Genomic DNA, 61,572 nt, shown 5'->3' with positions numbered 1-61,572 from the left:
TTATGGTTGGCCACGACGTGATAAATGGGTTACATTGACGTGGCAACCTTGCATGAAACACATGTTCACTTTGGATCCCATGACGTGGCATGATGCTTGCCACGACGTTGGGGCAGCAGATGTGCAAAACACTAATTTTTGGGATCAATGCCCTATTTAAGGAAAGTGATGGCTATGGCTTCCATCACCCCCAAAACACTCTTGCTAAACCCTAGCCCCCCTTTTGAATTTTTGGTTCATTTTGGTGTTCTTGGTACATTTTGAAGGAAGAAGAAGAAGGTTTTGGTGCAAGGATCAAGCAAGAAACTCTTCTCCATCCTTGGAATCATTCTTTAGACCATTTGTAGGGCTTCAAGTTCATATCTTGATGATTCTTTCTTTATAGATCTAGCTTCCCTTGAATTTTTTAGTCCATAAATAGAGTTTGTATGTTGGGATGAAACAACTTGGTGGCTCACCTAGTTCCATTAAGCCTTATTGTAACATCCCGAGTTCGGAACAAGAAGTGAAGGGTGCTAAGTGTAAATAAAGGAAGGGACTCGACGAGTGGGTACGCTTACTCGCTGAGTCGGAGCAGGTTTGAATCGCGAATCAAGTAATCAACTCGCCGAGTAGGAAGCTGGACTCGACGAGTTGGTGCTGGAATGAGAAAGCCCTAATCTTAGGGTTTGCACCCTATTTAAAGGACTTTATGTCCTTCTCCCAGCCTCCTAATCCCCCTGATAGTTCCAGAAACCCTAACCTTCGTGTGAGACTTCATTATTGAGGAGATTGGAGCTTGGAAGAGGAAATTAGAGGGAAAGAGCTTGAGGAATTAAAGGCTTGCTGCAAAGGAGTGGTGTAGATCCGAAATCTATTTTAGTCAGAGCACATATTGGAGGTAATAATCTGTTGCTTGGACTCTTTGGTATCTAGATCTATTATCATTTGAGATTTAGGGCATTTTTGGTATGATTAAGAGCTATTTCGAGTTAGAGGATTAGATCTAAGGTTGCTACTTCAGATCTAGGCTTGTTATGGTCCATAATGTCATAAAGTTTCAGTCTTTGAGTTGTTGGTGAAGCCCATTTGTCCAAAACCCAAGCCCTAGAGTGTTTTCGGCCTAAATCTCCATGGTTTCACGTAAATTTCGCAACTTTATGTGGGGGTTAGATTGTAGAGGGGTGGATATATGGATTTGAGCCTCTGTATGGCTCGAATAGCTTCTGAATGGGTTGAGAACTGGAGAGACTCGGCGAGTCACATGGGTCAGTAACCTCTTCCTGAATCAGATCACCCCTTTTCATGGGGAAACCTTTAGGAGGACAAAATCTCCAACCTGGAATTCAAGCTCAGATCGTCGTCGGTTTGCATAACTCTTCTGGCAAATTTGTGCTGTCAGTAACCTCTACATGACCTGCTGGATTTGCTCAGTCATCTTGAGCACTATCTCAATGCTGCCCATCACTCTCTGCCATACCTTTCCCCAACAGATGGGGGTCCGACACCACCTCCCATATAAGAGCGCAAAGGGATGCATACCAATACTGGAATGATGACTATTATTGTAAGAAAACTCAGCCAAGGTCAAGTAAGTATCCCAACTTCCTCTGAAGTCCATAACACATGCACGCAACATGTCCTCAAGTGTCTGAATCGTCCGCTCACTCTGCTCGTCTGTATGCAGATGGTATGAGGTATTGAAATGCAGTTGGGTACCCAACTCCGCATGAAACTTCTTCTAGAACCTGGAAGTAAAATGCACATCTCGATATGATACGATCGATGTCGGCACCCTATGTTGTGCCACCACTTCTCGCATGTAAATCTCGACCAACTTCTCTGTGGAGGAGCTCTCACTGATAGCCAGAAAGTGAGCACTCTTCGTCAACCAGTCCACAATCACCCATATCACGTTGGCACCCCGCGCGGTCCTCGGTAACTTAGTGATAAAGTCCATTGAAATTTGTTCCTACTTCCATTGGGGAACCTCCAAAGGCTGCAACTTGCCATGAGGACGCTGATACTCCGCCTTGACCTGGCGACAGGTTAAACACCTCTCAACTACCCATGCCACGTCTCTCTTCATAGTGGGCCACCAATAGTCCCTCTTCAGATCCACATACATCTTAGTGGCCCCCGGGTGGATTGAAAATCTTGATCTATGCACCTCCTCCATCAATATGCACCGAGCTCCACCTGTATAGGGCACCCAAATCTGCCTGTGAAAAGTCATAAGCCCCCGGTTATCCGTCTTAAACTCGGAAACATGTCCGATCACCCACTCCTTATTGTGGTTCTCTGGTCTCACGGCCTCCACCTGAGCATCTCGGATGGTATCTAAAACAGGAGTCATCATTGTTATCCTCATACACATGTCTCAAATCAGAGAACTATCTGCTTTACGGCTCAAGGCATCGACTACTACATTAGCCTTGACCGGATGATATAAGATCTCACAATCATAGTCTTTCACTACATCCAACCATCGCCTTTGTCTCATATTCAGATTGGGCTGATCCATGAGGTATTTCAAACTCTTATGGTCCATGTATATGGTACACTGAACACCATACAGGTAAGGACACCAAATCTTGAGGGCAAACACCACCGCCTCCAACTCCAAATCGTGGGTGGGATACCTCACCTCATGAGGCTTCAGCTGCCTCGATGCATATGCTATCACGTGCCCCCTCTACATCAACATCGCACCCAAACCAGATATAGATGCATCACAATAAACTACAAAGTCCTCCACTCCCTCGAGAAGGGATAACACCGGTGTTTCGCACACTCTCTGGCGATGAGTCTCAAATGAGGCATGTTGCTCGGGCCCCCAGGAAAAGGTAACACCCTTTCGGGTCAATCTGGTAAGAGGAACAACGATCTTGGAGAAATATTTGATAAATCTCTGATAGTAGCTGGCCAAACCCAGAAAACTCTTGATCTCGGACGGAGATCTAGACACCTCCAACTCATAACTGCCTCAATCTTGGTCGGGTTGACAAGTATCTCATTCTAATTAATGAGATGCCCCAGGAACTGGACCTCTCGTAACCAGAAATCACACTTGTAGAATTTAGCGTAAAGCCTCTCCATCTTCAATACTCTAAGAATCTCCCCAAGATGCTCCTCATGCTGCTCTCTGGTCCTCGAGTATATAAGAATATCGTCGATGAACACGATCACCGACCGATCCAACATGGGCATGTACACCCGATTCATGAGGTCCATAAATGTTGTCGGTGCATTGGTGAGTCCGAAAGGCATCATCACAAACTCGTAATGCCTATAACAAGTCCTAAAGGCCGTCTTTTGGATATCCTCCTCGCGAACTCTCATCTGATGATATCCAGATCTCAAGTCAATCTTGGAAAACCAAGATTCCCCCTGCAACTGATCGAATAAATCATCGATCCTTGGTAGTGGATAACGGTTCTTGACCTTCAACTTGTTCAACTCCCGGTAATCAATGCACATACGGTGTGAACCATCATTTTTTTCTTGACAAAAAGGATCGATGCTCCCCACGGTGAGCTACTCGGTTTGATAAAACCCTTCCCCAACAGCTCCTGGAGTTGTGAGGATAACTCCTGCATCTCTGGCCGCGCAAGGTGATAAGGTGCCCTAGCAATAGGTGCCACACCCGAAACCAAATCAATCCGGAACTCCACCTGCCTCTCAGGAGGCACACCCGACAACTCCTCGGGAAAAACATCCGAAAACTCGCATATTATCAGAACCTTGACGATAGAACTCAGTCTCTCAATAGCAACCTGCGTATCCATCACATACGCCAGAAAACCCATACAACCCTGCTGTAGACTCTGCCTCGCTCTGGCATCAGAGTAGAAAGCCGACCCAGATCTGGTACCCTCGCCATACACCGTAAGCACTCCCCCACTAGGGTCTTGTATGGTCAACATCTTACGCTCACAGTCGATTACAACTCCAAATCGACTCAACCAATCCATGCCCACTATGACACAGACATCACCCATCGCTATCAGCACCAGATCAATCGGAAACTTAACACCAAATATCTCTAGTATACATCCATGGAATACATCAGTAACATACATCGGATGCTCGTCCTCTATAGAAACCCTCAGAGGTCGACTCAACGCCTCCCGAATGCTACTGATGTGATGGCTAAAAGCTAAGGACACAAAGGTTCGACTCGCACCCGAATCAAATAAAACCAAAGCAGGTATAAAACTCACAAGAAAAGTACCTGAATGCAACATAATATAAGTATAGACAAATCTCAAATAACATTAATAAGGAGAGTACATACCAGCTAAGACATCAGGCGCTGCATGGACCTCCTCCACTGTCAACTGAAATCGTCTCCCATGAGCCTTCGGAGCCTCGGTCTTCACTGGCCGACTATAAGGAGCGCGCAAAGCAGGAGGAGTAGAATTCTGAACTGATCCTCGTGTGAGCTGTGGACACTCGGCCTTCCGGTGGCTAGTCTGGTTGCAATGAAAGCAAACTGAAAATACCTTGGGGAAGTCCTTCGTCATATGCCCCTCCTTGCCACATTTGTAGTAAATCCCTGTCCGACAAGATCCCTCATGACTCTTGCCGCACTTACTACAAGTGCGGCCCTTCTGGCCCCCAACTCTCGAGTCAGCGGGCTTAGCCTGCTTAGTAGCCAGCTACAACTGCACTTGTATCCTATCTCTCCCCTGAGACTCCAAATCCTCCTTGGCATGCGTCTCCAATTCAATCTCCCTCCTCCTGGCATTTGCTTGCAACTCAATAAATGTCCGATAAGAAAAGTTCGCCACAAACTCTCGAATGTCCCTCCTCATAATGCTTAAATACTAGCTCATACGTGCCTGCTCAGTAGACACGTGCTCATGGCAGAACAACGCCCTCTCATGAAACATCCTCGTAATATCTGTCACTGACTCTGTCTTCGGTTTAAGAGAAAGAAACTCTTGGGCTAGTCGTTCCCTCTCCACCTGGAGAACATACTCATATCTGAATAATTGCGTAAACCTCTCCCATGCCACTACAACATGCTCTGCAGGAGTAAAGTTGGCTGTCATGAACTTCCACCAGTGCTTCTCTCCCAAGCGAAGCTGGTTCAGTGCAAACCGAACCCTCAGGTGCTCGGGGCATGAACATGTGTAAAACACCCCTCAATGTCAGAGATCCATCTCATAACAACAATCGGGTCCTGAGTCCCATCAAACTCTGGTGGCTTCGTGTTGCTAAACTCTCGGTACAACAATGAGTCACCTCCCTGTGGCTTAGTAGCGGTTATGACTGTTGTGGCTGCGGCAGCAACAACCTCAGTAACATCAACATACCTCTCATCAAATGTCTCAATTAGTGTGGTCTTAATAGACCCAAACATCTATGGTATCGCCTCACAAATGCGTGCGACTACCTCCTCATGAATCATCGAATCTCCTCATCATCGGTACCACTGCCCCCGGAGTTGTGGTGAGTAACCACCATAATGCCTCTGAAACACAACACAAAAATCATCAGAGACTCGTTTGAGTATACTTACACTTGATTTCCCGCTCCTACATGCTCCTTAGTACCCTAAGGATTCGTGCTTGAGTTGCATAAAGATCTGATGCTTTCAGTAGTACGAGCCCAATACTACCTTCCACACCACCCTGTAGTCACCCCAATCCCTCCTCCTAGGATTCCAATTCACAAGTATCCTGCATTTCACAAACATCCAACTACCCTCTCATTAGTCTCCCCATATACTCATCTAGATATCTCTCCTAAATTGCCCTTCGTCTCAATTTCTCTATAAGAACTCCTACTAGATACTCATACTTAACACATACTTAGGGTAAATAACACTTAGCAACAAAACCTAGGCTAATGCATCACAAAGTAGGCAACTCTAGCCCTAAAATATGAAATACATAGCCTATCCTCCAACATGCATCTCTAACATATCATAAATATCTCATAATACAAATAAGTGAGGGTATTTTGGGAAATCACCGTCGGGCTCTGGCTGATTGTACGCACTGCTCCAGTCGTTTTCTCTTAAAACTCCTTCTCATTTTAGAAAAATCATTTCTTTTTGAAAATCTTTCTCAAATCCTCGGTCTAAGTCCAGACACACCCGAAGGTACATCTGAAACCCTCAAACCAAGGCTCTGATACCAACTTGTAACATCGTAAATTCTCAACAAATTTTTCGTTTAAAAATCACATTAATTTAGTAACATAATTGCAAAACTCCAAAATATCAAATTATCAAACACATGTTCATAAGGTGTTTTAAAAACATAATCCAGGATCCTCCAAAACAAATCTTCCACTCATGTGTGTACAATCAAGCGGGCGCCTTCCTGCGATCCTCGGAAGTACCTGAAACACATCATATAACATGGTAAGCATGAAGCTTAGTGAGTTCCCTAAAATACCACACATAACTCGTTAGCCTCTCACGACAATGATCAAATAAGACCCTTCGGTTAATGTGTCTTAGTGGGAACCTCCAGTCCCATAACTCGGGTGGACCCTCTAGTCCTAACTCAGCAGGCTTAGAATATTACATAAAAGGAATCACAAGACATAAAGTAGGATATCACAATACTCAATATAAACACATAAGACCCTCAGGTTACACAAGGATTAACACTCTAGGTAAGTATAGTGAGAAGACTCTCCTTGTAAGCAAGATAGCAAATAACCTTGTACACGAATCTCGACCTAGCCTCCACCTAACACATAAGATAATTATTTCTAATTAACACTTAAATCATGACTCTAAGTTATTCTCTCAACTCATGGAATGGGTAAAAGACTATTTTACCCCTCTATGGTCCACATAATCCCTGACAGGACCAAACCCTGAAAGTCAACCGAAGTTAACACTCCACTCAATTATTCATGTTGACTCAAGTCGTCGAGTGCACCCACATGACTTGTCGACTTCCTCTGTTTATCTCAGAAGTATCGCGAAAGTCCAACTCAACTCGCCAAGTTGACTCCTCAACTCGCCGAGTTACCACGTGTCCAGAATCATCAGGGAAAACCCCAACCGACTCGTCGAGTCCCTTAAGTCCACATTCTCATTCAGACGCTTTAAGGTTGAAATGCTACTCCATACTCTGGATCTATCCTCCTAAGGCTCAGATATCACGTAAAGCTTGCAGCTTTACGTTCATGCATGGCATTTTGGCTCAATAATGCCAAATCAAAACGCTAACAAAGGTTAGTTGCACAAGATCTTGTCTCTAGCTCAATAAAACTCGGGTCTTTGGACTCACAAAGTCTCCTATAGTCCAGATCTGAGGTTTCCAACCTCAAACTATGCTCAAATGACTAAAAGACACAAAAGAATGGGAGAAAAACCCTAAAACTCCTAAGATGAGATCTAGCCAAAAGAAATGGACAAGATGAGAACTTTATACCTCCACACAGAAGCTGATGCAAGAAAAACAACAAATATACAACCCTTCTTTGATCCAATTCACGTTTCCATCCTACCTTCTTCAAAGAAGTACACAAGAATGCTCAAAATAGCCACTCACTCTCTTCAAAATGGATGGGACAGATTTAGGGTTTCTCTCAGGCTCTCACATGACAAGTGGTGGCGGAAATGAGGGCCCAGGGTCCTTTAAATAGGACCCAACTCCGTGAAATTAGGGTTTTCACTCACAGCACCAACTCGCCGAGTTGGCATACCGACTCACTGAGTTGATCATTAAACCAATGTGGCCAATTTGTCTCTACTCGACGAGTTAGGACATCAACTCGTCGAGTTGCTCAGTCAACTCATAAGAATATAAATATTAAATTATTATACCTGGGAGTCGGGATGTTAGAGTATCAAGAATCTGTCTTGCATTATGAAATGCTTTCAAATCTCTTACGGCTTAAAGGTAAAATCGAGATTTCTCAGAGTTGAAGTATCTAATAGGGAAGTTCAGAGTATGACGAGAGTGTTGGGTTGTTGGGAATGAGCGTTTCCTTTCACTTATTTAGGGGTACCTGTTAGTGCTAATATGTCCTTATTGAAAAATTGGAAACCTATTCTTGAAAAATCCAGAAACAAATTGTCGGTTTAGAAAGCAAAGTCTATATCCTTCAAGGGGCGCGTTACCCTAATAAAATCAGTCCTCAACAGTCTCCCAACATATTACACGTCATTATTCAAGGCACCTCAAGGAGTTCTAGATTCGGTGGAAAAGATTAGACGGGAATAAAGTATTCACTGGGCCGACCGTTCTAAAGTGATCGCTCCTATAAAAGATGGTGGCTTAAGGGTTGGTACTCTTAAAACTCAAAATTTGGCTTTGCTAACTAAATGGCGGTAGAGACTGGATAATGATAGAGATAGCTTATGGAAGACTACAATTATGAGGTTGCACAATCTCTCTTGTAAGCCCATTCATTACATTGCCCGTAAATCTTCCAATAGCGTATGGTGTAATATAGCTACAGTTGTCAAAAGTCTGGAGGTTCTAAATATCGATCGATCAGAAATCTTTAAGTTTATTCCTGGCTTCAATGTTCAAATCCTGTTACGGAAAGACCAATGATGCAGTCCTATCCCGTTTTAAGTTCGTTTTCCATCTCTTTACAGTCGGGAGGCAATTAAATGTTGCAGATTGGAGGATCGACTATCTGCTCAGGGTTTCACTTGGAACTGGAAACGTGAGCCCAATGATGCGGTTTCTCTACACAAATTAATGCAGTTGTACAATGTTATAAGAGAGTTGATCAATCTTCCCTTGTCTTCTTTTGGTTTATGCTTCACTAAATCCACTAATGGCGGATACACTGTTAATGCTATGAGGAGATTAATTGATGATAATCTTATCCCATACAAAGGGTATTTTGATCTGTTGGTCTAAAAGCATTCCATTGAAGGTAAAATGTTTCGTCTGGAGTGCCTCTTTAGGTAGGATCTCGGTTGCTGATACCTTTGCGGTTAGAGGAATTAAAGTCCCGGAACCTCTCTGCCCTTTGTGTCATAAAGAAATGGAAACTGTCGATTATCTTTTGGCCATGTGTGATTATATTGTTACAGTGTAGAAATGGATTTTTAAATGGTGCAGGATCCAACATCAGCGATACCTTAGTGTCACAGATTCTCAACTATGCCGCCACACGGGGGAACTGTCACAGAAAAAGACAAATTCTTGAAGTGATTTTCTTTTACGTTATGTGGAGTGTTTGGAGAGCGATGAATGATGAGGTGTTTAAAAAAAATTACCTGTAACCACACCAATGTTGCTGATAATGTTATCTCCCTCCTATTTACTTGGTGCAAATACAAGGCTCCTATTTACTTGGTGCAAATACAAGGCAATATGAGTTTTTATATTTCTTAATGCTTGTCTAAGTTTTGTTATTTTCCCTTTTGTTCATACTTTGCCTTTGTGTAGTTTCTGCTACTTTTGCCTTTTGCCCTCTTTGTTTTTATTTATTTATATTATTTGCTGCTTAAAAAAAATAGTAGGATGGTTAACTAATGCGTTTAGTAGAATTTAGTCGTGTTCAGGTAGTATTTTGTTTAAATTTAGTTAAGACGTGGCAAAATGTGATTGGTGCTAATGACGGGTAAACCGTCATTTACATAAGGTTAGTAGTGCTACTGTTATAAACGCACGCCAAGAAAACAGAAGAAACAGGAGAGACGGCAAGCACCACAGATTCGGGTCTCCGGATACAAAATCCCCTTTAGATCACAGCCTAACCCTAGAAACTCAAAATCCCCCTTTAGATCTCGAGCTTACTCTCTTGATTAATCAGCAGTCGAATCAAAATGGGCACATCGGCGTGTGTAAAGGAAGTGGATAGATCGGCATTGGTGGCGTTTGCCCCCGATGCGCCCTTCCTTGCCGCCGGAACTATGGCTGGAGCCGTAGACATGTCGTTCAGTTCGTCTGCAAATCTTGAAATCCTTAACCTTGATTTCCGATCTGATGATCGTGACCTTCCGGTATCAGGTGCTGTACCTAGTTCAGAACCGTTTAATCGGCTGTCTTGGGGGAAATCACCGTCGTCGGGATCAGAAGAATTCTCACTCGGTCTCATTGCCGGTGGACTTGTAGATGGCAACATCGGTGTCTGGAACCCTCGCTTACTCATGAGGTACGCTACTATTAACGATGCACTTCGTTGTAGCTGGTCAGATTGCAGTCGTTTACTGAACTTGGTTGAGTCTTACATTAGATTCTGCTTCTTTTCTTCCGAATCCGAGGGAATTGTTTGTATGAACTTCTATTATGTCATTGAGAATGTTGAATGATGCGATTACTTGTAGCTCAGCTCCTACAGGATAACACACACTCCCCCAATTCCACAAAACTATTATATTATTTGCCATACTATGTTCTTATCTTCATGAAAACCTCATTATTATTTATTTTCATTGATTCTAGTCCGGAGGAAAGGGAAAATGCTCTTGTTCAACAACTATCAAGACACAAAGGGCCTGTGAGTTTTATTTTTCGTTCGTGGGATCTAACATTCACTGACACTTAAAATAAACCGTTATTGAAAGGTTGTGCATCATATCTGTTTTTCCAGGTTCGTGGTCTGGAGTTTAGTTCCCTTTCACCAAACCATCTTGCATCTGGCGCTGAAGAAGGTGAAATTTGTATATGGGATTTTGCTAAACCAACAGAGCCTACACATTTTCCTCCCCTTAAGGTAACAACGGCTTTACTACATTTTCATTATCTAAATTTTGATCTAAATTTCCCATGGCAATTTCTTATTAATATTATTATATGTGAGCTGCAATCTTGTATATAAAAAGTAGAAAAAAATCCAGGATTTTTCTCTTAATTTGTTTTATCCCCTGCATTCCATCCATGGGCTTTTGCTTATAGACTAATAGTAGAAATCTGATTACAAGTATAGGTGGTATTTAGTTATATGCCTTTCAACATAGCAAACTGAGTTTAGTACTATTTACCTCTCTTTAGTTTCTTATGGGTCTCAATTTTTGCCTCTCATCCGTTTATCATAAAAAATCTAGGCCCTCGTTCTTTTCCCCTACATTCATATATTGTTTGCCAGATTAAAATTTTATTCCCATTAAGTTCATTAAGTCATAAAGAAACCATACTTCAAATTCTGCTGTTCTCGAAGAAACCATTAAGTTCATTGAGTTCTCTATTAAATTGTTCATTTTGCACAAGTCAGAAATATTTGAGGGCAAACTTGTAAAAAGCCATTTGAGTTTTGACATCTAAATTCTAATTAACCTGTGTCTGCAGGGCAGTGAATCTTCAACACATGGAGAAATAGCATATTTGTCATGGAATAAGAAGGTCCAGCCTATCTTGGCATCAACTTCTTTTTATGGAACAACTGGTATGGATGTGAATTACCTGAATATGTTTTAGCTATCCAAATATTAATACATCTTTTTAAATCTTTTTTTTGGTGGTTGTAGTGGTCTGGGACCTCAGGAAGCAAAAGCCAATTATAAGGTAATTTTATGCAGTCAGATTCAGATAATGAATTTGCAAATAATTAAATCCACCAACCAATTTGATATAAATTTTTTACTTTGCAGCTTCTCAGATTCAGTTAGAAGAAGATGTTCAGTTTTGCAATGGCATCCTGATTTTGCCACTCAACTTATTGTTGCTTCAGAGGATGATAATTCACCTTCACTAAGGGTAATGATTACGAATTATGCTTTCGTTTATGCATATTCATATTTTAAGCTCTTAATTCTTGCAATTTACATTTGTTTTTGGCATGCAGTTATGGGATATGAGGAACACAATGTCACCATTGCGAGAGTTAGTAGGTCATACTAAAGGTATACTGCTTTCTTTCTTACTTAATGCAGAAATAACGACTTAAAAAACAAAGTCAGGGAAACGATTCTTCCCCAATTAAGTCTTAACTTTTTACAAATTGCTTTCATTTATGTTTTCCTTCAACTTCCTCAAGTGTACCTTCATTTTCTCAAACATCATTTATCCAAGACATCACTTTAAAAAAAAGCCTTAGAGGGTGTTTGGGATTTCATTTAAAAACAACTTATTGACTATTGGCTTTTTGAAAAGTCAATAAGTCAAAAAAAGTGTTTGGCAATGTGAAAAGGACTGTTAAAATAACTTTTCATCAACTCTTTAAAAAGGAGATTTCAATAAGTTGGGATTTCTAGCTTATCAAAACTCCTTATAGCTTTTTGGGTTGTAAAAGGTAAAACACCCCTTAAAAGATGTTAAGTTAAAACAAACACCTTTTAAAAAATAACTTATTGACTTTTCCCACCACAAAAGCTAATCCAAACACTTTTTTTTAAAAACTCCTTTTCCTACAACCATAAGTCAACAAGTCCCTTTGAGTTTCAAAAAGAAAATTCCAAATATAATAGAAGCCTATGCTTTGAATATTCTATATAATTTTCTCATACTATTTTAATCTCTGATTCACAACAAAATGATATAACAGGTGTTGTTGCAATGGAATGGTGTCCCCATGATAGTTCATATCTGCTTACATGTGCCAAAGATAATCGCACTATTTGTTGGAACACTAATTCTGCTGAGGTATGTAGCTATTTTTTTAGTTAAGTTATTTTTGTGACAATATTTACTAAACATTTTAAAATGGTATTTCAACTTTTCAGATTGTGTCTGAACTTCCAGCTGGAACCAATTGGAATTTTGATGTGCACTGGTATCCAAAGTTACCAGGGGTCATATCAGCATCTTCTTTTGATGGGAAAATTGGTATTTATAACATTGAGGTTAGCTATATTGTTCCTATTCAATGTTATGTTTCATAATTGTTTGTTTGTATTTTGAGATTTATGAAATGCTTATATTTGTTCTTTGATTCGTGTAGGCTTGTGCTCGATATGGTGTTGGTGAGGGTCATTATGGCTCAGGTAACATACTTCTTCATGCTCGATTTCATTCGTTTCTATTAAAAGACCAAAATGCCCTTTTTGCTATTGAAATAAATAGATGCATCTTTTCTATTTATGGAATGGAATGGGGTTTAATAACAAAAATTGAATCATATCATTACATTTAGAGAAATCAATATCCTCCTACAATTTCTTCCCACTTATCCTCCTATTCATTAGATGAAGACAAGTGTCAGAATAAAGAGATGGGATTAAGAGAGAATTAATGATATCCACATGTCATAATATGAGTTGGAGGATAATTAGGAAGAAAAGTTAGGAGGATATTTAAATTTTCTTATGTTTATAATTAGTTTTTATATCTATGTTCAGTATACATAATTAAATTATAATATTTATATTATTTTCAATATATACAGTGAGGGTATTTTGGTCTTTAAATAAAAACGAATGAATCTAAACTCCTTCCACCCAGCCAAACAAATATTTCGAAAGATCCTACAGATTTGAATTTTGTAAATTTGGCTACCAAAAACCATGGAATGGAATCTCGAATTCCAATTTCATTGGAATCCACCAACCAAAGATGCCTTTATTTCCCCTTATCTTTGGCTTTTAAAACACACCATGGAATGGAATCTCGAATTCCAATTTCATTGGAATCCACTAACCAAAGACTCCTTTATTTCCCATTATCTTTGGCTTTTAAAACACACCATGGAATGGAATCTCGAATTCCAATTTCATTGGAATCCACCAACCAAAGACGCCTTTATTTCCCCTTATCTTTGGCTTTTAAAACACACCATGGAATGGAATCTCGAATTCCAATTTCATCAGAATCCACAAACCAATGATGCCCTAATTTCCACTTATCTTTGGCCTTTTAAAACACACCAATCGAATTCCAATTTCATAAGAATCCAGTAACCAAAGACATGCCCTTATATTGCCTTATCTTTGGCTTGTATATTTTTTCATTTCTGAGTTTTGGTGTTCTTTTTTTGCCCTAACATATATATATATATATATATATATATGTATCATATTATATGCTGGTTTTTATATATTTATGATTTCTGTGCAGCACCTTTAAAGGCTCCAAAATGGTACCAACGCAAAGCTGGAGTGTCTTTTGGTTTTGGTGGGAAACTTGTTTCTTTTCACACAACTGGTTCTTCATCTGGAGCTTCAGAGGTACTTCTAATGGTTTTCCATTGCCTTTCTCTTTTATTTATCATCAGGGCAAATTGTGGGAAAAGAGCAACATACTCTGCCTCTTCACCAATATAGCCAATGTATATTGATTTTAGGGAAATTGAGTAAACTAACAACCATTATAAATGAGGTTTTCAAAGAAAATAACCATATTTTTTCAGTTTTTGAAAAACAACCACTTTCTCCAGAATGCCTAATTCCGGAGTACTGTTCATATTCCAGATTTTTTTTATATATATATTTTTTATTTTTAATTTTCAAAGAAATTTTTTTATTTTATTTTGGGATTCCAAATGCTACATTTTGAAATGTTCAATGTCACCGTTTCTCAATAAGATGTCTAATTTCATGCACTAATAACATATATAGTTCATATTATTATGTTTTTTTAAAATCTTTTTGTTAAATTTAAGTAAAAGATGATTTATTTATTTTTCGAAATTCCGGAGTTCTTCCGATTTCATACTTGTTTTTGAAATATCGATGGTTTTTTTTTTTTTTTTTTTTTTTTTTTTCTGAAATCCGAAATTTAAGTAAAAAGAATGTTTTTTCTTGGAGCGGAATAACCCCATTCCGGACAAAGTGGTTATTTTTGCAAAAAAAGGGTTATTTTTTCAAATACACATTAAAAAGTGGTTAGATTACTTAATTTCCCTTGATTTTAACCATATTTGTAAAAACTGATGTAGATACTCGTATTGGTAAAAAAAAAGGCAAACTGCATTCCTATTTTTTTGTAATTTCCCTGTTATTTTTAGCTTAACAGTTTTTTTTCAATACTGTTTTCAGGTTGATGTGCATGAGTTGGTTACTGAACATAGTTTAGTTAGCACCTCATCTGAATTCGAAGCTGCAATGAGTAGTGGAGAGAGGCCTTTATTGAGGCAACTGTGTGACAAAAAATCTCAAGAATCTGAGTATGTATTCTTAATAATTTTATGGACTTTTCTCATTCCGAATAAATTTGAGACTATCTTTTTGGTTCATGGAATCCACCAGAATTGCAATTTGATATTCTATTCCATGATATGTTTGGTTGCCTTGGATTCCTTCAATTTTCGTGTTTGATGGATTTCACCATCATAGTTCAATGCCATTAAAAGACCAAAATACCCTTATATTTTGAAATAAAAAAAATCAGAGTGTTTTGGTTTATTTATCTCAATATATATTGTGAGGGTATTTTGGTCTTTTAATGGCATTGAATTCTGATGGTGAAATCCATTAAACACGAAAATTGAAGGAATCCAAGGCAACCAAACATATCATGGAATGGAATATCAAATTCCAATTCTGGTCTGTTAATATTTTATGAGGGTATTTTGGTCTTTTAATGGAACATCAAACACGAAAATACCCTCGTAATATATATATTGAAATAAAAAAATCAGTTTATCTTTTTAATTTTTTTTTTTTTCTATTTCAATATATATTATGAGGGTATTTTGGTCTTTTAATGGAACATCAAACACGAAAATACCCTCGTAATATATATTGAAATAAAAAAATCAGGGTATCTTTTTAATTTATTTTTTTTTATTTCAATATATATTATGAGGGTATTTTGGTCTTTTAATGGAACATCAAACACGAAAATACCCTCGTAATATATATATTGAAATAAAAAAAAATCGGGGTATCTTTTTAATTTTTTTTTCTATTTCAATAAATATTATGAGGGTATTTTGGTCTTTTAATGGAACATGAAACACGAAAATACCCTCATAATATATATTGAAATAAAGAAAAAATCAGTTATATTTATTTACAAAAACATTTTGTTGAATTGTCAAAAACAGATCTGAAGATGACAAAGAAACATGGGGATTCTTGAAGGTTATGTTTGAAGAAGATGGAACTGCACGTACAAAACTATTAAACCATCTTGGTTTCACTCTACCTTCAGAAACACAAAACAATGAATTACAAAACAACCCCTCTGAGTCTGAGGATATAACAACTTCCCACATTGATGAACCTAAAGAAGGAGGAGTAACAGAATCCAACCTCACACTGAAATTACCAAATGACCCCTCTGACAACGGGGAAGATTTCTTCAACAATTTCCCAACTCCTAGAGCTGAGACCCCTTCATCAACTTCTCATAACACTTTTGTCACTGAAGAATCTGGTCCAGTTGTTGAAGAAGAAGAGCCAACAAGAGAAAGTGATTCACAAGATGCTTTGTTTGATGATGGTGTTCAACGGGCATTGGTTGTTGGGGATTACAAGGGAGCTGTTGAACAGTGTATAGCTGCAAATAAGATGGCAGATGCTTTAGTTATTGCTCAAGTTGGTGGTGCTTCCCTGTGGGAGACCACACGTGATCAGTACCTTAAAAAGAATACTTCTCCATACTTAAAGGCATGTTTTTTCTTCTCTTTCTTTATACTTTATATGTTGTTTACCTTTGATTTAAGGGCTAAATGCAAGAAATATCAACATAGTTTAATGTTTATTGTGTTATAGCATTCCACTTTCATTTATTTCAAAGGTTGCAAAAGTAATAAGAATTAGAATATAGATAAAATACGGTTTTATGTAGAAAATAGAAAAGTCACATTATTTTGGGAAAATCACATAATCTGTCCTTTCCTATTAAATTAAAAAAGGAGTAAATTACATGAATGGTCCCTATGGTTTAGGGTAATATGCGTGTTTGGTCCCTAACTTATTTTTTTAACTCTGAAGGTCCCTACTGTTTGTTTTTGTTATGCACTTGGTCCCTGTCTTACCTAAAAAGACTATTTGGCCCTTGATTTTATAATCTATTTAAATAAACACACCCCTAACCCCACCCACCCACCCCTCTCACCTTACCTTACCTACCCCACCATTTTTCCCTCTTTAGATAAATAGTCTTTTTAGGTGAGACAGGGACCAAGCGCGTAACAAAAACAAACAATAGGGACCAAGCACATAACAAAACCAAAAAATAGGGACCTTCTGAGTTAAAAAAATAAGTTAGGGACCAAACACGCAAATTACCCCAAACCATAGGGACCATTCGTGTAATTTACTCTTAAAAAAGCGCTTTTCCGTTCATTTGGGCAAAATGTTAAATAATCTGGACTTTTCTATTAAAAAAAAGATTTAGGACTTTTTCAAAAACTTTCCCAAAATAATGGGACTTTTCTGTATAAAACCTTATAAAATGAGGACATTTTGTATTAGTTTTGACTTTTTGACCAAGTAGACGTGTTTGATCCAAGCCAATCTTTTGGCTGATTTTCTAAAATCCTACAAAGTCACAAGACACTTTGAAAATTATAGCCAATTGTAGCATTGTACTTTCAGTTTATTTTATTTTATTTTATTATTTATTAAAAAAGTTGTTCTTTGTAAAGTCTACCCAATTATAGCAATGAAACAATGAAACTTTCTTTGTATTGGGTTGATTCTTAAAACTAGAGCTTTAATAGAAAAAAAATGGAAGTTGAATGTTATAGTTAACAAATCAATGAAAGTACAATGTTTTTTTTTCTTCTTTGTTGTTTATTAAATCACAGCTTTTTTAGTTTCTACTTTTAATTGCATTAGTTTATTAATTTTATAATTTTCTACTTGACAGGTTGTTGCTGCAATGGTAAATAATGACCTTGTTAGTCTAGTAAATATCAGGCCCCTCAGATCTTGGAAAGAAACTCTTGCTCTCCTCTGCACTGTAAGCTAATAAAATAACTTACAATTCTGAAAAATCAATGATATTAATTACTTTTTTACCCCCCTGTAATCACAGTTTGCACAAGGAGATGAATGGACTTCACTCTGTGATACTCTTGCTTCTAGACTCCTAAATGCTGGAAACACTTTAGCCGCAACTCTTTGCTACATATGCTCTGGAAATATCGATAAAACTGTAGAAATCTGGTCAAAGAAGGTTTCAACTGAGCATGAGGGAAAATCCTATGTTGATCTTCTTCAGGTAAAAGTCCTTTACCTTAACCTTTTTTAATCGAATGAATATATAATCTTTTCCTTTTGGTGAATTGGTATAATATGTAAGTTGTATGTATTTGAAGGATTTAATGGAGAAAACTGTAGTCCTTGCTTTAGCAACTGGACAAAAGAGATTCAGTGCTCCTTTATGTAAACTTGTTGAGAAGTATGCTGAGATTTTAGCAAGTCAAGGACTTTTATCAACAGCTATGGAGTATTTGAAACTAATGGGAACTGAAGATTTGTCTCCTGAACTTGTAATCTTACGTGATCGGATTGCCTTCTCATCTCAACCAGGTATTCACTACTCATTCTTCTTCCCAACATTTTAAACCCTAAAACCTAGATTCTGAATGAATTTGTTGTTTGTTATTGTCTTATAGAGATAAATGGAAACGCATCTACAGATTATGCATATTCTCAAACACATACAGGAAACGTATACTCTGCTAACCAACAAACAAATCCTGTTGTGGAGCCTGTTCAAAATTATTATCAGGTATTTATGCTTTTTATATTATCTAGAGTAAATTACACGAATGGTCCCTATGGTTTGGGGTAATTTGCACGCTTGGTCCCTAACTTATTTTTTTAACTTGGAAGGTCCCTATTGTTTGTTTTGTTACGCGTTTGCCCCTGTCTTACCTAAAAAGACTATTATTTAAAGAGGGAAAAATGGTGGGGTAGGTAAGGTAAGGTGAGGGGGGTGGGGTGGGGTTGGGGGTGTGTTTATTTAAATAAATTAAAAAAATCAAGGGCCAAATAGTCTTTTTAGGTAAGACAGAGATCAAGCGCGTAACAAAAACAAACAATAGGGGACCTTCTGAGTTAAAAAAATAAGTTAGGGACCAAACGCGCAAATTACCCTAAACCATAGAGACCATTCATGTAATTTAATCTCTATACACGAGTTGTATCATTATCATCTTAATTATTTATTTATTTTATTTTTTTTATTCAGGAAAACTATCAACAACCACCTGGGCCTTCTTACAGCAACCAATATGAACAGCCACAACGTAACATGTTTGTTCCATCTCCTGCAGCTCCCACTCCACAGGTATGAAAATCATTGATCCTAACTCCTACATTCTTCCAGTTCTTTTATCGAATGACCAAAATACCCTTTTATATATTTTTTTTTAGATGGGATTCAATCAAGCTCCACCTGCAAATCAACCGGCTGCAAGACCCTTTGTTCCCATGACACCTCCAATGATGAGAAATGCTGACCAATATCAGCAAGCTCCCACATTGGGTTCTCAGTTATATCCTGTATGTATTTCTTTCCATTCCAATTCCATTCCCTGATATACAAAAGAGTAAATTACACAAATGGTCCCTATGGTTTAGGGTAATTTTCGTGTTTGGTGCCTAACTTATTTTTTTTAACTCGGACGGTCCCTACAGTTTGTTTTTGTTACGTGTTTGGTCCCTGTCTTATTTAAAAAGACTATTTTGTTCTTGATTTTTTAATTTATTTAATAAAAGACACCCCAACCCCACCCCACCCCACTCAACTTACCTTACCCACCCCACCATTTTTCCCTATTTAAATAATAGTTTTTTAGGTAAGACAGGGACCAAACACGCAACAAAAACAAACAGTAGGGACCTTCCGAGTTAAAAAAATAAGTTAGGGACCAAGCGTGCAAATTACCCCAAACCATAGGGACCATTCGTGTAATTTACTCTATAAAAAATAAGTATGATTCTAATTTCTAATTCTAACACCATGTTTAACAGCAATCTCAGTTGAATGCAAATTCCAATTATCAAGCGGGCCCACCGGGGCCTGGTTCCTTTGCCCCGGTCCCATCTCCAATGGTCCCCACCACCGGGCCAAAGGTACTCCATGACGTGGGACCCACACCTCCTGTAAGAGGATTCATGCCTATTAATAACAATACAGGAATGCAAAGAACAGGATCCGGTCAAATGCAACCCAACAGTGGCCCCGAGTCTGCTGCACCACCTCCTGCCACCCCTCCTCCGACAGTACAGACTGCTGACGTGTCAAATGTTCCTGGTATTGAGCTTTTCATAATTCTAATAGTATTATATTCATTTAAATAATTGTGGAGATATCTTAAATGTTTTTCACTTTCCTATTGTGGATGCTATTGTAAGAATTATTTTTGAAAGTTAAAATTAACAGAAAGACGAAATTGCAAAAATGGTCCCTGTGGTTTCTCATTTATGTGGCTAAGGTCCAAGCCTTTGAAAAGCTTCAAATTTGATCATTTTCAACAAGTTATGTTGTGGTTTTGGTCCCACTTTTGTTAACTTCAACAGTTTGGCTGTTAATTTTTTTGAAAATGACAGTTTTACCAAACTACAAGGACCATTTCTGCGAAAATGGTCCCTGAGAGTAAAATTGTCATTTTCAAAAAAATTAACAGCCAAACTGTTGAAGTTAAACGATAGAGGGACCAAAACCACAGCAGAACTTGTTGAAAAGGACCAAATTTGCAACTTTTCAAAGGTTTGGACCTTAGCCACATAAAATGAGAAACTACAAGGACCATTTCTGCAAAAATGGTCCCTGAGGGTAAAATTGTCATTTTCAAAAAGTTAAAATTAACAAGAGAGGGACCAAAACCACAACAGAGCTTGTTGAAAAGGACCAAATTTGCAACTTTTCAAAGGTTTGGACCTTAGTCACATAAAATGAGAAACCACAGGGACCATTTTTGCAATTATGTCTTAAAGAAAAGTTTTGACGTTTTGTGTTGCAGCCCAACAGAAGCCGGTTATTGGGACATTGACTAGACTGTTCAACGAGACATCAGAGGCTTTAGGAGGTTCACGTGCAGTTCCAGCTAAGAAACGAGAGATTGATGACAACTCAAAGAAACTCGGTGCTTTGTTTGTGAAATTAAACAATTCTGATATTTCCAAAAATGCTGCTGAAAAACTTGTTCAGTTATGTCAAGCATTAAATCATGGCGACTTCACTACAGCCCTCAAAATCCAGGTATTATAATATTATATTATTATCTCACACTCAAAAATGTAAAAAGACATGAATGCCCTTCTGAATTCTGATCGTGTTGTTTTTTTTTTTTTTAGGTGGATCTTACCACCAGTGAATGGGACGAGTGTAGCTTCTGGTTAGCAACACTGAAACGAATGATCAGGATTAGACAAAGTATGGGATAAGCATAAGGCATAGTTCGTTTCAGGGTGTGGATGTGTGGTGGTGTTTTTTTTTTTTTTTTTTTGTTAACTTTCTATAAATTAATTCGGATGGTTTTGAATTTAAAGAAGTTAGATTACAGGGTTTTGCCATAGGTATGGTTTTTGTTTGTGTATTAAAATAGATTTCATTTTCTTGAGTAGCTAAAGGACATAATTTTGTTGAAAATTGAGAGCATAGTTTTTATAAAATACGCTTGGGTTGTACTTGTATTAATTCTTATACTGTTAGCATCATGATTTGATGATTTCCTCATATCTTGTAGGTCCCATTTGTTATGTAGGACATGATTTATAAATAGAATGGCCTTCATTGAGTTTGACATGAATTTGATTGGATCGGACTCAATAAGACAGACAGTTTACAGCTTTGTTCCACCTATAAATAAACGTGCATTCATGTCCAATGATCCTGAGGAAGGATATAAGAGGTGTGAGAAAAGTATTATATGGTATAAGCAACCATCCGATGACAAAAATGTAAAATTGGTCATTGAAATATAGGTTGAAGTAGGGGTGAGCACTTGGATCATATCGGACTACTATCTTGGAACCGATTCTTGGGCTGGACTGATTTAAGGTGAAAGTGTGGCCGGTGGACCGGACATGTGTAGGCATACAAATACTGATACTGGTTTTTTGGTTCTTGTATCAGTACAACATTAGTTGCTTATGATACAAGTCGTTGAAGCAGAGTATATGAAAAGCCAAAATCTTTTAGTTTTGATATTTTGATGTAGCGGCATTGTAACTCCTTGAATATGTAACAAAAAAATGATGAAATTACAACCTAAATTTGAATACAAACTTTAAATTACACGTTGAAAAAGATCCATTGTTAGTCAAACTTCAAACGAATGAGATAAAACATCTTTAGACCGGAATTTTAAAAGCCCAATAGGCCCTGGTTCGAGGTCTAAACGGTCACACCACAATGTTATGTCATAAAATGTAACAACCCGTTATTTTCTAATCAACAAAAGTAAAATCCGATAAATAAAATTTTGAGTTTTATTTATTCCGTTAAGTTCGTCAGGGCCGGTTCTCTGATTTCGAAGGTCCTGTGCGAAAAATAAAAATACAACCTTAATATAATTTTTTATATGTATATAAAAATATTGTTACTACCACTAAGGTGTTCTAATCGATTAAGATGGATGAGAGTCAACTAGTAAAAAAACGAAAATTAAATATATATATATATATATATATATATATATATATATATATATATATATATATATATATATATATATATATATATATATATATATATATAAAACAAATTTTAATAATACTAATCAATTAAAAATGGATGAGAGTGAACTAGGAAAAAATTAATACAATTGATTGACAAAAAATGATAAATTAAGTAGGGTGAGGACGAATTAAAAAGGGGAAAAAAAGTTGGTTAATTAAAAAAACAATTATATAGAAATGAGGAATAAAAAAATCACTAATAAATAAAATAATAAAGAAAAGTGGAATGAAGAATAAAATACCGATTAATAGAAACACTTTGAAGACGGGGTAAAAAAAAAAGAACTGATCAATAAAAACACGTTTAAGGTTCGGACAATAATTGAAACTTGGTAGGATAAAATTTATTTGTTACTAAACATCATATCATATCATACATACTTATACTTATAAAGCTAGCATTTTTTCTTGAACTTTCATGCATTTGAAACCCTATTTTTTAACTTCCTTTCACTACATTCATTATAAATAAGTTAAATAATATTCTATAAACAAGAAAGGGTGTGTTTTATTACAATGTCATCATCCCACATCACAATGTGATCATCCCACATCGATGGTGAGAATAAACAAGAGAATATTTTCTCTTTTATAAATAGGAAATGTTGTGAAATGTTTCAAAGAGATCAAACCATGAGAACTTCCTCATGCCTACCTTTGTAGGATTTTGAAGGTATTATTTGGTGAGATTGTCTATATTGGCAAGTGTCCAGTTAACTTTTAGAATTCCAAAAATGGCTTTGAACCGAATTTTTTCAGGTTTAAACCGTTTTTCAGTTGGAAAAAAAATTATGTAGTTGAGTATATTGAGTTGAACCGGAGTTGGATCATTTTGGACTGATAAAAGGAATCATTTTCCTTTCATAACAAACATTTGAAACTCCCATGATTTTTCAAATTATTTATAATAATATTATAAATAAGTTACATAATTTTATATAAATATAAAAAAGCATCTATCTAAACCTAAAATTATAACTGTTTGAAAAATCACTTTGATTCAAAAGCACGAAATATATACAAACTAGGTTTCACTAGAAAAAAAATAAGTAGTTTGGTATGTTTAGTTGAATCGGTCCGAGTTTAATCTATTTGGACCACAAAAGAAGCATTTTCCTTTCACTACATACATTTGAAACTCTGATGATTTTTCAAATTGTTTCTAATGATATTTTAAAAAAGTTACATAATGTTATATAAATATAAAAAAACATCTACCTAAATATAAAATTATAATTGTTTGAAAATTTGATTTGATCAAAAGCACGAAATATATACGCATATTATATTTTATAAATGAATTTGTTGGATATTATTCCTTTTATATATCAGCTCAGATACCGATTTGTTTGAAATATAACAATCTGATCACCACAACAAAAGGCTCGGTTACCAGTTACTGTATGACAGATATATCAGTTTAAGATATAAGATATATATATATATATATATATATATATATATATATATATATATATATATAAAGAATAATAATTGCGGAATAAGTATAAATATGAAAGCTGTAAATGACTGAAAGCTATAATAATATAAATGATTGTATTTAAATGACGTTAAGCTATAAATAATATAAATGACTGTATTTAAATGACATAAAACTATAAATAATATAAATGACTATATTTAAATGACGTAAAGCTATAATAAAGTATATAAATATATAAATATATATCAAGTAGGTTCGTCAATAAATTGACTGAACTGGACTCATGGAGCGACTGGTCGGTATTTGTTCTTTGAATGGACTGGTCGATATTGGGACTCTTGGAGCGACTGGTAGATATTTGTTCAAAGATCAATCCGGCATTGGATAAGTAACAAAAAGTTCATTTAAAGCTCGATTTTATGTAAAACAAGTGTTTACAAAAGGGTACAAAATACATGGGTTTATGTATTTGTATTTGAGGTATTTTTGGGTAAAAACATGCACACGGGTCGTATAAGATAAGGTACAAGTGACACGGGTCGTGTAGGAGGGTTTTGGAGGGTTTTCTTGATGAATGATGCTGACACGGGGTGTGTTGATTTAGCCTTGCTGAACACGGGGCGTGTTCATGATGCTGATGCTGACACGGGGCGTGTTGATTTAGCCTTACTGAACACGGGGCGTGTTGAGGTTCAGAAGTATGAAGAAGGCAATTAGAGGGCAACACGGGGCATGCTGATTTTGCCTTGGTTTTTAACACGGGGCGTGTTCGTGTCAGAGTCAATTTCGGGATTTTTGTGATTTGAAGGTAAGTTTTGTTTGTGATGTTTTGGATAGGGTAATGGTGTTATGGTGTTTTGAGGATGTTTTCAAGGTTGTTTAGAGGTTGGAAGGAGGTTGATATAAGGTGGTAAAGGTGGTGAAATTTCTTATGAAGATGATGATGAATAGTGATGGGTTTTGTGGTTGATCTTGATGCAGAAGGTTTTGGGTTGTTTCATGGTTGTGTTTTGGTGTTTTGATGTAAGGAAAGTGTTTGGTGGTGTATGATGTTATGATCAAAGGTGGTGAAGATGAAAAACCTTTAGTTTCAATGAAGAAGATGAAGATGGTTGATGGTGTTCTTCATTTCATTGTTGATGATCTTGGTGTTCTTCACTTAGCTTCTTGTTTGATCTTGGTGTTCTTCATTTAGCTCCAGGGATTTGTCTTTGTTCTTGAGGAAGATGAAGATTTGTGATGTTCTTGGGAGTGTTTGTAGTTTGTAGAAGTGTTACAATATTACAAATGAACACACACACACACACTACATACTCACGTATACATATATGAGAGAAACAAATATCTTCTTCACTTGAGTGTATTTTTTGAAAGTAATTGACTGGTGTATGCAAGTTGTTTGTAGAGCTAGGAAGTGTAAGTTGTGTGTCTTGACTTTTCCTTGTTGACTTTTCAACTTGTAGACTATTCAACACATATACATATCTATATATATAATACATATATATATATATATATATATATATATATATATATATATATATATATATATATATAACACATACATATATATAATACATATATATATATATATATATATATATATATATATATTGGTGAAACTTTTTAGTCACACAATTAATTTTCTCGTCTATGCGCGTGCTTTCGTATTTTCCGTTTTATCACGCATTCATGCAACCTGAAATAACTGATAATATTTGTTAGATTGTATAAAAACAGTTCATCTTATTTCAGTTATGGTCACATACAAGGTTACATAAGAACATTTTTCAACAAAATTCTTTTTATAATGAACTTTTGAATCTTGAAATACATATAAACAAACTTTATATATTAAGTACCTAACTGAATTTATGATATTAGAATTGAACAAAAAGTTATTCAACAAAAACTTATTTTTTTTTTGGAGATTATAGAAAAATGGAACTATTGAACAATAAAGAAAAGGTAAACAAGAGAAATGGAATGAATTACTAAATAAGTTGAATAATGTTTTATAAACAAGAAAGCGTGTTTTATTACAATGTCTTCATCCCACATCGTTGGTGAGAGAGAACGTTTCCTCTTCTATAAATAGGAAAGGTTGTGAAATGTTTCAAAGGAACCAAACCATGAGAACTTCCTTATGCCTACCTTTTTAGGATGTTGAGGGTATTTTTTGGTGATATTGTCTTTATTAGCAACTGTCCATTTAAGTTTTAGAATCCCGAAAATGGTTTTGAACAAGATTTTTTTAGGTTCAAACAAAGTTTCAGTTGAAAAACCGTTATGTAGTTTGATATATTGAGTTGAATCGGTCTGAGTTTAATCAATTTGGACCGATAAATGAAACATTTTCCTTTCAGCACATACATTTGAAACTCGCATGATTTTTCAAATTGTTTATAATAATATTATAAATAAGTTACCTAAACATTTATTTGAAAAATAAATTTGATTCAAAAACACAAAATATATACAAACCGGATTTCAATAGAAAAAACGTTATGTAGTTTGGTATATTAAGTTGAATCGATCCGGTTTTGATCAATTTGGACCGATAAATGAATCATTTTCCTTTCACCACATACATTTGAAACTCCCATGATTATTCAAATTGTTTATTATAATATTATAAGTTACATAATGTTATATAAATATAAAAAAAATCTACCTAAACATAAAATTATAATTGTTTGAAAAATCACTTTGATTCAAAAGCACGAAATATATACTTGATTATATTTTATAAATGATTCATTTTATAATGACATTTTGAATCTTGAAAATACATATAAAGAAACTTTCTATATTAAGTACCTAACTGAATTTATGATTTTAGGATTTAACAAAAAGTTATTCAGTAAAAAACTTAATTTTTTATAGCAACTTACGAGATTACAGAAAAATGGAACTATTGAACAATAAATTTTCTGGATAATGTTTTATTTTTATTATTTAATATTTTATTTAACAAAATGAAATTATTGGCAAATAAAGAAATGAGTTTAATTAAAATGTCTACATCCCACATTGATCGTGAGAGTAAACAAGAGAATGTATTCTACTATATAAATACTAATAGGAAATGTTTTGAAATATTTCAAAGGGACTAAGCCATGAGATATTCCTTCCATCTAACTTTGTAGGACGTTGAGTGTATTTTTTGGTGAGATTATCTTTATCGATAAGTGACCAATTAAATTTTAGAATTTCGAAAATGATTTTGGATCGTATTTTTTAGATTTGGATCGAGTTTAATAAGGATCCGAGTGTCTTCTGTCTTAGTTAGGCAAACTCGCTTCCATTGGAGACCGAGTTTAAGTAACATGTCGAGTATTTGGTTGTGTTAGCCAAGTTTACAACCCTGTATGTAATACAATTTAAAGTTTTAACCTTATAAAATACGTCACTATTATCATATGTTCTACATAATTATGATAATACTTATGATACAAAACATTTTTTTTACTATTTAAGATAAAAAGTTGTCTCTATTATCATATGTTGTACATAATGGTAAATTTTAAGATAGATAAAAAGATGTCTCTATTATCGTATTTTCTACATAATGATAATATTTAGTATAAACGTTTTAATTTAATATGAAATCATTATTTAATAGATAACAATAACGATTTATTTATTTTTAATTTATTTTTTCTATTTTAATCATATAATTTTGTATATGCAAAACAACTTCAAGTTTGAACCTTATCTCTTATAATATAGTTCAACATAATAACAATACAAAAAGTTATTTTTTTTATATTTTTTTATGAAATTATTATTTAATTGTTAATAACAATGATTTAGTTATTTTTAATATAAAATATTTTTTTATATCCCACGCAACGCGCGGGCATTCGCTTAGTTATAGTTATAAAGAAAACATTTTTTCTTCCACCACATCAATTTGAAACTCCAAACTTTTCATATTTCCATATAATATACTTTCTAACTTAAATATGTTATTAATTAGAAATATTATCATAAATGGAAGACTTCTTAAATTGTCAATAACTTCAATTTAATGTTAAATGCATAACCTAAATTAATATATCTAACAAATTTAAAAATATAATATAAAATTTCAAACCTAAAGTCAAATATGAAATAAAGTTAAATAATCATCATAATGAAATTAAAAAGCCATGAATTTTTTTTAAAGATAATAAATCATAACATTAGTTAATTAAAATAGATGATAAATATAACTAATTTTATACTCACGTAAAACGAGAGTAGATACCATTAAATGATTCGATTTTAGTAAGTATTATATTATTTATTGTTTAAATTAATTATTGAGTAATGTACTTGTAAATTAATATAAAGAAGAAGAAAAGTGCGCAAAGCAGAACATCAATTAATATAAAAAAATTATGGAAGGTGCATAAAACATGATCGAACCTAGTTCAATGAGAAAGAATGATCATATGCGGTGCTCTGCCCAATTGAACCAAATGCTTTTTTAGAAATTATTTTCGTAAACAACTATATATTAACATATTTACTATATAATTTGTCCAAAATCGGGCCCTATTTTTTTTCGGGGCCTTGTGCGGTTACACACCTTACACACCCTTAGGGCCGGTCTTGAAGTTTGTGGGGGTTAGAAAATAAATTAAAATTTTATATAATGTTTATATAAGTTTTGGAATGAAATACACACACAAACCAATATTTTTCCTCGGAACCGAAAACCCTCGCACAAGAAAACCCTTTTTTTGGCCGAAAACCTTCGGACTGAAAACAGATTTCGGCCGAATACCTCTTTTCCGGCCAAAAACCCAATCGTATATAAGTTTTTCATCCGAAAACTTAATCATTTCTCACCCATTTCACTCAAAAACACTCTCATTTTGCTCCTAAGGATCATCCAAGAACATTCATACCTTCAAGTGAAAACCTTCAAATCTTTATATTTTCACCAATAACACCAATAACATCCTTCAATTCTTCAAGTGACCAAAAACACCCAGGACCGAGAACCTATGTTCGGCCGAGAACCCCTTTAGGACCGAAAACTCCCTTCAACACTTATACAATTCTCAGTAATTATTCCTAACACAAAACAAGTGTTTTCTAACACTTTAATTAATGATTTCGTTAATTTAAATATGATTATGTGTTTAATTATTATTAGGATACTGTTAATTCCGCGCACCTTAATCCGAGGATCATCTCTACAACACTGCTATCATTACACAACCACGTACTAGATGTGAGTTCATACCCCTACATTTTACTGTTTTCAATCCGGGGGGGGGGGGGGGGGGGATACAAGTAAAACACAAAGATTTCTGTGATTTTATACAAATGATTTCAAACAGTTTCAAAACCTTTGCAACTCAAATAGAGAATTCACTACATTTCATAAAAATATCTACGTATTTTTAACCCTTTTGTACCATGCCGAGCATAAGGGTGAATTTTTCCTTCATACAACTAAATTGCAAAAGTTTTCAGTACAGTACAAAACATACAAATAAACTATAAATGGTATAGTTTGGGGGAACACTACATCACTTTTACATAATTCAATACACGAAACAAGGACGTACATACAAATTATAATAGGCATAGCTTGGGATACATTACATTGTTTTTCCTAATTCAAGAATATTATATAGAAACGAACATATAAACTATGGTAGATATAGTTTATGGAACACTATGCTATTTCACTAATACAAAGATGCAATACCAGATAATTATTGAAGTATAATTATTTTACATTACAAGTGCATTACTACAAGGTTATACATACGGATTCAAATACAAGGAAATACGACAACACTACATGTAAACTAGTTAATACAGGGTTGTGAGGCACTACTTCAATTCCACGCACCTTAATCCGAGGCAAATTAGGGACATACACAGTCCCATATAGATTTATACACAAATCTCACGATATCCCTCTAGGAGACTCTGAACGCACATTGGGTGAGGAGGCTTCTTGTACTGATTCTTGAAAGATGGCGCTTTCAGCTCGAGAATCTTCAAAGAGAACATCAGAGAGAAATAATTTTTTGGATTACTTCAGCAGGTACAACAATAGTAGCAGACTGATTGAGAAGGCTTCAATGCAATCCGTCACATAATCTTCAATTGCAGCTTCACCTTGCTTCTGGGGTTGAAGGATTGAATGTCGAAAGAATAATCTTCATTTCTTGCTCCTTCAAATGTGAATTCTTCGATGCTCACGGACAAGGCTTTGGCTCAGAAATCTTCAACACAAACTCCATGAGTCTTATCTATACCTAAAATCACTTTTTAAGACAAAACAAAACTAAAAGAAAAATTTAGCACACAATATTTTTGGATTTTTCATATTTTATGAAAAAGAAATAAAACAGAAATAACACTATTTTTGGATTTTTATTTTATTTATTATTTTTTTGATTTTTAATTCTCCCCTAATATTTAAATTAGAAGAAACTATGAACAAATTTAACAAAAATAAAATGATATCTAACTTTAAGAGTGATTTGGGATCAAAGTTGTTAGACGATCTTTATCCACTTCTCAGTACCTTTCATATTCACATCTTTGTCTGGTCGATAGTCGGTATTGTTGTCCACTTAAACACGAAAAATTGTGACAAATTTAGGACATACTATTTGTTACAAGACAGGTGAACTTAAGTTCCTAAAAATTATATCTGATCCTAATTTCTTAGATACTATATCTTAAGGACCATTCAACTGACGACGACCAAGGATATTGTTGTCCACCTAAATTGAGCAGCGAGATCTACAGACAATCTATATTTGTTCAATTTTAAGTGTACTAGAACGTGTTTCCCGCTTCCTGATATGCCCCAGCCATCAAGAACTTCCAGAGTATTCCTTACACCGGGTGAGCAGACAACCATTCAGAGAGAGGATAGATTCAAAATTCTATTACTTATTACTTCAGAGGGGTTGAGAAGAAGAAGGTTGCATATGCTGTGTACCAGGTCGGATTAGAAGTCACGCAAAGGAGACAACATATGGCTAACAAATAAGAGGAATTTCATATATATATATATATATATATATATATATATATATATATATATATATATATATATATATATATATATATATATATATATATATAACTTGCAGAGAAATAGAGTTGCATATGTTTCAATCCAGGTCGAATCTCTTCCAATCACGCAAAGGGTGCAACATATGACTAACAGACGGAAAGAAAGAAAATCATATTCTACAGACCTAATTTATCGGAATTTACTAGTCACCCATCCAACCGGAATTAAGGACAGAATCCGCACATCGAGGAAAAGTTCAACCACGGTTCCAAGTATGGGTTCAATTAATGTGACGAGTAGATTCCCAAATATATCTCCCTACTCAACCTATCCGTGCGTCGTATTGTCAGGCTGAACGTATCTAACTAGGTCAAAATTTGTCAAGTCTATAAATTTCCTAAGTTCAACTCTGCCTAGTCAAGTCCATTTAGAATCTTTCGTGCCTACCGACGCATCAAACCAGAGCATAGATGTAACGCCCGTAGATCCGGGCTAGTTAAATTAGAGGCAATAGGGGTCGAAAACGACTTTTCGACAAAAGATTATTTAGAATAAATAATATTAAACAAGTTGTGGAATATGTCTCAAGGTTTCCGTACATATAAAGAATGCCGAAATCCGAGCTATAACGAAGAAGTTATGGCCCGCCGAAGTTTTACGGCAAAACCGGCACGGCACCGGGAGACGTAAATAGTGAATTTACGATAGAAGACTTTTTAGCCTTAGCAATCTGAACAAAAGTCTTAGAATATGTTAAACTAAGAACATCGATAAAAAGAATGCCCAAATCTGACTTCGTATGAAGAAGTCATGATTTTTCTAAGATTCGGCTTAGCAGTGCACGGCCCGAAACTCGAATTTTAGTTCGAGCGGTTTTTGGCTTACGCGACCTAAATGAGAGTTGAAGGTCTCATTAATAGGAACTCAACGGTAAAAAGACAGATGAAAACGGAGTCCGGATGAAGGAGTTATGAACTCTTCGCGGTCATTTAACAGTCTAAACGCCTCCTACTGTTAAATTTGAGATCGGTCGAGAATTAGCCGACGGAGTCTAAACGAAAGTTGTAGATCTTGATTTTACCTACGCGTGGATATAAAGAACATCGAAAACAGAGCTCGTATACGAAAGTTATGATTTTTCTACGTTTGAGGGCTGATACGCGATAGGGGGTGACGTGGCACCACCAGAAGGCCACCACATGGACCAACTCGGCGAGTAGGTCCCCCCTACTCGGCGAGTAGACCAGTCAGCACCCCTATAAATAGAGGTGCCGGGTTCCCTCATTTCCTCACCCCTCACCCCTCTTCTTTCTCTCTCTATACTCTCTCTCTAAGCTCCCTTAAGCCCCTAAAAGCCTAGGTAAACCCCCTAGCACCCGAAGGAAGCCCCGAGGCTCCCGGAATCCCAAGAAAAGAGCCTTTCGGCTCGGGAAACGCTGCTCCAGCGAAGCCCGGTTTTGCGAAAAACCCGCTGTAAGTGAGATACGCCTACGCTAGTTTTAATATAGCTTCTAATTAATTATAGTAACATTATTAGGACCTTAAAATAATTATTTGGGCTATTATTATGAGTTATATTGAGTGTTATTTAACGCTTATATAATAATAATAATAGTCAGACTATTAATTTGTCGTGGATATCGGTAGACTAAACCCTAGTGGTGTTGATACTAGGTTTTATCGAAGGAAGGTTGTTTTGAGAGTATCGAAGCGCTGTCCGAGTGCTAAGTCACCACCTTTCAGGTGAGTGCATAGTCCCTTTCATCTTACACATAGATATGAAGTATTTTATATAAACTACGTGCTATGTGTGCATATTATCTGAATACTTGCTGTCTATGCTGGATGAACGTTTTATACATGTTTTAAAGGATTTAAACTGTATGCGTATTTTATATATACGAATATGTTGGGTATGATGATGGGTAGATAAATGATGAGAGATAGAAGATGACGTGAGTATACATTGGCAGCTATAGACTTAATGCCTATGGGACAAACACCGGTAGCTATGGACTTAGTACCTGTCAGACGTTGGTAGCTATGGATTTAGTACCTGTTAGGAGTTGGTAGCTATGGACTTAGTACCTATTAGTTAGACACTGGTAGCTATGGATTTAGTACCTGTAGGAATTGGTAGCTATGGACTTAGTACCTGTTGAGCGTTGGTAGCTATGGATTTAGTACCCGATGAGTAAGATATAGCAGCTATGGAATTAGTGCTTTACGAACGAACATTGGCAGCTATGGATTTAGTGCCAGTCCTATAACCCTGGAAGTAAGGGACTTCGGAATAAACAAATGCAGGATAGACGACTCTTAGGTTAAATCCTTAAGAGTAAAGAAGATAACGGGGATGGGTAATGGGGTTAATTGTTTGATGATTAAGCATAACAATTATATTATTGTGGGTTGAAAACCCTATGTACTCACCAGGTTTCCCAACCTGACCCACTCAGTTTCTGTATATCACAGGTGACGAAGTGAAGTGACATTACACTGAGAGATTTAAAGAGATATAGATCACTAGTGTAAATCATTGTAAGTTCTGTTTATGCTTATGTTTCGGTATTAACGATGACATCCCAAACGTTTTAAGATGAATAAAAATACGTTTCTTCGAAAATGTTTTAATAACGTATTTATCGTGTTTTTCTGGGAACAAATTCCGCAACCTTTTTATTAAATGAAGTACTCTGATTTTTATAAAGCATAAACAAAATCGGTCTTTTCTGGCCGTGATTTTGGGGATGTCACAGTTGGTATTAGAGCATTAGTTTAAGCGAACTAGGAATATGGATTTATTTCTAGACTTAAACTTAGAATACTAAGCAATGATTGTGAGGAGTGTGTTTAATAAAATTTAGGTAATACACCTGAACAGACACAAGCACTAGCTTATTTAGGGAAAATTCCTAACATGCTTTTATGTGCTAAATGATTTATGATATGCATTATATGATCAGATCTATAGTCTGTTGCCGACCGGATCTGGAAATTTTATGTGCTCAGGTTTCTAAACGTTTAATTACGATATTAGAACTGGCATGTAACTTTTTGGAGTAATAAGGAGGAATACGTGTCTAATTCTTCCTCTATCTATATTCTCGTCTCGATACACCAAACGCTTGCTTTGGAGAATAGAATGTCATGATAAGGACTCATAGAGAATTGAGTAAGTGGATGAAATGAAAAGACTTACGATAGTGAATGACACCTATCAGAAGATATCATAAGAGTGGTATCTTGCCTTTAGAATATGTCATGCTGTACGTTTAGAGGAGTACAGTACGTCCGAAGTACACCTTCGATTGGCAAGATGATGGAATAATTGGCGTAATTCATGAAGTTGACCCATCGTATGGTATTTCCACCGAGCTAAAGCAGAATTGATGATTGAAGATACGCATACAAGAAGTCCTAGTAGAGTCTAGGGAAAATTTTGTGATTGTTTGGACACATTTTTATGTGTTAAAAAAAATTGTTTGGTGATAATAACTTGGGAAAACTGCGAGACAATACTTGGGACGAGTATGAGTAGGTGTGAAAGGTAGTAGATGCATATACTACCGGAAGCACAGGACTCACGCTTGGATCAGGGAAAGTCACAAGGTTACCAAGAAACTAGTAATTGATTTCAATTTATTCAAGTGTGTTGCTACCATTGTTGCGGTAAACGACTAAGACGATTGTTGATATTCCGACCCTAGTGGTCATATCGAATTGAGTCCGACTACGATGAGTATGTTACGTGGTTCAGAGAACCAAGTTTGATGTAGCGTCCGACTTAAACCAAACGATTGAAATCAAAGCGATCAATAGAAGTATCGCGCTCGTTGTTAAAAGAAGATGGTTGCTAGAGATGCTACCTTTTTAGATGTGACTAGAACATGAAGGAAGATATAGACTGTTCTGGAATTTGACTCTAAGAGACCTGAGTCTGAGCATTGCAGCATACGATGAGAGGTCATTAGAATATGACACATCGGTCCATTGTATTAATAAAAGAACTTATCTTAAGTTCGTATCCAGTGAGGATCGAGATTGTGACTTGAAGGTCATAATTTGTAGTCTAACGTGAGATAGAGAGCGTATGCCAGATCGAGCACCGCCTGTAATCAAGGAGTCTAAGAGTTAGATACACGTTCGAAGAAACCTCGAAGTTATGACTTAGGATGAATAGATAACAAATGGAGTCATCATGTGAGCCCTGTTTCGTTGATGATTCCGGGATGTAATCATCCTAAGGGGGAGATAATTGTAACGCCCTGAGATCCGGGCTAGTCAAATTAGAGGCAATAGGGGTCGAAAACGACTTTTCGACAAAAGATTATTTAGAATAAATAATCTTAAAAAAGTTGTGGAATATGTCTCAAGGTTTCCGTACATATAAGGAATGCTGAAATCCGAGCTATAACAAAGAAGTTATGGCCCGCCGAAGTTTTACGGCAAAACCGGCACGACACCGGGAGACGTAAATAGTGAATTTACGATAGAAGACTTTTTAGCCTTAGCAGTCTAAACAAAAGTCTTAGAATATGTTAAACTAAGAACATCGATAAAAAGAACGCCCAAATCTGACTTCGTATGAAGAAGTTATGATTTTTCTAAGATTCGGCTTAGCAGTGCACGGCCCGAAACTCGAATTTTAGTTCGAGCGGTTTTTGGCTTACGTGACCTAAATGAGAGTTGAAGGTTTCGTTAATAGGAACTCAACGGTAAAAAGACAGACGAAAACGGAGTCCGGATGAAGGAGTTATGAACTCTTCGCGGTCATTTAACAGTCTAAACGCCTCCTACTATTAAATTTGAGATCGGTCGAGAAATAGCCGACGGAGTCTAAACGAAAGTTGTAGATCTTGATTTTACCTACGCGTGGATATAAAGAACGTCGAAAACGGAGCTCGTATGCGAAAGTTATGATTTTTCTAAGTTTGAGGGCTAATACGCGATAGGGGGTGACGTGGCACCACCAGAATTGGACACGTGGCACCACCAGAAGGCCACCACATGGACCAACTCGGCGAGTAGACCAGTCAACACCCCTATAAATAGAGGTGCCGGGTTCCCTCATTTCCTCACCCCTCACCCCTCTTCTTTCTCTCTCTATACTCTCTCTCTAAGCTCCCTTAAGCCCCTAAAAGCCTAGGTAAACCCCCTAGCACCCGAAGGAAGCCCCGAGGCTCCCGGAGTCCCGAGAAAAGAGCCTTTCGGCTCGGGAAACGCTGCTCCAGCGAAGCCTGGTTTTGCGAAAAACCCGCTGTAAGTGAGCTACGCCTACGCTAGTTTTAATATAGCTTCTAATTAATTATAGTAACATTATTAGGACCTTAAAATAATTATTTGGGCTATTATTATGAGTTATATTGAGTGTTATTTAACGCTTATATAATAATAATAATAGTCAGACTATTAATTTGTCGTGGATATCGGTAGACTAAACCCTAGTGGTGTTGATACTAGGTTTTATCGAAGGAAGGTTGTTTTGAGAGTATCGAAGCGCTGTCCGAGTGCTGAGTCACCACCTTTCAGGTGAGTGCATAGTCCCTTTCATCTTACACATAGATATGAAGTATTTTATATAAACTACGTGCTATGTGTGCATATTATCTGAATACTTGCTGTCTATGCTGGATGAACGTTTTATACATGTTTTAAAGGATTTAAACTGTATACGTATTTTATATATACGAATATGTTGGGTATGATGATGGGTAGATAAATGATGAGAGATAGAAGATGACGTGAGTATACATTGGCAGCTATAGACTTAATGCCTTTGGGACAAACACCGGTAGCTATGGACTTAGTACCTGTCAAACGTTGGTAGCTATGGATTTAGTACCTGTTAGGAGTTGGTAGCTATGGACTTAGTACCTATTAGTTAGACACTGGTAGCTATGGATTTAGTACCTGTAGGAATTGGTAGCTATGGACTTAGTACCTGTTGAGCGTTGGTAGCTATGGATTTAGTACCCGATGAGTAAGATATAGCAGCTATGGAATTAGTGCTTTACGAACGAACATTGGCAGCTATGGATTTAGTGCCAGTCCTATAACCCTGGAAGTAAGGGACTTCGGAATAAACAAATGCAGGATAGACGACTCTTAGGTTAAATCCTTAAGAGTAAAGAAGATAACGGGGATGGGTAATGGGGTTAATTGTTTGATGATTAAGCATAACAATTATATTATTGTGGGTTGAAAACCCTATGTACTCACCAGGTTTCCCAACCTGACCCACTCAGTTTCTGTATATCACAGGTGACGAAGTGAAGTGACATTACACTGAGAGATTTAAAGAGATATAGATCACTAGTGTAAATCATTGTAAGTTCTGTTTATGCTTATGTTTCGGTATTAACGATGACATCCCAAACGTTTTAAGATGAATAAAAATACGTTTCTTCGAAAATGTTTTAATAACGTATTTATCGTGTTTTTCTGGGAACAAATTCCGCAACCTTTTTATTAAATGAAGTACTCTGATTTTTATAAAGCATAAACAAAATCGGTCTTTTCTGGCCGTGATTTTGGGGATGTCACAATAGACCCTTCAACTTCGGGTACGTTACGCAGACTCAGATTGCCTGTTATCATATCACTTGATAATATCACTTCCCAAAACATCTCCCTTAAGCACATTTCATAACCAACATATTTTTTAATTTTCTGATTTTCTAATGTTTTTGGATTTTTGAAAATTTTCTAATTTTTGTTTTGTTTTTATTTCTCCCCCTAAATTTGTGCATATAAGAGAAACAAAAGTAAATGCGCAAATTTAAACTATCCTAAAACAAAAATTTGTCTTTAAAGCGAATCAGCTTAAGAAAAAACTCTATAGTATAGAGAAGAAAACGCAAACCGTACCGATTGAATTTGCATCCAGAAGGTCTGAGAACAACACGCGTAATCTTAGAACAGATCCGAAAATTCTTTATGTCATTAAGAACTAACCCCATGAGTGATTTCTTCCTTTCTTCCCTTCCCGCAAAGGACACATACTCTCAAATAATGTTCTGACTGTTGTACAGTTGAGAGATGTCTCCTATCATGTGCCTGGAACAACCACTACCAACAAAACCGAAGTCTGATGATATGCCTCCATAGCTGCTCCGACACAGAGCAAGATCAGTTGGTCTTTGGAACCCATTCCATTTTGAAACTGGGTTGACCTTTGTCATCAACGCAAGGTACTTTCTCCCATGCCATGTCCTGTTTATCACAAACAGAAGACGATGAAATATTAGAGTCATTAGAAGAGTTGGGAGTTTTCACGTTTGGAACCCATCTATATTCGGGTTTCACCCATTTGTTGTTTGATCTGATGGGTGCCTCGGCACTTGCTTTGGAACTTGAAGCCGTCTGCCTAGATGACTTTGACCTAACCAGTCTTGGTTTCACAGGAGCATCTCTTGAACTAGACTTCTGGGCCAACATTCCCTTCTTGTTCTTGGGAGTTGGATGCTTGGCCTTGTGGTTTTGATTCTTGGCCGTCTGCGCGTTCCAGTCACCATTGTCTGAACGTGACCTGGAAGGGTTTCTTTTGAAGTATCTCCCACTTGGTGCGTTTTTCCATCCTTGTGCGTAGTAGGGAACATACGCGCGATTAGGAAAGTTTCGGGCAATGTGACCAGGTGTTCCACAGTGAAAACAAGTCTTTTTCTTCACTGGGAAATTGTTTCTTCCTACCCCTGGTGGTGTAGCCTTGCCTTGTCTCTTGTTGTTCCCACATGCACACTTGCCACAAGAACTCTGTTGCGTTGGAATTGGTGGCCTGTATTTCTCAACAAAAGGTTGATCAGAAGCAGTTGAGTTCGAAACAATAGATTCAGAGTTCAAGGAGCCATTGGTTTGTTCAGTAGTGCTCTCCTTTTTCTCATCTTCTGCTACTTTACCTGCATATGAAGTAGAAATATTAGTATTTTCAACATTAATAACTCCTCCTGACACAAATCCAGCTCGTTTGCCATATCGAAGATGTGGCTCCCTGTCAGTTTCGTCCTGTGTCATAGGGATGGATGTGTAGTTATGATTATAAGGAGGAGGTACACTATCATACCCTAGACCCTTGTTTTGATTTTCTTTGAACTTTAATTGGGTTTCATATAAGGACTCGACTGTCTGACTTGATGCAATATAATTTTTGAAACTAACATCAGTTTTTCCACACTTCATTTTTAAAGCGTCAAGTTCTTCAGTTGCAGCAACAAGTTGTCTCTTAACATAATCATAATTTTCACACTTGTTGCTATACTCTTCCTGAAGTTTCCTAAAGTCCTTGGTTTTTGCTTCTAACTCAGTCTTCAGGGGTTTCTGTCGTTTCCTGAGTTGATATCCTTCATATCTCAGGTCCTCAACTTCTCTTTTTAATAAATCAATTTGTTCCCGAAGAAATTTAATCGTATCTTCACTAGATAGTGTACATGAAACTTCACATGATTTAGAACATGAAACTTCATTGACCGTAAGGTTTACAGAACTCATTCTTTCTCTACACTTCAAAGCATCAAGTTCTTGAATTACATCAGCAAGACTAAGATGATTGAGATCTTTTGTCTTCTTGATGATAGCCACATTCATATCCCACGATTTCGAAAGTGAATTCAGTAGCCTTTTGTTTATCTCAGATTTAGACAAGAAGATACCAGCTATATTCATCTCGGTAATAAGTGTAGTAAATCGCTGCAACTGAGTTTCGAGGGTTTCTCCAGGGATATAATCGAAAATGTTGAAATTTTGTCTTAACATATCCTGACGACTCTCTTTCATGTCTTCAATTCCTTCGTAAACTTCAAAAACTATTTAAAAGCACAACTATAAGCTAAGATAAAAATTAAACGTCAAATTTAAAATGCCCTTTTTCTCAAAAGTCAACCTTAAAAGTCAAATTTAAAAAAATTAAACTCAAAAGTCAAACTTGAAAAATCAAACTTAAAAGTCAAACCGAAAAGTTAAATTTGAAATTTTAAAAGTTAAACGAAAAAGTCAAAGTTTAAAATCAAAGGTCAAACCTGAAAGTCAAAATCAAAATATTAAATAAAAAAAATCAAAAATAAAAGTTAAAAATAATTTTTTTTATATTTTATTTTTTTATATATATTTTTATTATTGAAAATGAGGTTTTACAAATAAAAGATGCGAATTTCTTCCCTTTTTTTTAATGAACACAGATGCGAATTTTGGACCCTATGCGAGCCTAACCTTGAATCCGAGGCGATAACCATGAATCCGAGGCGAGGACCGTACACGTGCGAAGCTGGAAACTCGGAGGGCCGTAATCTCGAACCTTAAACTCCGAAGCCCTAGCCGCCGCCGTCGAGAAACCCTAGCCGTAAACTGTTTACGGCCGAGAACCCTTCAATGGCCGTAAACCCTTCAAAAAACGACGTTTTTCACCATTTTTGCTTCAAAACTCGATCCAGAACTTGTTTTTATGAAAAACGCGAAGAACAAACCACCCCCCTCCCCCCTAATTTTTCGAGATCTATCCAAAAACGCAAGAATATTTCCAAAATAAGATCAAATCGGCTCCAGATCTGACAAAGATGAGCGATACAAACCAAGCTCTGATACCAATTGTAAGTCCCTAATTTGCCAATGTATCAATCAAATCCGTTTGATGGTGCGGAATCCCAATCAAACGGATGATGTCAGATCAAATAGAAGAGAATAATAATAATAATAATATTAATCTTTGTATGTATTGATATGAATTAAAGTTCCAGATACAAAAGATTCACACACACACACACACACGTTTCTTTCTCCCTGGCCGTAAACTCTCTAGGGTTCATCAATCTATTCCTCACACCCTAATACCTATATTTATACTAGGGGAACATGGACCGGAAACAAATTGGCCGTAAATGAGTTTACAGCCGTAAGGTGTTTACGGCCGTAAACTCAGCCGTAAACTTGGGCCATAAATTCATAAACATAACAGAAAAATACAATTGCCCAGAAAAGTAAAGTATAAACCATATTTTGACCCAACAGACTGACAATCCCACACCTGAACTGCTAGCTACAGTTAGGCCGACAGGCCTGGGGTGACAAATGTCATAACATTCTGATACCTGAAGAACATCGTAGAGGTCACTAGGTCATATCAAACATGGTTATATGAAACTCACAATAGTATAAACTAAAACATTTGTTTACGGGATTACAACTCTTCAAACGGTTTTATTTTAATTAATAAAACTACTATACATTACAACTGGAGGATTCCACGGATTACAAACAAATGGTTTTATTTTAATTAATAAAACTACTATACATTACAACTGGTGGTATCCAGGGATTCATACAAAGGTTTTCATACAAAAGCGATACTATACATTACAATTGGTAGTATCCAGATATTTATACAAATGTTTTCATACAAAACATTTCTATACATTACTACTGGTGGTATCCAGGGATTTATACACAAACTTTCATACAAGCACACTATTATACATTACAGTTGGTGGTATCCAGGTATACATACAAAGATTTTCATACAAGGGTTTCATATCAAACTATACTACGATATACTACTACAGAATACATTAACAAACATACATTTGGTCTTAAGGTCTAAGACTACTTTTCACTACTAAAGAAAATATTGGATTTTCTTGCGGAACATGCAAACATTTTCAAAGATAAAGGACAAGTTTTCATTACAAAACATACTTATGAACTCACTAACTTAAATGTTGATATACTTTCAAAACCACTTGTATTCTCAGGGAACCGGTAGACAGGTACATCCGCAGGGTTTGAGAAGACGGAACTTTTAGAGTTGTGTCTTTTACACTTTTTTTATACATTTTGATGTCATACAAACTATGTATTGAACAGATGTAAATACTTTACTTATCTAATGTAATGGTTGTGTTTACTTTGATTACTATTATGCAATAATTGTGATAGTTTACATGACGTCCTCTGCCCCTGAACGTTTCCGCCGTTCCAGTTTAGGGGTGTGACATAAAATGACAACCAATGTTACACATCACTTATCTTTTAATTGTATTCAATATGTCACTAAACTTTTAATTGTATTTAGTAGGCCGCTAAACGTTTTTATGTGTTCTCATTAGAGCATTAGAGTGCATTTTTAACCAAATAGTTTTGTAAAAGTTCAGGAGAGAGAAGATGGTTGCAGGTGGGAGGAGGTGACACAATTCTTTATTTTGTAGATAAAGAAGATAAAGTAATGGCATATTTAGTGTGGTTGTTTAGACCTTTCGATGTTGTTAGCCTAGTGCATGCTAGTGTCGAGAACAGTAGTAAAGGAAACAACAAACGCATATCTACAAAGATCTAACTCAGATACAAAAATCCATCTCTTTTCTTTATTATAAACAGAGTGGCGGGAATGGCAGTGAATCTGTTTTTGAAGAGAACATCTTACTTGAGGGTGGCGTTTAGATTTAGGGTGTTTTACGTTTATAAAGAAGGTGATGGGTGGTCATGGCGGTGATGATTCCCGATAGTGGTGGCGAGGATGCTCCTGCTGGTAAAGGTTGTCAAAGTGGTCGTGGGTGGTGGTGTAGGTGAGGGGGAGGCGATGATTGTAGTTTGAAGCTAGGGTTTTTTTTAGGGTTTTCTATACATTGAGAGTGTTGGGTCAAAAATATGGTTTATACTTTACTTTTATAGGAAAATTGTATTTTTGTGTCTTGGACCGTAAACAGCTTGGTGTTTAAGGCCATATAAATGTTTACGACCCATGTTCACCAAGCCCATGTTTCTCATGTATAAATATAGGTGTAAGAGGTGAGGAGTAGAGTGATGAACAGAAGAGAATAGAGGAGCTTGTGTGTGTGTATTTGAAGGTGTTCTAGAGAGAGAGAACAAAGAGTGTGTGTTAGTGTGTGTGAATCTTGTATCCGGATCTTAATTCATATCAATATATACAAGATTAGTCATCTTCTTCTTCTCATTCTCTTTTATTTGATCTGACACCATCCATTTGATTGATATTCCGCACCATCAAACGGATCTGATTGATACACAAGCAGATTGGGGACTTACAATTGGTATTAGAGCTTGGATTGTATCAGTCAATTTTGTCAAATTTGGAGCTTATCTCATCTTATTTTTGAAAGATTTTTTCGTTTTTGGATAGATTTCTGTAAAATAAGGGGGGTTTGTTCTTCGCGTTTTTTCATAAAAACGAGTTATGGAGCAAAAATGGTGAAAAACGTCGTTTTTTTGAAGGGTTTACGGCCATTGAAGGGTTCTCGGCCGTAAACAGTTTGCGGGTTTGGGGGTGCCTGGGATCGAAACCAGGACCTCTAGTTCATAGACACAACGCCCTAACCAACTCCTCTAGCAACGCCTTTGTTCATTTCCTTCGCAAATTTTATTAAAAAACACTGCTTCTCGGTTCCTTTTCGCATTTTTTACACTTTTAACCAAAAAACTCAATTTCTTTTATTTTTAAATTCCTTTTTCATCCAAAATATAAAATAATAATAATAAATAAATAATAATAATAATAATAATAATAATAATAATAATATAAAAAAATTAAATAAATAAATAAATAAAAATAAAAATAAAAGTTTTTAATTTTTGACTTTTATTTTTGACTTTTGACTTAAAAAAATTGACTTAGACTTTCAGGTTTGACCTTTGACTTTAAACTTTGACTTTTTCATTTAACTTTTAAAATTTCAAATTTAGCTTTTTCAAATTTGACTTTTGAGTTTGATTTTTTAAATTTGACTTTTAAGGTTGACTTTTAAGGAAAAGGGCATTTTTAAATTTGACGTTTATGTTTTATTTTAGCTTCGAGTTGTGCTTTTAATGGCATTTGAGGTCAACAAGGGAATTGAAGACATGAAAAAGAATCATCAGAATATGTTAAGACAACATTTCAACATGTTCAACTATATTCCCGGAGAAACCATGCAGGCTCAGTTGCAGCGATTTACCACACTCACTACTGAGATGAATATAGCTGGGGTCTTCTTGACTAAATATGAGATAAACAAAAAGCTACTGAATTCACTTCCGAAATCGTGAGATATGAACGTAGCTGTCATTAAGAAGACAAAAGATCTCAATCATCTTAGTCTTGCTACTGTAATTGAAGAATTTGACGCTTTGAAGTGTGGAAATACAATGAGTTCTGCAAACATCCCGGTCAATGAAGTTTCATGATCTCCATCTTGTGAAGATACGATTAAACTTCTTCGTGAACATAATGATTTGCTAAAAAGGGAAGTCGAGGACCTAAAATACGAAGGATATCAACTTAGGAAATGGCAGAAACCCCTGAAGGCTGAATTAGACGCAAAAACCAAAGACTTTAGGAAGTTTCAGGAAGAGTATAACAACAAGTGTGAAAATTATAACTATATTAAGAGACAACTTGCTGCTGTAACTGAAGAACTTGACACTTTGAAAATTAAGTATGGAAAAACAGATGTTGTCACACCCCAAAACCAAGAACGGCGGAAACGTTCTGGGGCGGAGGACGTCATGTAAAGTATCACAACACAGTAAATGTAAATAAGCAAACAACATCATCCATTGCATTAAATATATAATTTTAATACAAGCGTGTTCTTTACAGTTTTAGACACAAAAAATATAATGCGAATCAAAATAATATGATGAGTCTTGAAATGCGCTCCATCTTCTCAAAAGTTGGCATCGGTACCTGTCTACTGATGACCTGAGAATACAAGTTATTTTGAAAGAGTTTGTCAGCATTAAGCTGGTGAGTTCATAAGTATTTTAGTGTCGATGTTCGTTTCCAAAACGTTTGAACCTGTGGTAAGTATAAGTTGTAAACTGTATGTAATTGTTTGTAAAAGTTTGAATCTCTCAAAAAAACCTATATTTTCTATTAAAGTAGCCTTCTACCAAGGCTTAACTGTTTTGTATGCTCGTTTGTTGTAAAAGTGTGTAATTTCCCAAGTGTAACTATTATTAAACAAAATATAGTTTGTACATTTAAGTTTAAGTGAGGTTATCACTAAAATGTAATGGGTAAATCATTGTAGTATTGTAGTTTTGTTTTATAGGAACTAATGCTGTACTAACTACCTTAAACCGAATTTATATTAAGGTATAATGTGATAATTGCACCATACTATCGACTGATAACAACGACATAAAGAACGGTCGTAATAACGGAATGATGTTTGGCACCCGCAGACCTGCAGGTCCGGCTGTAGCTAGCAACAAGGTGTAGGATAGTCAATCCAGTATAGATCTATACACAAACTCAATGCTCTCCCTCCAAGAGAATTCTGGCTACAACTCGGGTCATGACATTTAAGGCATGCTCCGATACAGTGGATCACAATCGTTATGGTTTTCTTGTATATGTAATGAAATGTTTCTCGTTCTAGTATAGTTGTATATGTTCTTTCTCTAGTATAGTTGTATATGTTCTCTTTCTAGTATAGACTCATGAATGAACTGACTCATTGATCTAGTAGTTGCAATAGTATGATTTTGTGTTACCCCGATGGTAACTAGCTATTGATGTATTGATAAGCATGAATATGGAAGTACTTTTATGTCTATACATGTATATATGATATATAAATAATATTGAAACGACCCTCGGATGGTCACTCAAAATCCCACCAGACCACATCTCAGTGCGCGAAAAGGAAATAGGGCGGATGGCCTTCCTAAGCCCTTTAAACATTACTTATATATCTATACATATATGGGCATGCAATTTATAAGTAGTAAAACAAAGTTTAAATAAAAGCATTTGATAAGTAAAAGAGTTTGTAAAACATTTTCAAGTAAAACAGTTTGAACAGTGATAAAATCATTGATTTCCTAGTTATTAATCACATGTGATTAATGCAATCACATGTGATCGAAGCAATAACTATAAGTATTTACTTGTATCCCCCCCATAAAGTATTTAAACAGTTAAAATCATTTCAAAGGTTGATTTAAGGGGGTATGAACTCACTTGGAAGTTTGAAGATAGCGAGATCGAAAACCGGGCAGAGTTTCGTCTCGGGAAACGGATTTTTCTCGGGATTCTCGGGAATCTCGGGAGTAAAATCGACCTTTGGGACTTGCACAAAATGACCAGGGCTTCGGGGTAGTGCGAGCACGGAAAACGAGGCAAAATGCAAGAAAAAGGAGAGTGAATGAGCAATTTTTCCGGAATCCCTCGCATCCCTTTTATAGGGGGCTGAGAGGCATGCGTACGTGGGGCGTACTCCCGTACGCGGCGCGTACGGGACGTCACTGCTGACCGCATCCTTGGCTGCAACGCTTCGGACGGGACGGGGAGGGGGTAGCTCGCATAGGGGCGACGTGGACGATCCGAGGCCGTTGCCTCGAGTATGCGGGGCGTACTAGGGTACGCGGCTCGTACTACGACCCTAGGCTGACTCCCCTTCGGATAACACCAAATTTTTAATAAAAATTATATATAAATTATTTATCAAACTTCAAAAAATCATATCTCCTTCATACGAACTCCGTTTTCGACGTTCTTTATATCCCCACGAAGGTGAGACAACGATCTACAACTTTCATTTAGATTCCGTTGGCAAATTCCGAAATTATTTTTATTATTTATTTATTAAATTGATGTGATTAAGGAATTTCTTTAAAAATTCATAACTTCTTTATCTGACATCGGTTTTTGCTAGACTTTTTACCGTTGAAATACCATTGTCAAGACCTTCGATTCTCATTTAGGTCCTTCCGGCTAAAAGTCGCTCGATCTTCGATTCGAGTTTTTAGTTGTCTGTTGCTAAACCGAACTTGGAAAAATCATAACTTCAATATGCGAAGTCGGATTTGGGCGTTCTTTTTACGTACGATCATGGTTTAATGACATTTAAACATAGAAGAATTTAAATAGAAACTTTTTGGACATTTTATTATCAAAGTTAATTTTATTAACTCGAAAATATTTACAATATTTGACCTATTAGGCCATTACAAAGAGTTGAAATATCAGGTTGTCACATCATCCCCCCGTTAGAGGGAATTTCGTCTCGAAATTTAAAGTAAGAAAACACTTGTGGATTAGGGAAACAGGTGTGGGTACTTGCGTTGCATCTGATCTTCGCGTTCCCATGTGAATTCAGGTCCTCGGTTTGCATTCCAGCGGACCTTCATGATAGGGATGCGACTTTGCTTGGTTTGTTTGACCTCTCGGTCCATGATTTCTACTGGTTCTTCCACAAAGTTGAGGCTCTCGTTTATCTCGATCTCGTCGAGTGGGATTACAAGAGTCTCGTCGGATAGACACTTTTTCAAGTTAGATACATGGAATGTAGAATGTACGTTACGAAGTGTGCCTGGTAGGTCGAGTTTGTAAGCTACGGGGCCGACTCTTGCAAGAATCTCGAAAGGCCCTATGTACCTAGGATTAAGCTTCCCACGCTTACCGAAGCGTATCAAGCCCTTCCAGGGTGAGAGTTTGAGAAGGACTTGGTCTCCCACCTGAAATTCCAAAGGTTTTCTTCGTTTATCAGCGTAGCTCTTCTGTCGGTCTCTAGAGGCTTTCAATCGTTCACGGATCTGAACAATCTTCTCCGTCGTTTCCTGAATGAATTCTGGACCGGTAAGAGTACTGTCGGAAGCTTGCCCCCTTGCTAGTTGGGTATCACCCACCTCAGCCCAGCACAGAGGGGATCTGCACTTTCGGCCGTAGAGGGCTTCAAATGGTGCTGCCTTTATGCTCGTGTGATAACTGTTGTTTTAGGAAAATTTGACGAGGGGTAAATGGGTATCCCACGCTTTTCCAAAGTCAATTACACAAGCATGCAACATATCTTCTAAAGTCTGGATCGTCCTCTCACTCTGTCCGTCAGTCTGAGGATGGTAGGCTGTGCTCATGTCCATCCTTGTTCCTAGGGAATGTTGTAGTGATTGCCAAAATCTTGAGGTGAACCTACTATCTCTATCGGAGATAATGGACATAGGTACACCATGTAGCCGTACGATTTCCCTAATGTATGTTCTCGTAAGTTTCTCCATCTTGTCGGTTTCTTTGATAGGCCAAGTGTGCAGACTTGGTCAATCTATCAACGATGACCCATATGGTGTCAAGTCCACCCGTTGTCTTGGGCAACTTGGTTATGAAATCCATAGTGATCCACTCCCACTTCCATTCCAGGATCTCTGGTTGTTGCAATAAACCAGAGGGCTTCTGGTACTCGACCTTAACCTTTGCGCAAGTAAGGCATTTACTCACAAAGGTAGCAATCTCTGCTTTCATATTAGGCCACCAATATAGCTTTTTAAGATCCAGATACATCTTATCTGAACCTGGGTGGACGGAATACCGAGTGTTGTGCGCCTCGGTCATGACCAAGTCTCGGAAACCACCGTGTTTCGGTGTCCAGATCCGGTCCATGAAATATAAGTCCCCGTCACCCTTGGCTTCTAAATTCTTGTCCATTCCTCTGAGGGATTCACTCGTCACATTTTCAGGTTTCATGGCTTCAAGTTGAGCCTCCTGAATTTGCTTAGACAAGTGTGAATGGATGGTTATTGACAATGACTTGACTTTGCGACCAGAATATTCCTTCCGACTTAGGGCGTCTGCTACAACGTTGGCTTTACCCGGATGATAACGAATATCGCATTCGTAATCACTGAGTAGCTCGACCCACCGTCGTTGTCTCATGTTGAGCTCCTTTTGATCGAAAATGTGTTGTAAACTCTTGTGGTCGGTAAAGATAGTGCTCTTCGTTCCATACAAGTAATGTCTCCAGATCTTCAGAGCAAACAACACTGCTCCTAGTTCAAGATTGTGGGTCGTGTAGTTAACCTCGTGTGTCTTCAACTGTCTCGAGGCGTAGGCGATGACCTTACCTCGCTGCATCAGAACACACCCGAGCCCTTGGTTCGATGCATCGTAATAGACTACGAAGTCTTCTATTCCTTCGGGAAGGGATAGTATTGGTGCGGTGCACAAGGCTCGATTGAGCGTTTGGAACGCTCTTTCTTGCTTCTCTTCCCAGACAAAGGCCACGCCTTTCTATGTTAGGGTTGTAAGAGGTTTCGCTATTCGAGAAAAGTTCTGAATGAATCTGCGGTAGTAGCCAGCGAGACCTAGAAATTGGCGAATTTCTGTAGGCATCTTAGGTGCTGACCAGTTCTCAATGGATTTAATTTTGGATGGGTCCACGTGGATTCCCTCTTCGCTTACCACGTGTCCTAAGAATTCGACTCTCCGGATCCAAAATTCACATTTCGAGAAATTCGCATAAAGCTTCTCTTTTCATAATGTCTCTAGAACTTGTCGCAGGTGATCGCCATGCTCTTTCTTACTTCGGGAGTAGATCAGGATGTCGTTAATGAAAACGATGATGAACTGATCCAAATAAGGTCGACATACTCTATTCATCAGATCCATGAAGACTGCTGGCGCATTGGTCAATCCGAATGGCATCACCACGAACTCGTAGTGTCCGTAACGAGTTCAAAAGGCTGTCTTCGGCACATCCTCCTCTAGCACTCGTAACTGGTGATATCCGGATCTTAGATCAATCTTAGAAAAATAGTTCGCCCCTTGCAGTTGGTCGAATAGATCATCTATGCGAGGCAGAGGGTAACGATTCTTGACCGTTAGTTTGTTGAGTTCTCTGTAGTCAATACACATACGGAATGATCCGTCTTTCTTCTTAACGAACAAGACCGGTGCTCCCCAAGGTGAGAAGCTTGGTCTTATGAAGCCCTTGCTGAGCAGTTCGTTAAGTTGACCAGAGAGTTCCTGCATCTCAGCTGGTGTTAAACGGTAGGGCGACTTGGCTACTGGGGTAGCTCCTGGGACTAAGTCGATTCTGAACTCGACCTGTCGTTGCGGAGGTAACCCGGGTAGTTCTTCTGGGAAAATGTCGGGGAAGTCGCTCACTACAGGGATGTTCTTTAGTTCTTTCGTTTCGAGGCTCGTGTCGACGACGTGAGCAAGGAATGCATGGTATTCCTTACGCAGATACTTCTGTGCTTGAATACTTGATATGATGCGAAGACTTGCACCGGGTTTGTCGCTGTAGACTATAAGAGTTTCGTTAGACGGAAGGTTTAGACGAACTGCTTTCTCGTAGCACATGATGTCGGCGCGATGAAGGCTTAACCAATCCATGCCAATGATAACGTCGAAACTTTTTATTGAGACTGGCATGAGGTCGATTAGGAATGAATGGTTATCTAGAGTTAGGGTACAACCTAAGTATATGCTACTCGTACTTTCAGTTTTTCCATTAGCCATTTCTACTGTGAATAGTTCTTTGAGTGCGTGCGGTGGTTGATTAAGCATGCGAGCAAATTTATGGTTTACGAAGCTTTGCTCTGCTCCACTATCGAATAGAATGCATGCATAGGAGTTATCGAGGAGGAACGTACTAGTCACCACTGTCGGGTTAGAAATTGCTTCCCCGTGGCCTATAGCTAGTACCCTCCCTGCTCCACCAACATTCTTTGCTTTGGGGCAGTCCCTCTTATAGTGGCCTGCTTCACCACATCCATAGCAGGTCGGGCTCGCGCCAGAGCCAGGGACTTGGTTGATAGGTCGTGCCGGGAACTTACAGAAACGGACGGTGTGTCCTTTCCTATTGCAGTTAGAGCACTGCATTTCACGGCAGGGGCCATTGTGGTGGTAGTTGCATTTGTTGCACTTGGGCGAACTTCCAGCATACCCACCCACCGGAGCAGTAGTAGCAGTAGCAGGGGTTATTGCAGCATGTATTGCCACAATTTGTTGCTTTTTGGCAGCTTGTTGCTTCTTCTTTTCATTCCAGAATTTCCGCTTAGTATCATCAGGTTTGGAGGGTTCCTGTAACGCCCGCAGATCCGGGCTAGTCAATTTAGAGGCAATAGGGGTCAAAAATGACTTTTCGACAAAAGATTATTTAGAATAAATAATCTTAACCAAGTTTTAGAATATTTCACAAGGTTTCCGTACATATAAAGAACGCCGAAATCCGAGCTATAACGAAGAAGTTATGGTCCGCCGAAGTTTTACGGCAAAACCGGCACGGCACCGGAAGACGTAAATAGTGAATTTACGATAGAAGACTTTTTAGCCTTAGCAATCTAAACAAAAGTCGTAGAATATGTTAAAATAAGAACATCGATAAAAAGAATGCCCAAATCTGACTTCGTATGAAGAAGTTATGATTTTTCTAAGATTCGGCTTAGCAGTGCACGACCCGAAACTCGAATTTTAGTTCGAGCGGTTTTTGGCTTACGTGACCTAAATGAGAGTTGAAGATCTCATTAATAGGAACTCAACGGTAAAAAGACAGACGAAAACGGAGTCCGTATGAAGGAGATATGAACTCTTCGCGGTCATTTAACAGTCTAAACTCCTCCTACTTTTAAATTTGAGATCGGTCGAGAATTAGCCAACGGAGTCTAAACGAAAGTTGTAGATCTTGATTTTACCTACGCGTGGATATAAAGAATGTTGAAAACGGAGCTCGTATGCGAAAGTTATGATTTTTCTAAGTTTGAGGGCTGATATGCGATAGGGGGTGACGTGGCACCACCAAAATTGGACACGTGGCACCACCAGAAGGTCACCACATGGACCAACTCGGCGAGTAGGTCCCCCCTACTCGGCGAGTCCATCAGATTCCACCCCTATAAATAGAGGTGCCGGGTTCCCTCATTTCCTCACCCCTCACCCCTCTTCTTTCTCTCTCTAAACTCTCTCTCTAAGCTCCCTAACCCCCCTAAAAGCCTAGGTAAACCCCCTAGCACCCGAAGGAAGCCCCGAGGCTCCTGGAGTTCCGAGAAAAGAGCCTTTCGGCTCGGGAAACGCTGCTCCAGCGAAGCCCGGTTTTGCGAAAAACCCGCTGTAAGTGAGCTACGCCTACGCTAGTTTTAATATAGCTTCTAGTTAATTATAGTAACATTATTAGGACCTGAAAATAATTATTTGGGCTATTATTATGAGTTATATTGAGTGTTATTTAACGCTTATATAATAATAATAATAGTCAGACTATTAATTTGTCGCGGTTATCGTTAAACTAAACCCTAGTGGTATCGGTACTAGGTTTTATCGAAGGAATATCGTTTTGAGAGTATCGAAGCGCTGTCCGAGTGCTGAGTCACCACCTACTCAGGTGAGTGCATAGTCCTTTTCATCTTACACATAGATATGAAGTATTTTAATATAAATTACGTGTTATGTGTGCATATTGTCTGAATACTTGTTGTCTATGCTGAGTGAAAGATTTTATACATGTTTTAAATGATTTAAACTATATATGTATTTTATATCTACGAAAATGTTGGGGTAAAACATGGGTAGATATAATAGATGAAATATGAGTTGGATGATGAGTTGAGAGGTGATATAGACTATAAGGTGTGGGTGAGAGGTGTACGATGTGAGAAGCCCTTTTCCCAAACGATGTCCCCGTCATTCAGCGGAGTAGGGATGACAACCACAGACTATCCTAGATAGTCCAGTGGAACACTATCAGGCTTGCAACCTGTAGGTATTGTGAACGATGTGTTCACCCGGTGTACTCTAAACCTTGGTGATCATGCAGACTTGATACCTAGACCCTGGCGATCATGCAGACTTGGTGCCAAAACCTTGGCGACTATGCAGACTTAGTGCCTATTGTATAAATTCTAGCGACTATGCAGACTTAGTGCCTAAACCCCGGTGACGATGGACTTCGTGCTGATTGCTTAGGATGATCCTTAGGAATGTATGAACGAGGAATAGTTGATTCTTAGGGTAGATCCTTAAGAATAAAGCAGATAATAGGGATGGGTAATTGGGTTGATTGTTTGATTGTTTGAAAATAATAATTATATTATTGTGGGTTGAAAACCCTATGTACTCACCAGGTTTCCCAACCTGACCCACTCAGTTTATTTATATCACAAGTGTTGATATGAAGTCACATTACACTGAGAGATTTAAAGAGATGTAGACCACTAGTGTGAATAATTGTAAGTTCTGTTTATGCTTATGTTCCTGTATTAACAATGACATCCCAAACGTTTTAAAATGAACTAAATACGTTTCTTCGAAAATGTTTTAATAACGTATTTACCATGTTTTTCTGGGAACAAATTCCGCAACCTTTTTATAAAATAAAGTACTCTGATTTTTATAAAGCATAAACAAAATCGGTCTTTTCTGGCCGTGATTTTGGGGATGTCACAGTTGGTATCAGAGCATTAGTTTAAGCGAACTAGGAATATGGATTTATTTCTAGACTTAAACTTAGAATGCTAAGCGATGATTGTGAGGTGTGAGCACTAGCTTATTTTAGGAATTATGCCTAAAATGCTTTTATGTGCTAAATACTTGTGCCTGATATGCTGTTAGTTGTTCGGATCTATGGTCTGTTGCCGACCGGATCTGGAAACCTTATGTGTTTAGGATTCTAAACGTACGACTACGATATTAGAACTAGCATATAAACGTTTCGGAGTGATAAGGATGATTTAACCGTCAATCCTAAGTAAAGGTCTAGATTCACCTTATTCGGTGTATAGATCAAGATGGCAAGAACCCGTAGCGGAAACATGAATGCAAATGGGAACCGAAACCAGCCCCCAGTGATTGAGCAAATACCGGTTGTGGTAGCTGCTGCTGAGCCAATAACGATGGCAGGACTGCAAGCAATGATCCAAGCGATGTTGGATCGTCAAATGGAGGAAACTAGACGTTTGCTCCAGCAAAATCGTGAGGAAGCCACTATTCAGATCGAACAGCCCGAGTTGAATGAAGGGCAGATTGAGGAAGGAAACTACAGTGGGACTGTTGGTCAAGTCAACCCACCAATAGTTCGACAAAACAACCAAGATGACGAAATCGAGAGGAATGGATGCAAGTACAAAGATTTTCTGACTTGCAAGCCATCGACTTTCACGGGAAAGGAAGATCCAATCGGAGTCATGGATTGGATCTCGGAGATGGAGTTAGCTTTCATGACGTGCGGTTGCAGAGGAAAGCTACAAACCACATTTGCAGTACGTTAGTTTCGAGGAGGCGCTGTACGTTGGTGGAATACCTTGGGGAAGACTTTAAGCCCCAACAAGCCCCTACAACTGACATGGGCAGAATTTCTGGTACAATTCAAACGAAAGTACTGCTCAGCTCAAAACCTGCTCGAGCTAGAGAACCAGTTTCTAACCCTAAAGAAGGGAAGCATGTCAATTGATGAATATACCAACAACTTCACAGAGAAGATGGAGTTTGCCTTGCGCCTTGGTCTGGATGAGCTGACGAAAATCGACAAGTACGCAAAAGGACTTCCATGGGAGTACGCGGTGCCAGTACGTCAGGCACCTACTCTGGAGGCAGCTATCTGGGCTGCCAAGTCTGTGGAAGATATGATTAAGGGAAGAGCTGCCAACAAGATTGAGGTTGGCGAAAAGAGGAAGTTTGAGGAATCTACGAGGCCCAATAAGAAGATCAAGTCTGGTTCAAAGGAGTCTAGCGGAGGAGGAAACAAAGTGAAATGGTGCGAGAAGTGCAAGAAGAATCACTTTGGGAAATGTAGCGAAGAAGTGACTTGCTACAAGTGTGGGAAGACCGGACATTACGCCAACGAGTGAAAAAGGGTGTGTTATGAATGCCGCGAAGAAGGGCATGTTGCTAAGGATTGCCCGAAAAAGAAAGAGGCGGCAAAACCAAACATTCCACCAAAACCGAAGGCAAGAGCATTCCATATGATCCTAGACGAAGCAGATGACAATGCGAGGATTCAGGAATGATTGCTTGACATCCAAGGATCAAGTTATAAAGTAGCCATAGAATCATATGATGTAGCCTGTTAGAGGCATAGTCTAGGGCACAGGGGTTCCAGCTCTGCTGGCATCAGAAGAGTGATACTGAGCCATGGCAGTTGCCACTGCTGCAGCTACGGCAGCATTCAGGGCTACAATATCGATGACCGGAGGCGAAGGAGGTGGTGGTGCAGGATTATTCCTGGGAGATTTGCGAGGAGGCATCTTTCAGCTATAAGTTTATAAAGATAAGAAAAATGGTAAGAATCAATTTGTAAGGAACGTGAGAGTGACACATGGACTAACTAACCATAGTCCAACAGTTGAATGAGTGTTTGAAATCACAATAAGAAATATTAGTAGGAAAGCACAAGTGTATAGATTTTTCCCACAGATGAGATAGATTTCAATAATGCTGGTATTACTGATGTAATAAGTTCAAGGAAAATCGACCTAACAGTAGGTCTTACATCATACCATATAGAAAAGTTTGACAGTTCTAGATTCCTAATTAGAGTACTGAAAGTTAGGAATATTTTACAGACAAGTGCTACTTAGAGCACGGATGTTAAAGGCTATTCTTTAATCCAGAAGATAATGATGTACTAGACATCATCTAACGGCGGTGAATATTCCTCGGGAGAACCCTAAGGTCTCTCATTTGACGGACCACCTCTTGAAGGTGTCGCTCATGAGCCCTTTGACGAGCTCGAAGTTCCATGACTTCTGCTTGAGAGGCAACCAGACGTTGCTGTAGGGTTTCATTGGTTCTCCAGGTCCGTTCCATGTCTTCTTCAAGACGGCGGATGCGGACTGTGTTGACACCTGAGTTGGCATCAATCTCCATGACCCAGTCGGTGGCTGCTCGACCTTGCTCGACATTACGAGCTATTCTGCGGATAATGACAGGCAGAGCTCGGTCAGCAGAGCCACCATCGCTGACGTTGTAAAAGCTTCGGTCCCCAAAGTATGGTAAGGGTTGACCCTGTTCATCACTCCAACGATTCAAGTTGTTTGCCCACAAGGGAGTAGGACTTGGAAAAGCTGGTCGAGGGTTGTTGTTCGGGGCTTGACCTACAAGCGGTAGGTTGTTGACTTCAGGCTCGGAGTCAGATCCATTAGAAAGGCCTTCTGCGAGGTGATCATCCAAAGGGATTGGATGCTCAACTTCGGGCTCTTCATCGATCCACCTGGTATTTCCTTCATTTGGAAAGTATGGGTCGCCGTGTTGGAATCCAGCCATTTAGATCTACGCGAGAAGAGAGGTATAAGAATATTGTATACGTGTAACTAGTAGTACAAAATACACCTATACTATTTAAAGTTTAAGTTCTACTGATCTTTTTGTGGCATTGTTGATAAGTTTTTAGACTTGTTAACACATCACAACCATTCTAGAGCATATGCTAATCACTCCTCGGACCAGCATAGTTGATCAGGCTATGCCATTCCCAAGACTGACCATACATCCCCTAGCTTACCTGTGATATTTAACAATCGTAATACTTTTGTTCTTGTCGTTGTGACACTGGTTTTAGTATGAATGCAGACTAGTATACTTAATTAACTATTTTAGTATTTAAAGTATAGACTCTTGGTCAGAGTGTTTTAATCCCAAATGGGTTTATAGTTTAGTATATCTTTTATGGGTTGATATACTTGATTCACTATAAACAATGATCTGATACCAATCTGTCACACCCCAAAACCAAGAACGGCGGAAACATTCTGGGGCGGAGGACGTCATGTAAAGTATCACAACACAGTAAATGTAAATAAGAAAACAACATCATCCATTGCATTAAATATATAATTTTAATACAAGCGTGTTCTTTACAGTTTTAGACACCAAAAATATAATGCGAATCAAAATAATATGATGAGTCTTGAAATGCGCTCTATCTTCTCAAAAGTTGGCATCGGTACCTGTCTACTGATGACCTGAGAATACAAGTTATTTTGAAAGAGTTTGTCAGCATTAAGCTGGTGAGTTCATAAGTATTTTAGTGTCGATGTTCGTTTTCAAAACGTTTGAACCTGTGGTAAGTATAAGTTGTAAATTGTATGTAATTGTTTGTAAAAGTTTGAATCTCTCAGAAAAACCTATATTTTCTATTAAAGTAGCCTTCTACCATGGCTTAACTGTTTTGTATGCTCGTTTGTTATAAAAGTGTGTAATTTCCCAAGTGTAACTATTATTTAACAAAATATAGTTTGTACATTTAAGTTTAAGTGAGGTTATCACTAAAATGTAATGGGTAAATCATTGTAGTACTGTAGTTTTGTTTTATAGGAACTACTGCTGTACTAACTACCTTAAACCGGATTTATATTAAGGTATAATGTGATAATTGCACCATACTATCGACTGATAACAACGACATAAAGAATGGTCGTAATAACGGAATGACGTTTGGCACCCGCAGACCTGCAGGTCCGGCTGTAGCTAGCAGCAAGGTGTAGGATAGTCAATCTAGTATAGATCTATACGCAAACTCAACGCTCTCCCTCCAAGAGAATTCTGGCTACAATCGGGTCATGACATTTAAGGCATGCTCCGATACAGTGGATCACAATCGTTATCATTTTCTTGTATATGTAATGAAATGTTTCTCGTTCTAGTATAGTTGTATATGTTCTTTCTCTAGTATAGTTGTATATGTTCTCTTTCTAGTATAGACTCATGAATGAACTGACTCATTGATCTAGTAGTTGCAATAGTATGATTCTGTGTTACCCCGATGGTAACTAGCTATTGATGTATTGATAAGCATGAATGTGGAAGTACTTTTATATCTATACATGTATATATGATATATAACTAATATTGAAACGACCCTCGGATGGTCACCCGAAATCCCACCAGACCACATCTCAGTGCGCGAAAGGAAATAGGGCGGATGGCCTTCCTAAGCCCTTTAAACATTACTTATATATCTATACATATATGGGCATGCAATTTATAATTAGTAAAACAAAGTTTAAATAAAAGCATTTGATAAGTAAAAGAGTTTGTAGAACATTTTGAAGTAAAACAGTTTGAACAGTGATAAAATCATTGGTTTCCTAGTTATTAATCACATGTGATTAATGCAATCACATGTGATCGAAGCAATAACTATAAGTATTTACTTGTATCCCCCCCATAAAGTATTGAAACAGTTAAAATCATTTCAAAGGTTGATTTAAGGGGGTATGAACTCACTTGGAAGTTTGAAGATAGCGAGATCGAAAACCGGGCAGAGTTTCGTCTCGGGAAACAGATTTTTCTCGGGATTCTCGGGAGTAAAATCGACCTTCGGGACTTGCACAAAATGACCAGGGCTTCGGGGTAGTGCGAGCACGGAAAACGAGGCAAAACGCAAGAAAAAGGAGAGTGAATGAGCAATTTTTCCGGAATCCCTCGCATCCCTTTTATAGGGGTTGAGAGGCATGCGTACGCGGGGCGTACTCCCATACGCGGCGCGTACGGGACGTCACTACTGACCGCATCCTCAGCTGCAACGCTTCGGACGGGACGGGGAGGGGGTAGCTCGCATGGGGGCGACGTGGACGATCCGAGGCCGTGGCGTCGAGTACGCGGGGCGTACTAGGGTACGCGGCGCGTACTGCGGCCCTAGGCTGACTCCCCTTTGGATAATACCGAATTTTTAATAAGAATTATATATAAATTATTTATCAAACTTCAAAAATTCATATCTCCTTCATGCAAACTCCGTTTTCGACGTTCTTTATATCCCCGCGAAGGTGAGACTACGATCTACAACTTTCATTAAGATTCCGTTGGCAAATTACGAAATTATTTTTATTATTTATTTATTAAATTGACGTGATTAAGGAATTTCTTTAAAATTTCATAACTTCTTTATCTGACGTCGGTTTTTGCTAGACTTTTTACCTTTGAAAAACCATTATCGAGACCTTCGATTCTCGTTTAGGTCCTTCCTGCCAGAAGTCGCTCGATCTTCGATTCGAGTTTTTAGTTGTCTGTTGCTAAACCGAACTTGGAAAAATCATAACTTCAATATGCGAAGTCGGATTTGGGCGTTCTTTTTACGTACGATCATGGTTTAATGACATTTAAGCATAGAAGAATTTAAATAGAAACTTTTTGGACATTTTATTATCAAAGTTAATTTTATTAACTCGAAAATGTTTACAATACTTGACCTATTAGGCCATTACAAAGAGTTGAAATATCGGGTTGTCACATATGTTAGTTTCAAAAATTATACTGTGTCAAGTCAGACAGTCGAGTCCTTATTTGAAACTCAATTAAAATTCAAAGATAATAAAAACAAGGGTCTAGGGTATGATAGTGTTCCTCCACCTTTCAATCATAACTATACATCCATCCTTATGACACAGGAAGAAATTGACGGGGAGGCACATCTTCAATATGGAAAACCAGCTGGATTTGTGTCAGAGGTATTCAGGTTGAAAATACTAATGTTTCTACCTTATGTGCAGGTAAACTAGCAGAAGATGAGAACAAGGAGAACACTACTGAACAAACCAATGACTCCTTGAACTCAGAATCTGTTGCTTCGATTTCTGTTACTCCTAACAAAACTGCTGTTGAGAAATACAAGCCTCCACTTCCAGTGCAATAGAGTGCTTGTTGCAAGTGTGCATGTGGGAACAATAAGAGACAAGGCAAGGATACACCACCAAGGGCAGGAAGAAATAACTTTACAGTGAAGAAAAAGACTTGTTTTCACTTTGGAACACCTGGACACATTGCCAGAAATTGTCCTAATCGCGCATACGCTCCGTTATATGCACAAGACTAGCAGAACACGCAAAGAGGGAGTTTTTCCAAAAGAAACCCCTCAAGGTCACATTCAAATAATGGTAACTGGAACGCGCAGAAGGCTAAGAATCCAAATCCCAAGAGAAAGAAGGAAATACCGGCCAAGAAGCCCAATCCAAGAGATGCTCCAGTGAAACAAAGACCGGTTAGGTCAAAGTCATCTCAACGGCCGACATCAAGATCAAAAGCAAGTGCCGAGGCACCCATCCGATCGAACAAGAAATGGGTTAAACCCAACTACAAATGGATACCAAAGGTTCAATCTCCCAAATCAATTAATGATTCTAATATTTCTACATCTTCTGTTTGTGATAAGTAGGTTATGTTATGGGAGAGAGTACCTTGCATTGATGACAAAGGTCGACCTAGTTTCAAAATGGACTGGGTTCCAAAGACCAACTGATCCCGCTCTGTGTCGGAGTAGTTGTGGAGGCATATTATCAGACTTTGGTTTCTTGGTAGTGACTGTTCCAGGCACATGATATGGAGGCATCTCTCAACTGTACAACACTCAGAACATTGTTTGAGATTATGTGTATTTGCGGGGAAGGAAGAAAGGAAGGGATCACATGGGGTTTGTGCTTAACGACATGAAGAATTTTCGGATCTGTTCTGAGATTATGCGTGGTGTTCTCAGACCTTTTGGATGCAAATTCAATCGGTGACATACGGTTTGCATTTTCTTCTCTATACTCCTGAGTTTATCTTACTCTGATTCATTTTAAAGACAATTTTTCATTTTCTTTATAGTTTTTTGTTAGTAGTTATTATTGGGAAATGATATTATCAAGTGATAACGGGCAATTTGAATCTGCGTAACGTACCAAAATTGAATTGTCTACGCTTTGTGCTCGATGCGTTGGTAAGAACGAAATATTTTAAATGGACTTGACTAGGAAGAGTTGAACTTAAGGAATTAAAGGACTTGACAAATATTGAACTAGTTAGATCCGTTTAGCCTGACAATACGACGCTCGGATAGGTTGAGTAGGGAGATATACATGAGAATCTATCGGTCACATTAAAAGAACCCGTATCTAGAACTGTGGATTAACTTTTCCTTGATGTGCGGATTCTGTCCTTAATTCCAGTTTTGATGGGGTGACTGGGGAATTCCGATAAACTAGGTCTGTAGAAGGTTATTTTCTTGCTTTCTGTTTGTTAGTCATATGTTTCCTCCTCTGCGTGATCGAGAGATCCGACCTGGACTGTAACATATGCAATTCTATCTCTCTGCGTCTTCTCTCTATACAATTCTTTCTATCTGTTAGCCATATACTGTCTCCTCTGCGTGACTTATAATCCAACATGGTACACAATATATGCATCATTCTCTTCTTAATCCCTCTAAAACTTCAGTTAGTCATATGTTTCATTCTATGCGTGATTGGAAGAGATCCGACCTAGATGTATAGCATATGCATTCTAAATCTATCTTCTCTCTTAATAATTGTTTGCTCACCCGGTGTACGGAGTATTCTGGAAGTCCTTGATGGCTGGAGCATATCAGGAAGCGGGAAACATGTTCTAGCACAATTAAAAATTAAACACATACAGATTGTCGGTAGATCTCGCTGCTCAATTTAGGTGGACAACAATATCCCAGGTTTTAGTCAGCTAAATGGTCCTTAGGAAATTTATTTAAGAATAAGGGCTCAAAATATCGTGTCATTCTTAAATTTTCCTAACTCTGTCACGAATGTTTCGTGTTTAAGTGGACCACAATACCGAAAATTGACCAGATCTATTCATGAAAGTGAAGGTACTGATAAACAATTTCAGGCTGTCTCACCACTTTGATCCTAAATATTTTTCTTTTTGTTAAATTTGTTCATAGTTTTCCTCTATGCACAAATTTAGGGGGAGAATTCAAAAAAAAATCAGAAAATTTCAAAAATGAAACAAAAATCAGAAAATTAAAAATCCAAAAATAGTGTTATTTCTATTTTGTTTTTGTTTTAAGTTTTCTTTTAGTTTTGTTTTGTCTTGAAAAGTGATTTCAGGTGTAGATGAAACTCGTGGAGTTTGTGTCGAAAATTTCTGAGCCAAAGCTTCATCCGTGATCATCGAAGAATTCTCAATCGACGGAGCAAGAAATGAAGATTATTCTTTCAACATTCAATCTT

The 61,572-nt window shown here is 37.4% G+C and overlaps 1 protein-coding gene across 1 annotated transcript; it reads left to right on the top strand.

Moving 5' to 3' along the window:
* The first annotated feature begins 9,575 nt into the window (after nt 1-9,575).
* LOC145043213 (protein transport protein SEC31 homolog B-like) lies at nt 9,576-21,392 on the top strand. The gene is made up of 22 exons (XM_078991795.1): nt 9,576-10,071; nt 10,362-10,416; nt 10,510-10,632; nt 11,205-11,301; nt 11,384-11,420; nt 11,507-11,612; nt 11,701-11,758; nt 12,400-12,497; nt 12,578-12,697; nt 12,796-12,838; nt 13,908-14,017; nt 14,828-14,955; nt 15,838-16,402; nt 17,610-17,702; nt 17,778-17,963; nt 18,061-18,274; nt 18,361-18,476; nt 18,939-19,037; nt 19,124-19,252; nt 19,724-20,006; nt 20,716-20,954; nt 21,050-21,392. Exons 1-22 carry the CDS (start codon nt 9,743-9,745, stop codon nt 21,137-21,139), a joined length of 3,318 nt encoding a protein of 1,105 aa, XP_078847921.1. The 5' UTR covers nt 9,576-9,742; the 3' UTR covers nt 21,140-21,392.
* Nucleotides 21,393-61,572: the final 40,180 nt, after the last annotated feature.

The sequence above is a fragment of the Lactuca saligna genome, chromosome 1 (genome assembly GCF_052625555.1).
Source record: "Lactuca saligna cultivar CGN05327 chromosome 1, ASM5262555v1, whole genome shotgun sequence".
NCBI classification, from domain to species: Eukaryota; Viridiplantae; Streptophyta; class Magnoliopsida; order Asterales; family Asteraceae; genus Lactuca; species Lactuca saligna.
This window is presented reverse-complemented; position numbering and strand designations above follow the sequence as displayed.

Excerpts from the sequence above, each read along its gene's own strand:
- LOC145043213 (XM_078991795.1), top strand. The coding sequence starts at position 9,743 with ATGGGCACATCGGCGTGTGTAAAGGAAGTGGATAGATCGGCATTGGTG. Across the intron at positions 10,072-10,361 it reads AACCCTCGCTTACTCATGAG|TCCGGAGGAAAGGGAAAATG; the intron begins GTACGCTACTAT and ends CATTGATTCTAG. Across the intron at positions 12,498-12,577 it reads GGAACACTAATTCTGCTGAG|ATTGTGTCTGAACTTCCAGC; the intron begins GTATGTAGCTAT and ends TCAACTTTTCAG.